The 60,397-nt window shown below is 34.1% G+C and overlaps 7 protein-coding genes across 22 annotated transcripts; 3 read left to right on the plus strand and 4 right to left on the minus strand.

Annotated features, from left to right (window-relative positions):
- Positions 1-366: 366 nt before the first annotated feature.
- LOC112792243 (copper-transporting ATPase PAA1, chloroplastic) lies at positions 367-12,332 on the plus strand. 3 transcript variants are annotated; one of them, XR_003197377.3, is made up of 18 exons: positions 367-1,018; positions 1,131-1,184; positions 1,690-1,843; positions 3,410-3,484; positions 3,634-3,911; positions 4,639-4,872; positions 5,231-5,329; positions 5,644-5,793; positions 6,039-6,185; positions 6,982-7,032; positions 7,108-7,280; positions 7,656-7,788; positions 8,589-8,686; positions 8,996-9,236; positions 9,646-9,849; positions 10,058-10,138; positions 11,368-11,679; positions 11,867-12,332. XR_003197377.3 is itself a non-coding variant. In XM_025835407.3 (17 exons), the coding sequence occupies exons 1-17, from the start codon at positions 590-592 to the stop codon at positions 11,581-11,583; spliced, it is 2,817 nt and encodes a 938-aa protein (XP_025691192.1). In that variant the 5' UTR covers positions 367-589; the 3' UTR covers positions 11,584-11,814. The 3 variants fall into 3 exon arrangements, 1 of the variants encoding a protein (XP_025691192.1); XR_003197378.3 differs by having other exon boundaries at positions 11,368-11,660; XM_025835407.3 differs by lacking the exon at positions 11,867-12,332 and having other exon boundaries at positions 11,368-11,814.
- Positions 12,333-13,076: 744 nt separating this feature from the next.
- LOC112792244 (potassium transporter 7) lies at positions 13,077-19,041 on the minus strand. The gene is made up of 10 exons (XM_025835409.3): positions 18,247-19,041; positions 17,898-18,126; positions 17,542-17,790; positions 17,289-17,339; positions 16,898-17,158; positions 16,355-16,407; positions 16,125-16,239; positions 15,784-16,038; positions 14,571-15,093; positions 13,077-13,965 (listed from the first exon to the last, which is right to left on the minus strand). The coding sequence occupies exons 1-10, from the start codon at positions 18,496-18,498 to the stop codon at positions 13,428-13,430; spliced, it is 2,526 nt and encodes an 841-aa protein (XP_025691194.1). The 5' UTR covers positions 18,499-19,041; the 3' UTR covers positions 13,077-13,427.
- Positions 19,042-19,669: 628 nt separating this feature from the next.
- LOC112792245 (uncharacterized) lies at positions 19,670-23,329 on the plus strand. Of its 12 annotated transcripts, none has more exons than XR_011870273.1 (11): positions 19,670-19,884; positions 19,993-20,071; positions 20,156-20,235; positions 20,322-20,388; positions 20,578-20,649; positions 21,134-21,349; positions 21,446-21,656; positions 21,760-21,903; positions 22,173-22,377; positions 22,521-22,651; positions 22,738-23,329. XR_011870273.1 is itself a non-coding variant. In XM_025835410.2 (8 exons), the coding sequence occupies exons 1-8, from the start codon at positions 19,809-19,811 to the stop codon at positions 21,763-21,765; spliced, it is 807 nt and encodes a 268-aa protein (XP_025691195.1). In that variant the 5' UTR covers positions 19,670-19,808; the 3' UTR covers positions 21,766-22,082. The 12 variants fall into 12 exon arrangements, 1 of the variants encoding a protein (XP_025691195.1); XR_011870274.1 differs by having other exon boundaries at positions 22,757-23,329; XR_003197384.3 differs by having other exon boundaries at positions 22,521-22,585.
- Positions 23,330-29,531: 6,202 nt separating this feature from the next.
- LOC140178083 (heavy metal-associated isoprenylated plant protein 45-like) lies at positions 29,532-31,040 on the minus strand. The gene is made up of 3 exons (XM_072213273.1): positions 30,424-31,040; positions 30,123-30,195; positions 29,532-29,939 (listed from the first exon to the last, which is right to left on the minus strand). The coding sequence occupies exons 1-3, from the start codon at positions 30,427-30,429 to the stop codon at positions 29,743-29,745; spliced, it is 276 nt and encodes a 91-aa protein (XP_072069374.1). The 5' UTR covers positions 30,430-31,040; the 3' UTR covers positions 29,532-29,742.
- Positions 31,041-32,263: 1,223 nt separating this feature from the next.
- On the minus strand, positions 32,264-33,334 carry LOC112792248 (uncharacterized). The gene is made up of 3 exons (XM_025835414.3): positions 33,164-33,334; positions 32,935-33,091; positions 32,264-32,541 (listed from the first exon to the last, which is right to left on the minus strand). The coding sequence occupies exons 1-3, from the start codon at positions 33,332-33,334 to the stop codon at positions 32,408-32,410; spliced, it is 462 nt and encodes a 153-aa protein (XP_025691199.1). The 3' UTR covers positions 32,264-32,407.
- On the plus strand, positions 33,264-36,113 carry LOC112792246 (uncharacterized). 3 transcript variants are annotated; one of them, XM_025835412.2, is made up of 3 exons: positions 33,264-35,107; positions 35,461-35,590; positions 35,732-36,113. In XM_025835412.2, the coding sequence occupies exon 1, from the start codon at positions 33,567-33,569 to the stop codon at positions 34,938-34,940; it is 1,374 nt and encodes a 457-aa protein (XP_025691197.1). In that variant the 5' UTR covers positions 33,264-33,566; the 3' UTR covers positions 34,941-35,107; positions 35,461-35,590; positions 35,732-36,113. The 3 variants fall into 3 exon arrangements, with proteins under 3 accessions (XP_025691197.1, XP_025691196.1, XP_025691198.1); XM_025835413.2 differs by having other exon boundaries at positions 33,567-35,107; positions 35,461-35,556; XM_025835411.2 differs by lacking the exon at positions 35,461-35,590 and having other exon boundaries at positions 33,458-35,107.
- Positions 36,114-36,664: 551 nt separating this feature from the next.
- Positions 36,665-38,657, minus strand: LOC112792249 (uncharacterized). Its single transcript, XM_025835417.2, has 5 exons — positions 38,440-38,657; positions 38,129-38,349; positions 37,900-37,973; positions 36,985-37,094; positions 36,665-36,884 (listed from the first exon to the last, which is right to left on the minus strand). The coding sequence occupies exons 2-4, from the start codon at positions 38,345-38,347 to the stop codon at positions 37,025-37,027; spliced, it is 363 nt and encodes a 120-aa protein (XP_025691202.1). The 5' UTR covers positions 38,348-38,349; positions 38,440-38,657; the 3' UTR covers positions 36,665-36,884; positions 36,985-37,024.
- Positions 38,658-60,397: the final 21,740 nt, after the last annotated feature.

The following is a 60,397-nucleotide window of genomic DNA, read 5'->3' on the forward strand; positions in this document are numbered from 1 at the left end:
GAAGAGTGAAGAGAGAAAAAAGGAATTGTGAAAAGCAAGGGGCACGTGACGGGCACTATATTACTGAATGTTTTACGATGTTATTAAAAAGAAATTTAAGTTAATGACTCTTATTGTAAATAAATACTTTTAATTTTCAAACGTAACCGGATGAAATATTTTGAAAAAAAAAATTTAATACATGCATAAATAAATAAAGTAACAGAAAAATAAATATATCACCAATATAACAACAGGTACATCAATAAGTAAATTAGATAGTTAACAATAAATATCAATAAGGTAAACATATTATTATAAATATTTCTCAATTATTACAAGAGTGTCGCCCATCACAAGAAAAACGTGTAAACAGCAGTGGATTCTAACACCAATACTGTGCAAGTGTGCATAGTACTGCATACCAAATTTAATTAGCAACGCAGTGATAGGTAGAAGAACTGAAGAAGATAATAATAAAAGTAAATAAATAAAGAAATAGTAGAGAGTAACACGCGCAAAGCTATAACTTCGCTCAACTGGACCAGTAGATTGCTTCCACATTCAAACAGTCTCCTCTTGTTCTTCTTCAACTCTTCAGCAGAATCCAATGGATTCTGCAATCTCCGTCACCACACCGGCGCAGATGGCACTCTTCAAGGCTCTCCACCGCCACTTCGCCGCCACGGCTCCTCATCGCCTTCCTCTTCTCCGCCGCAGCCTCAAATGCGCAGTCAATTCCTACGCCTCCCGCCACATTCCGAGCTCACCCGCGGTTTTCAGTTTCTCGCCGTCGCTCAGTGCCTTCCGCGTGCTGCTTCCGCCGCGACCTCCGTGCCGTTTACGGTGCGTTTCAAGCTCCGTCGCTTCCTTCGCTTCTGAAGCCGGCGGCGGAGGCTTCGGCGGAGCCGGAACTGGCGGCGAAGGAGGAGGAGGAGGCGGCGGCGGCGAGTCTGGAGACGGTAGCGTGAAGTTAGTTGGAGACGCGGCTCAGGAGGTTTCGGCGCTTTCGCCTGATGTGATCATTCTCGATGTTTCGGTATGAAAAACTTGTTTGAGTGAAGTATGGTTTGGTTCTCTTCTTCCGTTTTATTTTCTTTGGCATTTCTAACTAAGCTTTCTTTTACGTTCTCTTTGTGTGCGTTTGATAGGGAATGACGTGCGGTGGATGTGCTGCGACTGTAAAGAGGATTCTGGAAAGTCGTGTAAGTTCGTTGCAATATTGATTTTGATTTGGTTTAGGTGCTTCCATTATTCTATATGTGTAAATTGATTAGTGTTTGCAAATGTTGACTACCTTTGATGTTGAATGTGCTCTTGTACGTGAATAGTTGATTGGCATTTGATGTTCATGTGTGTGCAATATTTGAGATTATATTTGTAAGCATTGAATTTATATACCCACGTTGTGAAATTGAACTCCCTTACACTATGATCCAATTATAAATAGATAAGTCTGTTGTCTGTTGATGTTCTTAAGGTAGCATTGAGAATCTGTGTCGCTATCTTCTGTAATATTTAGTTCTGATAAAAATGATAAAAAATCGTAAAAGGACAGAAAATTCAAGGAAATGACAAGTAAGGTAGATAAGAAATTCTATTTTTCTTCTTTAAATGCATGGCCATTTAGATTTTTTTTTAAATTTGTTTTCTTAAATAAAGGATCAGTAATCTGAAGTGTGGTTCTTTATTTCTTATGTTAATGCACAGCCCCAAGTGTCATCTGCTAGTGTGAATCTAACTACAGAGACAGCAATAGTTTGGCCTGTATGTGAAGCGAAAAAAGCACCAAATTGGCAGAAGCATTTAGGGGAGGCACTTGCAGAGCATTTGACTAACTGTGGATATAGCTCCAGCCTTCGAGGTACGTTTTCAACATTATCAGTATAATGTCTCTTTGTTTGTGTTTCTGGGATGGGAAAAAATTTAGGAAGAGGTGTCAATGGATGCCACAAGCCTCAGTGAGACAATTCCTATGAAGGATCAGGATCAGGAGCCAAACCCAACATCTTAGTTGAGAGAGTTCGATCCTAGTAGTTGCTGGCTCAACATGGAGTTTATTCCTTTTAATATATTAATGCCTGTTTCTTTTCGCTCCCCCTGTGGTTATTCTTTCTTTTTCCACCCTTTTTATTATGAATCATACCTAGTTTGTCCCATCTTAGTAATTTCCTTTGTGCGTCTGTTATCTCTCTGTTATTGAAGAAATATTAGAATATTTAGGGACAGTATTGTGCAGATCAATCTGTAAAAAGTGTAAAACTCAGCTTTGTACCACCTTCAGAATTGTTATAGCCATTGCTTGATTATTGGTAGACCAACGTTGAACCCAAGATTTTGGTTGGGAATTATTGAATAGTGTGTGAGGATAATTTTTTCGCAAGTGATTTTTCTATCAAAAGAAGTACATAGTGGTGCCTTCAAATTGCCCAATAGATGATATTGGATGCCTTTGAAAACTGGTTATCCACTTAGCAGTTATTAGTGTAAATGAGATTAGATGTTAACATATGTCATAGAATTCAATTTGATTCACATGAAGCTTGGTGGGTTAAGTGGCAGGTAAGGACGATAGCAACTGAAGGAATTATTTCATCATATAAATGCTAAAGAGTGGTTGTCTGGAGTCAATGGTATGTTCTTAATTCATGAGGTTCTGAGTTCAAAACAATACCTTTTTATATGGCTAAACTATTTCCAAATCTTATATCGACCATTCTTAGATCTATAGGATAGTTTAAAACCATTATTGATGTTGTAATTCCTCCCTTCAGTAGGTGAGTCTCCATGGATTCTTGAGGGTATTGGAGTTCCGTGACACTCTTCTGGCAGCCCTGCATGATGACGGATTTGCTGATGTTGACTCTGAAAGTAGCAACCCTTTAGTTATCAAGAATTTTGAGGACTCTATTTTGTATGAGACTATGAGTGATACATGGGCTTATGTAGCTGTGTAAACAATTATTGCTTACTGCCGCTCTATTTTATCTTTGCCCATTGTAGGATAATAAATGAACTTTTGATATGTCTATCATGGTTGTAGCTGTATCGTTGTACTTTTAAAATCATAATTTGTTTTTCATACCCCTCATATTTCTCTTTATCATGTGCGATGGTGTAACAGTGCTCTGAGTTATTTCTACTTTCTTTTACTTGAGGGACAGAGGATAGTCCTTTTTATCTTTTGGCTGCATTCCCCTTATGCATGCTTGTTACCTCCTACTAGTGAACAATATGCAAACTAATTTAGCAAATAACTGGGAAGAATGACTGTATTGTGCTCATCTATGATGGAAACGTGGCGTAAACCCCTCTAAATTGCTACTACAAGTTACTTTTTTGAGTGATAATTTCTTTTGCTAAATTAAAATCATATCAGCTTTCTCCATTGGTATGGTTGCTTGACTATCCTGCTCCTTCTTAAGTGCAGACTCGGGAAGAGACAATTTCATCCAAATTTTTGAAAGAAAGATGGAGGAAAAGCGCAAACAATTAAGACAAAGTGGTAAGAATCTCATTGAGTCTTTTCTATAAACCAAGTGTAGCGATAACAGCCTACTTCTGATATATCTGAATGGTTCTCCGAGGATTTATCTGCTTTCTAATCTTGATACTAATCATCATGGTGCTTCCTTTTTTTTGTGCTGTTCTAAGGTCGCGAGCTAGCTGTTTCTTGGGCTCTTTGTGCTGTTTGTCTTGTTGGCCATCTCTCTCATTTCTTTGCAGCTAGGGCACCGTGGATTCATGCATTTCATTCTGTTGGATTTCATGTGTCACTGTCTTTGTTTACATTGCTTGGTCCTGGTCGCCAGCTTATCTTAGATGGACTAAAAAGCCTTCTTAAAGGGGCACCAAACATGAACACCTTAGTTGGTCTTGGGGCCTTGTCATCATTTACAGTCAGTTCATTTGCTACGCTGCTACCAAAATTGGTAAAATGTTCATTTGAACTTTAGCACCGACCTGGAATTTTCATTTCATTTATTCTCTAGCTATGTTTTGTTGCTCGGCTACACTTGTAAAAGTTGAAGAAAATGGAAAACTAAAATCCCATATTTTGCGGAGTGTCTTATTTTTTGTCATTTACTTATGACTTCTAAAGTTATGGCTAATTGATGCTTGATAAGACAAGTTTTCAACTAAAAATTGCACTATAGTCATCTTCATTTATTTATCATTTTATATATAAAGAAGACTATAAGATAGCAGCATTTGTTATCCAGATTCTAAAATAGAAACTAGGTAAAGTAATTAATATGCTATATCAATTCGGGTGGTTTGGTTTAGTGTGATATTTTTCTATAAATCAAACCCGCCAATGTAGGATCCGATTCATTGGTTTGGACTGATTTATGTACACCCTGTTTACCTTTACCTGTAACAATGCATGTTTTATCTGTATTCTCTGTCTCATTTACTTTACGGTGCTGGTTATAATTTTATTTTTCTTTTTGGTTTTGGATAAAGACTAAGAATGGGGTGTGTCTCTTAAGCGACATGCTCACTGTTGGTGTGATGCTTCTTGTCTGTTTTCATTTGGCATATTAATCCAAAGCCAAAAAGTATATTTGTTTCCTCAAATTATACATATATACATGTGATGGCAATCGATTTAAGTTTATATGTCTTAAGTCTTAACTATATTATTTTCTAATGCAGGGTTGGAAAGCTTTCTTTGAGGAACCAATTATGCTGATTGCATTTGTCTTGTTAGGAAGGAATCTTGAGCAGAGAGCAAAAATTAAAGCAACAAGTGATATGACAGGACTTCTTAGTTTACTACCATCAAAAGCCCGCCTTCTTGTTAATAATGGCAAAACAGAAGTTGACTCAATTGTTGAAGTTCCTTCTGACAGTCTTTCTGTGGGAGACCAAATTATTGTGTTGCCTGGAGTAAGTAATATCAAAATCTACAATTTATTGGAGATAAACCTGGAGCTCCTTCAAACAGAGAAACTTTAATCTTTGCTTTTTTTTTTTTTTAAAAAAGAAAGGATGACTTCTATTAGCATGTCTTTGGATGGTAAAAGCTATCTAATGAGAAATGAAAGATAAAGGAAGAATGATACGGGGAAGGGGGATTACTCTTCTTACCACACTGCTTTGTTCCTGAACCATGGTGCTCTATGTATTGCAAGACATTTTCTTATAATAATGATTTTAAGTTTGAACACCCTGTCTATATTTTGGGAAGTGACATGCATAAGTATGTGCTTTGATATTCCTTTTAACATTCATTTTTATTCTCTAGGATCGTATCCCAGCAGATGGAATTGTCAGATCTGGTAGAAGCACTGTAGATGAGTCAAGTTTCACCGGTGAGCCACTTCCAGTAACAAAATTACCAGGGGTACCATTCTATCCTGACATATTCGTATAATATGAAATTTGGTTGTCGCTGGACGCAATGTGTTGGTTTCTTTAAGCAATGGTGCATGCTATGGTCATGGTTTGAAATTCTTCAAGGCATTGTTTGCATTTATAAATAAAACATGAAGACCAGTTGGTAATTGATGATCATGTTTTATGTCTGTATCTTTGTTAATGATGGACACACTTCATTTTTTGTTGATATATGATTGAGACTTTCACAGTTGTGGAACTGGCAGTACTGGGTGGTATAAGACTTCAAGTAACTTTGGTTGATGGATTTTATATCTGTAGAGTGATGTTGCAGCTGGAAGTATAAATCTTAATGGAACTCTCACAATGGAAGTAAGGAGACCAGGTGGTGAGACTGCTATGGGGGACATTGTACGTCTCGTTGAAGAGGCACAAAGCAGGGAAGCTCCAGTACAGAGATTGGCTGATAAGGTTTCTTAATTAAATCTCAATTATTTTGAGCAAGTTTGTTTCTATCTACAAATGTCTAGTCTTGCAAACTTCATGCTTAGCTTCAGTTATGTTTTCTTCTTTTTTATATTGTCTTCCCCCCTTCTTTTTTCAAGTAGGATTTCTCATGCTTTTGTTCTTTGTGGCTGTATTATCCTTTTTTTTTAAATAAATTTTATGCCTTATCCTTGTCACTAAAAATAAGTACTAGCATTTTTTGTATCCAGGTGGCTGGACACTTCACTTATGGGGTGATGGCAGTCTCTTTCACCACTTTTACATTTTGGAGTCTATTTGGCAAACATGTTTTACCTACTGCTTTATACCAAGGAAGTGCAGTTTCATTGGCCCTGCAGCTTGCTTGCAGTGTTCTGGTATGCTTCAAATGTTTATGGACGTTAAAATATCCCATGATGCATTTTGAGAAACAAGGAAGCTTGAAAATCTTGTCTACATCTCTATACAAAGCTAGCAAATTAATATTATAAAATCTGTTTTGGTGCTCTCACATAATGGGTTGGCCATTTAGATTGAACTGTTCTTTTGACAAGGCACAACACTATATATTTACATATATAGCGTTAAATCTTTTTGGCTATGCTTCAAGCTCACACGATTTTATATAAGATGTCTAGTAGTGTGTCAGAAACATAGAATCTATATTTTGGCATTTTTAGAAGGTGTAGAGTTTCTTTAAGAATTCATTGTTCAAATCAATTTAATTCATTCCCTTTTTATCTGCGTGTAACATCTTTAGCTACATGGTTCCTGATTTATGGTTCTTTTGGCTATGCATCTGCCCTCTTGTATTTTATTTTGAATGCTACGTCATCAGTTTGTTTGAGAGCATTTAAAGTTAAGGTATTTAAAACTGCAATAGCTTAAGACAAAAAAAAAAAAGAAAAGAAAAGAAAAGAAAGATAGCTCTTTTGCTTTCATGAGAGACCCTTTTACTAATTAAGAGGCACACATACTTAGGTTTTGTTAGTCCAACTAAATGATTCATTTATTGTTGTTGAATAGCTATGGAAGGTAAAGTACTATAATTTTCCTTTTGAGATGAAAAATAGGAGAGAGAAAATAGCCTGCTAAATATTTTAGTTTTCAGTTACTGTCTAGATGAAGGATCTTATAGCTATTCCTGGTAGTAATACTTGTCTATTGATGCAGGTTATTGCTTGTCCATGTGCACTCGGATTAGCCACACCTACTGCTGTGCTGGTAATTTCTTCATAACAATCACATCCATAAAGACTGTTTAATCTAATATTATGGCATTGTATGTGTATTTAACAGGTTGGAACTTCTTTGGGGGCTACAAGAGGTTTGCTGTTGCGTGGTGGAAACATTCTAGAGAAGTTTGCCATGGTAGATACAGTTGTATTTGACAAAACAGGAACCCTTACAGTTGGTCGACCTGTTGTGACAAAGGTTATTGCTCCTTCATGTGAACAAAATGCAAATTCAAGGTACTACTGTACAGCAAGATACATCCACCCATTAATCACAATCAATTTATATGGGAAGATTAAAATGACGTCGACTTTGTTTGAATTCTTCATTAATACAAGATGATATCCTTTTTACTCTGACTAAAAAACATGCGTTTTGCTATGTATGTTCGTGCAATCAAATAATAGTTCTAATTTACATTAAGAATGTCAAAATAACCCATCGTTGTGCTCACCTTTTCTCTCTTTTTTGGTTAAAAAAGTCTCCAAAAGAAATCTAATGGCATTTTGTGAAACATAAATCTAGATACGTAAAAACTATGTATATACTGTATGAATTCTTCTGTTGAAGTTATCCAACTCAATGTGGTATAAAGTTCATTTTTTATTCAGCCAAGCAGAAGAGAATACATGGTCTGATGTCGAAGTTTTGAGGTTAGCAGCTGCAGTAGAATCGAATTCAGTACATCCAGTTGGGAAAGCTATTGTGGATGCTGCTCAGAAAGTTAATTGTACTAACGCTAAGGTTCTTCTTTCTCTATTCAACTTCCCCATCCTGACATCAAGTGTTCTCACTGCTTTATTCTGTGACGAACTTTACTTCTTTTCTCTCATCATATCATCCACTGTTCTTTGGTTCTCTTCTTGCTCATACAAATCACATGACGCTTTTGCTTTACATGAGCTGATAAATTGAATATATTCTAATACATCTTTTTAGTGTAGTATTAAATATCATATCATTAGCTTTAATTGTTATAGTATCTTTTATTTATTTTTTTAAATTATTGATTAGTTTATCATATTAATAAAATGTATTTTGCTTAAATAATGGAAATAAATAAACAAAATTATTTGAAAATTAAAATAAAAAGATAATAACATTGTTATATTTGCCGACCGTGCTCTTTACTATATTACCTGGTTTATCTATGCGTCTGAGTGTGTATGTGTCAGAAAGGGAATGATATCATAGTTTATAATACTGGTGGATTTTTGGCTTTCCATGAGCTAATCTGCCTCTAATAACAGTTGGCTAATTGCTATGAGTTGCTATTCTCTTGTAGAGGAGAAACGACTGGGTACTTAACTTTGTTTCGTGCCCTTTACTGTCAGTATATGCCATCTATATGAGATTGACTTATTAATAGGCAATGTTTATTGGCTGTAAGACTCACTGGTTAATGTACTTTTGTAAAATAGAACCTTTTGGTGGTAATTTGTGAATGCCTGAAATCTGTAATTCATGTTAAATATATTGTCATAAAGGTTAGTTTCATGAGGACACACCTGTTAGCGTATGTATGCCTTACTACAAATTTGCAGGTTGCAGATGGAACATTCCTTGAAGAACCTGGTTCTGGTGCAGTAGCAACTGTTGATAACAAAAAGGTCTCTGTTGGGACATTGGATTGGATCACCAGGTACTGGAGTATTTGATTTTTATCATTCTCTAAAAATATACAGGATAGGATGCACCTCAAATTTTATTTATTTTTTAAATTTAATTTATTTAAAGGAATTTTTTTCCATTTTTTTTCAAATGAATGCAGCATATTGCTGATTATGCTTGCTTTAGATTCATCCATGTTACTAAGATACTGGATGGTAGCTTTGGTCTTTTTTTTTTCTTAACAAAAATGTATATAGTATAAATTTTGTTTAGTTGTAGAACTTTTTCTTGCCTTTTTCTTTATAAAGTTCTTACGTCAGCATATATTTCCTTTATATAGGCATGGGGTTAGCAGCAAGATACATCAAGAATTGGAGGATTTTAAAAATCAATCTGTTGTCTATGTTGGAGTAAATGATACTCTAGCTGGCCTTATTTATTTTGAAGATGAGATAAGGGAAGATGCAAAACAAGTTGTTGATCAATTGTCTAAGCAAGGTATTGGAGTATACATGCTGTCTGGAGACAAAAGGAATGCAGCTGAGCATGTTGCATCCCTTGTTGGAATCTCTAAAGAGAAGGTAAAAGGTTGCATACCTTGACATAGCTGAATTGAGTCATCTATTGCTTTATTACTCAGAAACTTCTACATTTACACTGTAAAAAGTGTGGAGCTACAAACTTTGACGATGTTGATGACCCCAAGCCTAAACATGCTCTGTGTGTGTTTGACTGCTGTTTACTTACAGCAATTCATTCCCACCTTGTGGTATATGTAAGGGTGTGCGGCGTGTGTGTGTAACTGCTGCTGTTTTAGACTTGCAGCAATTGATTCCCACCTTGTCCATATGTAATCCTTTTGCTGGCTATTTCAGCTTTAGCATAGATGTCTGTGTACGTCTTTGGTCCAAATTCTTCTTGTACGAAATTCCCCCCTTTTTTTGGTTAGTTAATGATTGTTAGTACTTGGAAAATTTGTGCCAATTGCAGGTTCTATCTGGAGTGAAACCAGATGGGAAAAAAAAGTTCATAAATGAACTACAGAAAGATCAGAAGATTGTAGCTATGGTTGGTGATGGAATTAATGATGCAGCTGCCCTGGCCTCTTCACATATTGGTATCGCATTAGGTGGAGGTGTTGGAGCTGCTAGTGAGGTGTCTTCTATTGTATTGATGCGCAACCAGCTCTCACAGGTATTTTTCTTTCTTTAGGATCTTTTATTTATTCTAATCTTCTTAAAACTTTTCTGTGTTGTCCAAAGTTGTCTTCACCTTACAATATGTAGGACATGTCTTAAGTTTAAAAATGAATTTACTTCAATTATCTCAGCCTCGAATACTTCTTGAATCTTGATGAAATGTATTCAAGGTATCTAATCTGTTATGACTATGCTCTATGCAGTTAGTTGATGCTTTGGAGCTCAGCAGGCTAACCATGAATACTGTAAAACAAAATCTTTGGTGGGCCTTCATATACAACATTGTAAGTTCTCCCGTCCAATATAGAAATTGATCTGCATTTAAAACAGGTTGCTGCAGTGTTTGTCTTAAATTTTATTTATTTATTTATATATTATTATTATTATTATTATTATTATTATTATTTTGGTGTATTTGGATAGTGATAGAGAGAGGACCCATGTGATTTGTTAGTGGGAAAATTTTTATATTCGAGAATGTTGAGGAGGGAGAATTTATTCTGATTATACATAAAGGAAATTAGAGGAAGGTGAACGGCTGAGTTGAATTTTTTTCACGTTGGAATTTGAGCTCCACATCAATATGTTATAAGTTCTAACAGCTTATTTCATGCTACTCTTCGTATTAAAAGTTAAAACGCAGAATACAGTAAGTGTCGGATCTAATTTAAGTAATGTCCAACTGACCAGTAACATTGAGCACCGATTCTACCTCTAGGAAGAGTATTGTCATGAAACCACTGGTCGATGTCTCGCATCTCTGTTACCAGCCTGCCACTGTCCATTGCACCTTCTTTTATTTTATTTATTTATTTTTTTTAATTTTTTATGCACCCACTAAAATAACTATATAAACACGTATCATCTTTAAACTTGACATTTTGAGTCATGTTATGACAAGATAAATAACAAGACTTGCACGAGGGAGAGGGGAAGAAAGGATAGGACCAAGTAAGTACAAAAAAAAGGCTGCTATGTTGGGAAATGCTAAAACTAATTTTGTTTCTTTCTTTTTCATAATTGTTTTGCCAATGTTGCGATGATTTTGATGGTGGTTGTTATTTCTTGTGTCAAATATTTGATCAACACTGTTTCTTATTTATTTATTTATCTTTTATTTATGGGCATTTATCATCATTATTTTTTTTTTATTTTTTTTTCCAAAATTAGGAGTGAGACTCAAACTCGAGACCTCTAGGTGAGGATGGGGAGACTATGTCATTTGAGATATAGCTCGTTGGTGCATTTATCATCATTATTATTATTTGGTGTGTCTTGAAGCTAATATAACTTGAACAAAACAAAGATAACTTATATTGTGTGTTTATTCCACTGCAACCGGGATACTTATAAGTTATAACTTACTTTGTAACTACTAGTTAAATTTTATATTCAACCCAGTTTGGGACTGATTATTCTTCATTTGTTGTTCCAACGCTTCTATTGATTTTTTAATCTCTGGAAATGTGCTATTCAAATGGTGTGTTATAATTATATTTCTATCTTTATACAGGTAGGGATTCCAATTGCTGCTGGAGTGTTATTCCCTATAAATGGAACCATGCTGACTCCATCAATTGCTGGGGCTCTCATGGGGTTGAGTTCCATCGGTGTAATGACCAACTCGTTACTTTTAAGATTCAGATTTTCTGCAAAGCAGAAACAAATACATGGCATGTTGCCGAAGACCAAAATCTATGCAGATTCTGACCTGGAAAACCAAAACTAGAAACTGAAGTACCGGTATTAGATGTTAGGAGGCTCCTCCTAATAGCATAGAAACGAGGTTCCCCATCCTGATGTCAAGTTAAGTAGAGCATGCTAGGTATATGCCTCAAATTCTAACCTTTGATCTTTGCCATCACAATGGTGGGGACACCACCCTAATTTATATAATGTATAATTGGAGGATATGAAAACAATTTTTTATTTGAACTAAATAAAATAAATTCCATAACCATTTTGGGTCTTCCATCCCGTTAATATTATCTTGACGTTTCCCATGTCATCAGGATTACTGCATAATGCGGGCTTTGCATGGGGATATTAGGTGAGGCATCATCCTTAGGCTACCGTTATAATATAAGGATGAGGAATTTTAATATGGGTCATGCTATCCCTACTCTCTGAATTGGATCCTCCACAACGAGAGTAGTTATAAATAATAAAGTGAAGAATTGATCAATTGCTGGATTTCACCGAGCTGATTTAAAGGTAATTAATTTGTCATTCCTTCACTTTACAGCTACTCTCACTTCACAGAATCTTATATTCTTGGAAAGACAATATTACTTTCTATTAACTCTTAGCTAAGCTGGTGGCAGCGTCGTTTGTGTCAAAATAACTTATCCTTCCAATGTACTTGCATCGGGATCCCTTGCAATCTCATGAAATTCATTCGTGTATAATGCCTTTTTTGTATTTGCAAATATTACATTTCATATTCTGTGAGAAAAATATCTTCATATTGCACCTCAACAATTTTTTTTTAATATTGGATTTGATTTATACATATGGATGATAATGTAAATTCAGTTTGTATCGTCACTTAAATGACTAAACCAAGAGAATAATTTGATCAATTTAAAAATTATAAACCAATTTAATTATGATAAAAAATTTGCATAAGTTAAAAATTGTTTGACTAAATTATAATCTAACACTTCTTAATTATTAATAAACATTTTCACCTTTAATTATTAAAAAAAATCACCTTAACAGAATATCATGTCCAATTTCTTAAATATTGCTCGCTCATCTCTTTGCCTTTTTCTATTTGCAGTTAAATAAAAATAAAATTTAATAGTGGATAATGAACCTATTGTCCAAAGAAAGAACATACTACATCTAAACAACATAATCATTGATCATTGAGGAAAATATCAACCTTTTAGAACCCTAAATGCTCAAGTTTGCAATAATCATATCAAGTTTTCTAACGTTATCTTAGTAAAGATGTAGGAATAACCTTAATAATAATAAAAAAAAAGATAAAAACTCAGGTGCAGTCAACTTCACATAAAGTTGATAACTATTTCACCAAAAAAAATTTGATAACTAAGAGTTATTAGATGAAAATTTAGTCAAATCAATTAAATTATTTAACGGCTTTTAGCTATGAACTTCACATGAAGTTGACTGCACCTGAATTTTTACCAAAAACAAAAAACATGTAAGAATAACCTATAAGATCCGATCAGATACCACTGTACAAACTCGGCGTTCTGTAAAACTGAACTGGAATTCCACACCCGCATTTGTACACAGCAATGTATATGTATATATATTTTTCCCCTCTCCCTTTCCTTAAAAATGTTACAAATATCAGTTACTTTCTGTTCCCAGCCTGTTCTAATTCCGTATACCCACGTAGCAATCGACAACCATAAGGAACATAAAAAATTTCCGAATGATGAACTGGAAAGATATTCAGTAAGTTCGGAAACCACGTATCCGAGCAAACCATTCGAACTGTGCAGTTTCAAATGAGACCCCTCCAAGACCCACTCACTGCTACCTTTCTGTTTTCCAAATTAAGTTGCATTTGTTTTATTCGGGTTGTAAAAAATGTGTTCAAACCATGTAAGTCATGCCAACCTGCATCAGATGTGAATGGGGTACACTTAAGTTTGCGATACCCCTCCTGCAGTTCTTTCTCAAAAAGGCATAAAAATAGTTAATAACTAGCTTCTTTAAGAACCAGGAGTCTTTCCTAGCCCGTATATCCCCATGACCAACAAGATAAACAACTCCAGATTCTTTAGCCTTGCGTATAAAAGATAACTCTCTTTCAAGACTCTGCTCTGCGTCAAGCACTGGGGGATTATTTGAAGATGCTGAAGCCACCTCCTCTGATGTGCTTGCTTCAAAAGTGGAAATGTTTGTATCATTAAATTCAGCCAGAAGGGGAACGCCGAGTGAGTAAACACTCCCATTGGGAGCTATGAGGACCCTAGAAGCAGAATAGTCATCTTCTGAATCACTATCATCATCCCCATCACTCTCAAGTGACCTCTCTTGAGCTTCTCGACGTATAAACTTCTCTAGGCTCTCCATCAATAGCTGCTCAAAAGTCTGGTGATTTTCTTTGCGAACATCTTTGTAGCCATACCTGTTGGCATATATCAGAGAGGATCAGAGAAAATGGGGAGATTCAAACTTTTCTCTTGATTAGATGTGTAGAGACAATAGGGAATTGGAAAAGAATCCCCCAAAAAAAACCTTGATTTGGGACAGAAAAAAAGGTTGTTCAATTGGAATTAGGATTACATTTGTTTTCTTCTTACTTCCTTTACCAACCAAGAGAGTTATTGCTCTCCAACCAAGTAAAACGACATTATAATTGCCAGGATCAGTATGTATGATTAGAATTTCACAGTGTGCCCACGTAAAACATAAAATATACGTTCAATTCACAAACAAATAACTGCTCAAACATACCTGTCAAAATAGTTTAAGTTATTATTAGTTGATTTAACGTCTAAACACTAATAAAGATTTCACAATAGTAATTTTTTTTCCCAAGAATCCCTAACATAATTTTATCTATACTATGTCATGGAATTAATGTTTTGACAGATGATCATGTAACATTTTCTTTTCACAATCTATTAGACTTACCCAAAACTAGACCACTTACATGGATATTAAGTTAGCCCCAGTGATCTCATATAGTTACACATCACACATGTCCCTAAGAAAATTTGAGATCATTACCTGGCAATACAACGAAATATATGATAGCTTTTCTGGCAGACTCGCCTGAACAGGAACCTTTCACTTTGGGGTACCATAGAAACTGGAACATACTTGATACTCACAAATATGATCATGGAGTGTATTGCAGGAAGTGTGGTCAGAAAATGTCCAAAAATTCCCGGAATTCCTTTGACCAACTCATTATAAAGTAACCCAATTCCAGGAGCTCGTATTGTCCCCAGATTGGAGCCCAATTCTCGCATTAAATCCATTGACAGCTTCTGCTTGACTTCAGTTTCATATTTAAGTTTGCTTCCATAATTCCATACGAACATTATAAAAAAATTTATTATGCTTAAGACCAGTATAATCCAACTTCCATCCGGTATACTACACAAAACTGAGGAAAAGAAAGCCAACTCCAATCCCAAGAAGACTACCACAAAACTTAGCACTATGATGATGTGTGTCTGCCATATAAGGACCATAACAAGGGTTACTAAGATAGTGGTCATCATCATCACCCCCAGCTCAGCAATGCCTGAAAAAGATAAAATTTACAAGCTCAAGACTATATATTTCATATTCATAATAAAGAGATAAGTTCAGCACTGAAAACACAAGAATCAACTTCCTCCTCCTATCTAAGCCAGCAGGTCAAAATAATGTTTAATCCATGAGTGAGTGTTGAATGATCGGATCAAATTTGTTAATTGCGCATACTGCACATCTACTTTGTACTTAATCTGTAAGTACCATTATAAGTCCCTGCAGAATCTCACAGCATATCCTGACCTTGGAATGAAACAACCTACCCTCCCTCTGAACTTTTAAATATCCAGAAAAAGGAAGGTTTGATTGCATCCATTTCAAATCGCATGATGATTGACACTTTTTAAAAGCTTGCAGATGGAACCAAACATATCTTTATATTTTACATGTATGGAATTTAATAATTGTGAGCATACAGAGTTCCGAAAGAACTGTGCAATGATAGTAGTCAATGCAATCAGTGCACACAGGTTTCTTAATGCGAATTAGATCCTTTTAAACATAATTCAACCACTGCTATTATTATTTTTTAGCAATAGTTGAGGATATATTTAAATAGTTGATATCCCATTGAACATGTGAAACTATTTACAGTTTGACAGGTGATATGCATATCCAACAAATAAATTTGATAAAATACCTTGAAAGATTAAATTAAAGAAACTGAAAAAAAAATTACCATATGCATTTCCAATCTCATCAATATTGGATATAGAGCAGACAAACACCAGGGAAACAACCAATAGAAACCAGTTTATGACAGGGATATAGATCTGGCCCATAAATTTCCGAGAAGTATGAACTATTTTTAGACGAGGAAAACAACCAAGTGCAGTTGACTGCTTTATACATGAAAATGTGGCTGTCGTCATAGCCCGGCTAGCAATTAGTGCAGCAACAAGAGCAATGACGAAAGTTGGCCAGAATGCACCTCCTGCACATAAAGATTTTAAACTGTAAAGACTTGTGACAGCAGATAGCCAGATAATGATGAACAGTAGAACAGAACCTGGCACTTACTTGGAACAGAAGAAAAAAAGGCTTGACCAGCATCAGCATGGTTTTCCATAAGATATGCTGCTTGACCCAAATAACCCAATAGTAAACACGGCAAAACAAGAAAGACAAACGTAAGCTGCAAACAAAAAATTTCATGAATTCATCCATTTGTTAGGGAAAAGGAAGATAAAGAGAGTAAAAGAAATGAAAATAGAGGCTATGATAGTATTAACTTTCACATGATTTGTTACCTGAACCGATCGAACAGAGAAATAACAAAGATCTGCAAACATGGCCTCAGAACCTGTAAATGATCCAGTTAATATAGCATAAGAGATAGACATGCAAGAGATGGTTAAGTTTAAATTGCATAGTTTGCATGTCAATATATCAAATTGTTTGTGTGTATATGTGTGATTTTGACATGACACCACTTATATCCATGGTTGATTAAATTGCATTCCTCTTGCAAAGCAAAGGAAGAAGTGTCACTAAGAGACATATCACATTTGAGTAATCTGTGTCCAACTTGTTCTCCAGCAAATATCAGTGTAAACCAGTTTTACACGCGCATTCAATTATGTAACGTCACGTCAGCGAAAATAACTATCTTTTACACTGAACGTGTGAATCCTAAAGAACGGATGTGATCGAACTTTACACAGTCCGTGCATCAAAATTAAACTACTATATATATACACATAGAGAGAAAGAGAGTATAGCAAAATTAGAAGTACAGCACAGAACACGATATTGCCTCTACTACACCAAGGATCTTGCATATAAGTGCTTACCAGTTGCACACAAAATACAGCCCCCTAGAGAATACCATGCTTTGGTTGAATTCCTTGCGAAGAAATAATAGATGTGAATAGGATTAAAGGCCCTCAAGACACTAGTGTCATATGTGACTAGATTGTATATCCCAATGCCTGCAAGAGAGCAAAACCATATGAACAAAGCAGGTCCTACAGCAAGCCCCATTTTACTTGTTCCATACTTCTGCACACTGAACAAGATGACGAGGCAAGTAACAGAAATCATCACTACTTCATCTGCATAATCAAGGAAAAAGAATAAGTGACCAATTCAACTATTAAAATAACCATTATATAGGAGTAGGAATCAGCTTATTAGTTGTTAGTATGCGGGCAAAGAATTCATCAAAAGGTTAACTCTCAATACCTTGCTCAATTGCATCTACGCCGACTCGCAAACCATTAACAGATGATAGTACTGCAGGAAGTTATGGACATAAAGTAAGAATTAATATTAAGAACTAAAAGTGGTTATTGAAATTTGAAAAACGATATTTGGCCTTGAACAGAAACAGCAAGATATCATTACAAGCATGATATAGATGTCAGTACAAATGCCTTCTGATCAAAGCATCTCCAAATAATGTACAAAATACACAACAAAACAGCAGTTAATAAACCTGACATTGCCGGTGTTACAACCCCATTAGCTATCACCATAGAAGTACCAGCAAGCACTAATAGAAGCAGAATCTTCTTGAGAGTCACTGAAGACTCTAGCCTTTCCTTGAATTTTAATGACCTTTCAAGCTCAGGGGAAGGCACCTTCAGCCTAAATCCTGATATCCGGGCATCTGATGGCAACTGATTGGGAAGTAGACTCACCTTAGCATTACGACAAATCAAAGAGTACAAGGCAAATGTGCCACCTGCAATGGTTTCAAGACAATCATACATTTGGTCCAGAGAACTAATGAGAAAAAGAGAGAGAACAGAAAAAGAACAGTGAAGGAAAATCTTCAAAACAATAAGATACCTTCACCATCATCGTTGGCCCACAGAACAACCAGTACATACTTCACCAAAGGAATCAATATTAGAGTATACAATACAAGTGACAATGCCCCAATAATGTCCTCATTGTCATTAATAGGGGCCTTCCTGAACATAACACTGAAGGTATATAATGGACTCGTTCCAACATCACCAAATACAACACCAAGAGTTTGAAAAGCCAATATGATTCTCTTTCCCATGTTGACATCCTGAAACAGGGCATGTCGTTACAGCAGAAATCAAACAACTCCAATATCCACTCAAAGCAAGCAAAAAATATAATATTTGAAGGGAAAAAACTGATATAAATTTAAAACTCGAGAAGTCACCTCAAATTCGTTTCTCTGAACACCAGGGACCTCAAGAGCTTCAACATCGAAGGAATCGATTCGCGGGCCAGTTCGAACGAGCCTCTGCTCGCCATTATCCTCGTCCTCAGAATCCAGAACAGAATGGTGGTGCCGCAAATCGGTCTCGAACTCATCAATCTCGGAGGCATCGTCCTCGTCTTCCTGGAAAACCCACCTCGATTCCGTGGAATCCATCGACGAACCCCTCTCTGGATCCCCGTACTCAGCCATCGCCTCCGCGCAGAAAAAGAGCTCAAATTAAAGGTTCAGAAATGACGGGAATAAGAAAACGAATTAGGAATTTTAGGGTTTGGCATAGGGATTTAGGAATTGGAGAGGAAATTGAGCTGAATTTGATTAGAAGGAGAAGAAGAGGAAGGTGGAGATCACGAGCATATTGATGGCGATGGTGGTGGTGGTGGTGGTGCGATGCAAAATTGGAAACGACACGTGATGCAGATGTCGTTTAGCGTGAAAAATTAGAACCAAGTAACTAACCGTGTCAGCGTCGTTGTGGTAACTGAATCTTGTGTTCAACTCAGCTGCTACAAATACTATACTCCACAGTCTCCACGGCTCTGTCCATCATATTCATATGCATGACAGCATGAGTTTTCAGTTTTCACGTGCTAATGAATCAAATTTCATTGATGCTTTATGGATTTTCCTGTGTAAACATTGCACAAAGGCTAGAAAGTAGAAAGTGCCACGCCTTCTTTTTTCTGCTTCTAATCAATTAGCATGGTTAGGCACTTTTTACAAAATTAATAATATAATTTTTCTTATAGCTTAAATGTTATTATAAATTGTTTAGAAAAGCTATTTTTAGTTATCGATAAATGTACTTAACAAAACTTTTAATTTTAAGTATTAAATTGTGTAGACTATGCTAATATCCACAAAGATTTTTTATATATGTACCCAAGAAAAGAAAAGAAAAGAAAACAAAACGAAAAGGCAAGGCATAGTGAACCCCGCCAAAAGATTTAATTAACGTTGATTTGAATTTAATTTTGATAATTTATTAATATTAATTTAATTTTCATCTGCTATACATTCTTTCTATAATTATTATTTAATTATACTCTTAGCTGTACAGTTTATTAGCAAAGAAGAATAGAAAAAGATTATAAAATTCTTTTTAATTGTTAAAACAACTTGGATTTAAAATATGTTTAAAATTACTAATTTTGAACATTCTTATCCACTATGCATTCAATAATAAAAATTTAGTTACCACTATTCAGTCATGAAAACTAAAAATATATTAAAATATTAAATATGTGAAATGATAATATAAATATGCACAAATATATTGAAGTTAATTTACAAAATATTTAATATTTTATTATTAGTGTAATTTTATTTTAACTATTTGAGTGTTCAAGAAGGTTCCACCCACAAAATTACACAAATACACACATTACTCGCACAGTCGCACCACAAAACCAACAAATCCAAACCCTAATCCACTCTCTTTTCTCCTCCGCTCTCACACTCCACACTCTGCTCGCTCTCTCTGTCACAACGCTCCGACCACCATGTCTCACTTTGGAAGGTCAGGACCTCCGGACATCTCCGACACCTACTCCCTCCTCGTACTCAACATCACTTTCCGTAAGCTCAACCTCTTTCCCTCTCTCCCTTTTTTTATGCTCCTTCTCTAATCTTTTAACCTAACACTCAATCTTTTCTGCGTTTTTCGTGTTTCGATTTTCGTTAAAGGCACAACCGCCGACGACCTCTTCCCTCTCTTTGACAAGTATGGCAAGGTCGTCGACATCTTCATCCCCAAAGATCGAAGGTACTACTTATTCCCCGTCAATTTCAATGCTTTATTTAAATTTAAATTAATTAACTAACTAGATTAATTATTATATTGATGAAGGACTGGCGAGTCCAGGGGTTTTGCCTTTGTGCGTTACAAGTATGCCGACGAGGCTCAGAAGGCCGTCGAAAGGCTTGACGGTAGGGTTGGTGTTTCTGATTCTTATTTGATTCGTCAAAAGATAATATAATTTTGTAGTTTTCATCATTTGAATTTTGTTGTTCAGGAAGAATGGTTGATGGTCGGGAAATAACTGTCCAATTTGCAAAATATGGCCCCAATGCGGAGCGCATGTATGTTATCTTTTTCCATGTTCCTTAAAATTCAATATTTTATTTGGGCTCTCTAATCCATTAGTCATCGGTTCTTTTATGTTTTAAAGAAATTGCATAACCTAAAGTTTATTAATTTTGTTGCTTGTTCTTGCATATAATGATTGTTATGCCTCGGTAGTTGACAAGTTTGGTTTATTTTATTTACAGTCACAAAGGAAGGATTATTGAATCAATGCCAAGAACAAGGCATAGGTCAAGGAGCCGCAGCCCAAGGAGAAGGTGTGTTCTGCTTTTTAGTTTTCATATATCTGAAAGCTTGTTTTGTCTCTTTGCTGGTAGACTTGAATTCATGCAAGGTTTATCTCATTTTCTCTGATTCTGATTCTGCACTGGAATGAGATGTTTTATTCACTTTTACGATTTAAGTGCATTGACTCTTCTAGTACAGAAAATCTTGTATCGCATAAATTTTAACATGTGTGCAGTGTAGCACTTGCTTATATCAGATTTCATATTAGCTTTGTTAGGCTCAAATAAATCCTTTGAAATTTTCTTCTTTCCAACTACCACTGCTGACATTGTAATTGATTATTAGCTGGTGTAAACAATTATTTGGATGATGTGTTTGAGCATCTTATATATTTAATCTTTAAAATTTTCTTGTGATAATTAAAATTTATTTAGAACATCCTATGGTGTTTAGTTATTCGCATCTAGTGCCACTGCTAGAAATTTGTATTGATCAAAGACCATTTGTTTGCAGGTACCGTGATGATTACAGAGACAGGGATTACCGTAGGAGAAGTCGTAGCAGAAGTTATGATAGGTATGAACGTGACCGGTACCGTGGGAGGGACAGAGATTATCGTCGTCGAAGCAGAAGCCGCAGTGCCAGCCCTGATTACAAGAGTCGAGGGAGGGGGCGCTATGATGATGATGATGATCGTCGTAGTAGAAGCCGGAGCCGATCGGTGGATAGGTTCTCTTTCATTGATTCTTTATCTCTCTTTGCTGTTATTTTTTCACCATGAAGTGTTTTTTTTTTTTTGACATTTTCATTGTTGGTACCTTTCAGCCGCTCCCCTGCACATAGTCCTAGTCCTCGAAGGAGTCCTTCACCCCGCAGGAGTATGTCTCCTGAAAGGAGTGCATCCCCGAGAAGTCCTAGAGGTGAAAGTCCTGATAATCGTAGCCGTGATGGACGATCTCCCTCACCTCGCAGTGTCTCACCGCGTGGTCGCCCTGATGCTTCGCGAAGTCCATCCCCTCGGAATTCAAATGGTGATGTAAGTAATGTTTGCTTCAAATTTTGCATTGAATAGTTGTTTTTGCAATCTTAGATAGTTTCCTCTACCCTCTGTGACACCTAATATCTACCCTCTTTTGCAGGAGTAAGCTCTCTTGGATGAAAATTCTGGAGACACCTTGAGCATGAGCAGTGCAGCTGTAGCTGTTGTGAAAATGTTGAATCTTCTGGTCAATGTTAATGATCTTATCAGTCATTGAAGGATTTTATGATCTATGTGCTGTTTGGTAGGGTCAAACCTCCTTGGTGTTTAAGTGTTTCCATATTTGGACATGATGTTTTTTCTACTTGCTTATTTAATAACTGTTGGAACATGTAGTTGATAGGTTAGTACTTCAGTCTATGAGGGATCTTGTTATTGTAGTTTCTTTTTACTACTTGCTGCATGTTCATTTCTCTTTCTCTATATTCACTTCTCACTTTTCAAAAAGGAATATGGTTGTGGTCTAGTTTAAACTCAGTTAATTTATGATGAACAACTTACTGGGTTTTATAGTTGTGATCGGGAAAAAGTGATGGGCCTGATTGGTGCATGTTGACATTGTTGCTGTTGATGCTGTTTCTAGTCATTGATGATGAGTGGTCGTGAGTTGTACCCGGTTGCAAGAGTATGCTGGTTTTAGGAGTATGATTGTTTTTTGCCGTGCTGGTTTGACAGACACTAAGTAGACTTGGTTTTTTCCTGAATGGTCTGATTATTGGTAAGCTCTTTGGTTACTTGCTTATTTTTCCTCAGAATTCTTATCTTTGATTTGCCGTGTTTGTTCTTAATCGGAACAAAGTTGTCCTGAAAGGGATTCTCATTGCTGTGACGAACACAAGTTGCACATTTTTTGACATGTAGCTGAAGCCCCTGTAGGAGTTGGATCATTCATTTGTTGATTCAGATGCAGATACTAAACATAAATCGTGAGAACTAAATATGAACTATAATTTGCTGGTGTTTTAGTTCGAACTTTAATGAAGTTGACAATGGTAACATGTTCATTGTTACTTTTTAAGGGTATTTTACTGGTAACTTATTTAATATTCACCTTTATAATATCTGCTACTTAATGTAGTGAGATATATTTGTTGTAGCACGCTGCTCCATGAAACTGTAGCTGTGCGATGGTAGCAGATGCATCTTTTTTGTGAAATGAGTGATCGTGAATAATTTGAAGAACTAACCAATGACTGTAGCTGACTGTTGCTGCCCTATTTGTTGTGGTCGGGTTGGCAATGGTATTAGCAGTTCGTACTGCCGATAGCTGTCTCATGATGCTGATGGTTTCTGTTGATTCCAAAGCTGCCTGACAGAATTTTCACTATTAAGCTGGTGAAACCGTTCCTGTGTTGGTCACTCTTTCACAGATTCTATTATGAGTCATAAATCATTTGTTCCTTAATTAAACTGTTTGCTCATTTGTCATTTGTTGCTATATCATTATGATCACCCTTGCCAATAGTGTAGTTAGGAGGTAAAACACATACATACATTTGATTATGGTGTGTCCAACTATAACTGTTGTCTCAGTAAAATTTGAGTAGTCAACTGATGTTAGTGTCGATTATTATTTTGGGATGGTTGCAATCTCTACAGTAAGAATTCTGAATCGGTAATATGTATGGTTGAGCGAATAATTGAATGATATTGCATTCTCTTTTGGAGCAGTATTCTGTGCTGTGGTATGAAGGCTTATTGTAGAGCTACATTAGTTGAATGAATATATGTGCTTATGGACGTGTCTTCATCATCTTCCTCAGTGTTTTTCACTTAACTTTAAATGAGATAAAGCAAAGGAGAAAAAGATATAGACATGGGAAAAAGTGTTTAGCACATTATCTTTCAATCCTTAACCGAGATATTTAAAAGCAACGGCTTACATGCAGTAACAATTTATTTTTGGGTAGGATTATCTATACGATATAGAATTTAAGATTTCATCTAATCTATATTTTAACCTTATTAATCCATTAAATGGAGGTAGAGGTGTATTTATTAGGCGTATTTATTATTGGTCGCGGACAAAAATGTCTGTAATTTAAAGATGTGACAAAAATGTCAACATTAATTATGTACTTTCAAAAAATGAGATTGAAGAGATTGAATTTTGATGTTTTTGTAAGAATAATTAGAGAAATAAAATATTTTTATCTTTAAAATTTGGTAATTTTTTTGTTAAGAATATATTTTTTGTGAACAATTCATAATACTTTCAAAAAATAAAATAAAAAGATAGAGATCAAATTTTTATTTTATTTTTGTGTGTATTTTTTAAACAGTTATTAAATATTATTATAAAATTTTGGATCAAATGTATAAGTGATTCGTTAAATATAAAAATTGTTTGTTATTTACAAAAAAAAGTTGTGTTTTTAAATTATTTAAAAGTATTTTTGTTGATAATAAAAGTCGAGATTATTTTTGTCGGGATTTAATTTTGGTAGTTTATCCTATTTTTTATTATACTAGTGTATGTTCCCGGGTCCTACACGGCATAATACATAAAATTATATAAAAATTTTTATTAAAATTTAAATAAAAATATATATAATAATTATTATTATAAACGTTTTACAATTTAAAAATATTAAAAATAATTAATATTTATTTTAATCAATTTAAATTTATTGAATGGTCATCTCATTTGTTCACTTAAGCAAGTATTTGGAGTTCAAATCTCGCCTTGTGTGTATCACAATCCATTAGTTAGCGATAGACCCTTAATAAATAGAACATCAATATATGGTGGATTAATTCTCGACTTGCCAAGTTAGAAAATCCATAGAAAAAAAATTGTATTTGTCTTTAAAATAGAATAATTTTTCATTAATAGAAATAATTATGAATTTTTGTCTTTGTTAAAATTAACTTGGGAGAATTTTATTTATTACTATAGTATTCATTCTTGAAATCAAAACAATATAATCAACATTGTTACTTGTTAAAACTTCACATTTTATGAAATAATTTTTAAATTCTCAAATTCATAAACTTATGTCATTACAAAAGTAATTAGATCGATTAATATTTTTTGGTAATATGGTGTATCGAAACACCATCGTTGAGTATTAGTTAGTTTGAAAAGAAACCGATAACAATTTTTGTTATTCAATATATAATTTATTCTATTGAAAAATAAATTAATATTTTTTAAACTTGTAAATATTTTTTTTTAATTTCTTACACTATTTTATTTGACTATATTTACCATTAAAAAATAGCAAATAACCATACTATCTTACAATATATATGATATAAAAAGTAATTTCTTATCTTAAAATTAATTTTGGTTAGTGAGATAAAATTTAAAATATTTTTTTTATTTTCTTACTAAAATTTAAATTTAAATTTAGAATTGATTAACAATTCATCATTTTTTTAATTTCAATAAAAAATAAATTGGTTAGATGCAAAATATTCATCATTTAAATTTTAATTACCAAAAATTGATTAAAAATTAATTATAAACTTAATAATCGATAATATATATATATATATATATATATATACGTAAATAATAATATCTAATGTATTGATTATTTATTTTTTTTTTTGACAGAATTAATGTATAATCTATTGAGGATTGATTTATTATCCAAAATTTTTTTTATCAACTTTGTAATATGTGAAAATAGTAATCTTATTTTTTATTATTATTTAATATAGTTAATTTATCGTAATAACTTATAGTTAATGAGTTAAAAGAAATAAATCGAAAAACATTCTCAGAAGCATGCTATGTCAGCTTCATCATTAAATATAAAAATTCGATTTTTATATAATAGAATAGATAAATTTAAATGCATAATATTATTCTTATTAAAATTATCTAATTATATTTATGCAACTTAAACTTTTAGAGAAGATTATTAATGACATCTTATTGGTCAAAAAACTTATTAATGACTCTAGAGTCTAGATAACTTGATGTGAATTTTTTTTTATTTTTTACATGAACTTTAGATAAAAAAAAATTAATTCTGACATATAATTGAAAACTTAAAATGCAATTAATAAATAAATTTTATCTATAATTGTTAATGAGATGTAATCTAGATATAATAAGAAATAAATCATATAAATAAAAATTTTGCATAATAGATAGAGTTAAATTCAAGGATAACGATATTTTTTAATTAATTTTTTTAATTTATTCAATTACAATAATAATAATAATAATAATAATAATAATAATAATAATAATAATAATAATAATATATTTTTCTAATTTAATTTAACTTTTTCGTAGACAATTCTTAATCTATTTTATATTCATCTACATTAAAAAACAAAAAGAAAGAAATGAAGGATATACAATCTTTAACACGGTATTCTTTTAGTTATTTAGAAATCTAGAAAAAAAAAGCCTTGAAAAACCAAATAGCCACCTAACTTTTCTTGCCCTCAATTCTTGTGACCTCACTCCCAAAAACCCAAAAGAATAGAATATTGCTTGAATTGCTTTCGAATGCAGTAGAGAAGATCATGCAACTTCTATCTCGTCGTCGTTATTCCACCTGCCCAGTCACTATCGTTGTCGTGTCCGCTCTGCTGCCGTGTGCGTTGCTATGCGTCATCTAATTTAATGAATTTAATTAGAATAAACAATAAATTATTTATTTTATTTTAGACTTCATAAATGAGAAAACCAATTCACTGATACAATAAATTACAATTAATGTAGTCCAATTAATTAAGTAATATAAATTATAATAAATTATATTAATATTTAAATATCCAATTAAATCAATTAGTTGATATAATTAAGTCATTATAATAAATTGTATTGAATGAGTTAAAATAATTAGATCCGGAAACACTCTGTGGAGCATGCTACCTCAGCTCTATCATTAAGTGCATAAATCCAATTTTTATATAATAGAATAGATAAATAGAATAAATAAGTAAGTAAGTATTTGCACTATTATACTTCTTGTTCTACATGATGACTTAAGATATTTGTTTTGTATGTTAAATAATATAAAAAATATTTTGTATCTTATATTCATTAAATATTGATATTAAGAAAAAAAATTATGTAATAAATTTTATAAATAGTAATTATAAAAAATAAATAATTATTTATTATATATAATAATTCTTGGTATACATAGGATCATGTATATATTAGGATATCTATTTTAATTATGTGAGTAATCATTGTTATTTTTATTTTTTTATTATATTAGTAAATAATATTTAAAACTAAAAGAAAGAAAAATAACTAAAAAATTTTCTTAATTTGAATAAAAACTCTCTTATAAATATAGTAAAAATATAAGATGTGATGTAGAAAAAAAGTTAAAGCGACATAAAATTTTACTAAAAATAAAAATATTTTTTTGTTCATTTTTTTAGACACATATCTATTTTATTCAAGGTATAAATTTTAATTGATATAAACTAATGATAGTTAAGTATACCAAAAAAAAAGCAATCAATAAAAAAAAACTTAAATAAGGTAAATATGTTCTGAAAAAAATTAGAATAAAATAAAAACTCCAATTATAACCATTAATCATAATCATATATATTTATTTTAAGATTTATACTTCAAAAATTCAGAATATTAATATTTTGTATTTTTTATTTTTTTCAATTTTAGACTATTATAAATATTAGTTGTTCTCTAATAATAGCAATCCTTTTAAAAGAATAAACATAATTAAATAATTTTAAAAATATATAATGATTTTTAAAATAACAAAAAATATACAATTACCTAAAATATATTATTTTTGTGTAGCAATTGAAATTTAATTGTCAACATAAAAGTTATATATAATATCCTATCATAACAAATAAGTGTTTAATCAAAGAATTTAATATTTATATAATATAAGAAATAAATTAAATTTTGAGCTTAATCATAGTATACGCTCAATTTTAAATTTTTATAATTCAAATTTTATCATTATTGATACTCAAATAATAGAAATGATATATTAATAAATAAAAAATATTATTAAAAGTTAAATATACAGATAAAAAATTATAACTTACAAAAATATCTCTAAAATTTATTACATAAATATTAAAAGTCATGTATTTATATAAATTAAATTATATTAAATTGTAAGATATTTGGATATTTAATTAAATTTAAAAATAAATAGTATGCCAATTCAAATAATTTAGATCGGAGATAAAAAAGATATATAATCAAATTATATCATATAACATAACATTTCTATAAGTTTCTTTTATAAGAGATTTAATATAAAAATATTTATCATCATTTATTTAATGTAACAATTTAAATTTAGGTGAATTGTTCCAAAAAATACCTTTTTCAAATTATTTATTGTTAATATCGGTTCAATTTTATAACATTTAATGATGGCGTAAATGATTATATTTGAACTACAAAATTAACCTAAAACAAAATATAGAAATGGAAGAGAACAAAATATTAAGACAAAAAAAATGATTAGAAGCGTAAAAATAGAAAAAAATATCAAATTTAAATAATGTCAAAAAGAATCTAATATATAAAGATGTGAATTGTAAAAATAGAGGGATACATATATAAAGGAGAATAGCATGCATGCATAAACGTTTTTTCACTATATCATAATTTGCTCCAGCTATACAATGAATTCAGCGGCAGTCGGCAGCTCCAAAAATTTGCATCGGTGCACCTCGAGCACATGACCTGATTTCTTAAGTCGCAAGTATGCCGAGCACATTGTCATTCAATTCCATTAGCAAGCAACGGTAATGCTTAAATTGAGACATTTTCGAGTTATAAACAAACAATCAACAAAACATTATTCATCCATACCTTCTCATTTATCCATAAAAGAAATTTTATATAAAGAAAAAAAAAAAGAAGAAAAGAAGAGTTGAAATAGCAAGAGTGATAAAAAAAGATGATTCTTATCATTTTGTTTGGCCGTCTATATATAGAAGACCAGAAAATCATGATTATCTAACAAAATTAATTTGTATTTATTGCATTTAATTTGAATAAGCAAGAAATGATCATATTTTAGTTTAGTATTTAATTCACATTATTTGAATTAGACTCAATACATATAATTTAATTTGATTTAATTATTAGTTAAAAATATCTCAATTGCTTATTTTATTTATAGATTTATTATTTTAATTATTAATAATTTAATTAAATCAATTAATTAATATATATAATTTATACTAAATTTGATTTAATAAATTAAAAAATACTATCAGAATATTAAAAAAATAAATTAAGAAATACTATTAAAATAAATTGATATAAATTATAATAATTATGTAATATTTAAATATCTAATCAAATCAATTAGTTGATATAATTAATCTCATAATAAATTATATTTAATGAGTTAAAAGAAATAAATCGAGAAAAACTCTCAGAAACATGTCACGTCAGCTCCATCGTTAAGTGTAGAAATCCGATTTTTATATAATAGAATAGAAGAATAGATAGATAGATGTTAATTCATATATAGTATATAAAAAAATTTAATTAGAATAAATAACAATTTATTTATTTTATTTTAGACTTTATAAATAAAAAGACTAATTCACTAATATAACGAATTATAATTAATGTAGTATAATTAATTAAGTAATATAAATTATAATAAATTATATTAAGAAAAGAAATATTTAAATATCTAATTAAATCAATTAATTGATATAATTAAGTCAGTGCAATAAATTGTATTGAATGAGTTAAAACAATTAAATCGGAAAACACTCTCCGAAGCATGCCACATCAGCTTCATCATTAAGTGCAGATATCCGATTTTTATATAATAGAATAGATTTTTTAGGTTTCCGATGGTAAATCTCTCTCTCCCCCGCGAACTGGGCCAATCAAGACCTCTAGGCAGACTTATGAATCGTGAGAAAAAGGTGTCATAACTCATAACCCAACCATTTTGATATAGATGTTCTTGTGACATTTGATTGGTCATGGTTTCTGACCTTCATCCTTCCATGGAATGAGAGAGGAAAAAAAAAATAGAACATGCATGTCATCCATATATAGAGAGAGACCCAATAAGAAAACTCCGAAAGAGAAAGAACCTATTATATTATATTTTGATGGGGTTGGAGGATGTGAAAGAAACTAGAAGAAGTTGAAGGGATTGAATCTAAAGCTGGTATACGTGGCACTGACATAAGCATTAAGCAATTCATTCTGCGCGGACCAGAAATCAGCCTTGAGACCCCCCCTTCTCACTGCTTTTAGGATCTTGTTCTTGTGTATGTACCCAGTCACCACTACCTTTTGGCAGTTAGCATCCACTTCCACCTTCTCTATCCCTGCACGTTGGTCCAATAAAAACTCTTGACATTAGTTCCAACAGCTAGCTGATCTCAATCATTGTGGCATTGATTGCCAATATAGGAGAATAATTCCTATGCATTGTGTCAGCCAGTTGAAATTCAATGGATTGAAATTATAAAATATAAAATATAAACCTTATCATTATCAGACAAACCCACCTTTCAATTTTGATAGACATTTCCTTAGTCTTTTCTCGTGTACACAAACCATTTCCACTTTTAACTCCACAATCTGCAAAACAGGATAGTGATGGAAATGTTATTAGACACAATTATCTATATTTGTTAAAATGTGTTATACAACAGTGTTTGTTGATTGAACATGCATGCTTTCTTCTATTATTACTTCCGTAAGACTTCTTTGGTTCCATCAAAATAATTAAACACCACTTGATTTTTCGATATTCCTCTGCATAGACCCTGTGAAAATCTATATGAGAAGTTATGAAGATAATTATACCTCCATGAAAACTGCTGAGAGGAGATAAGTGACGCTAAGGAGTGATGATGTTCAAAATCAAACTAGAGATGAAATGTTGAAGAAGGACGACCAGGACTCGGGAGTGACAGATAAGTACAATAATGAGTATTGAGACACAACAGTTCCGAAGCAATTTGAAATGATATGGTTAATCCAATGAGTGAGAGAGACAAACTGACAGGGTTGTATTTATATACTACTATGTAACATCAAATCAAGGACAAGCCCACATTAAAGTGAGTGAGGATTGCGTTGGGTTTTGAGATTGATGGCAAATTTGATGTGGAAGTAGTACAAGACAAGACCACATGCTTTTTCAGGGACAGTAGCAGCACAATGAGCTTTGGAATATGCGATACAAGGCCCAAGGCTTTCGATCCACGCAAAGCAAAGCAAAGAAGTGTATCAGAATTTGAAATGATTGGCTTTGACAGGTCCAACATCACTTTTCTTCCTTTTGACCCAAGTTATGATCAGAGAGAGAGAGAGAGAGAGATTGAATTCTTGGCTTTGATGAATTGTAACAGTTGCACGCAGAATGTTTAACATTTGGTGTTAATTTTCTGTCTACTATTATCTCCAATCTGTCATCTGTCCTAATAAATAACACAATTTTAACAGAAAATCATCAGCATAATTTCGGTGTCATGTAACTTTATGATAACATTGTAGAGTTATATGTATATTTTCCATGTAAGCAGTGAGGATTTGCCACATAGAAAACAAAATGCGTGGCCTATAGCATATGCTGAAGCTAGCTACTATGATGATGTGACTGATATAAAGTGTATTAATTCTTTACTTGTTATCTGACATATGCTATTTTATTTTGCATCGTTGTCGAGAGCCTTCACAAAGAAAAGGAAGAATTAAAGAAAAAGAGAATAGAAACGTCTATCATGCAGAAGAATGACAACAGGAAAACATACCAAGTAGCAAGTTTGGTATACTCGCCATTGGGATACGAGCCTTCTCTCAACTTTATTTTAATTCTTCCAAACTGCTACTATATATTGGACTTCCTCAGTACCGTTGCTAGCTAAGAGTTTATTAAGGAAAATATTGGAAGATTCTTTCTTCCAAAAGCTTAACGACACAGAAACATGAGAATGAACAGTTGAAAAATATTTACCCAAGAATTGTGTTGCATTAGAGTAGACTAGATTTTCATATAAACTTCAACTGTATACAATATCTCACTATAAGATAAAATATGAATAATAGTAATACAAACAGTTCATATCAAGAATCGAATTTTCCTTTTTCCTTTAAAAGGAAATTGTCTCTTTACATATCATTGGCATCTTGGAAGGCCAACAATATAAAAGGAAGAAAGAATGTGGAGAAGCATGCACAGCTAGAGTCTAGAAAAACAGAGAGAAAATAGGTATAGAAATTGAAAAAAGTAAGATCACAGATTTCTTAATTACTATAAACTAAAGCCAATGATAGCCATCACCAAAACGTAAAAGACCAATCAATTATTCTGAGGTATAATTGGTTTGCACCTTGTGAAAGTGAAACTCTAGTTCATCCTAGTTACTTCTGATGGATATCATAACACACAAGAGCGTCACGTCTTGTAGATTTTGAACAGTTGTTTCTTTATAGGTAAATAAAAGGAAAAGCAAAGAAACAATCACAGCACGTCTTCAAATCAATTATGTTTTTCTTCGAGATGAAAATTGAAAACATATTTTACTGACTTTTTAAGGTGAGTACCGTGATCAATCATAGCTTGTGAATTATGATGGCTCCACCTAATATATCTATTTAGCCAACTTTTGCTTTCCGAGAAATAAGATCATAGAACAGGAAATTCATATGGAAATGATAAAATATAAAGATGTTGGGAAAACAATCTTCACAGTTTACATAATAGTTTGATTCAATTTACATGCCAATTCTAACAAAAATAATGAATAAGGAAAGAAAGGAAAAGGAGTACGAAGCACCCTGGCTTTTACATTGACGTGGAAATAGATTCCTTTCCTCCAAGCGTTTGAATAATAGCTTCCAGGAGTTTAATATCATCATCACGCTTTGCAATTTCTTCTTGCTTTGCACGTAACTCTTCCATGTGCAGCTCAAACACCTCTGCAATGAAAATTAAATGTTAACTTTGCTCATAAGAGACAAGCAGAGTTGCATTAAATTTCTGCTGCGAATCCCGAAATCTACGCCTTCTCCTCAACCAAAACAGGATTTGAAACTAGGAACCCAGGTTGAAGTTTCCAGGCACAATGGCATCAACACAATTTTCAAAAATTCAAGGCAGGGCTACTACATCAGTGTCTAGCTGAATGTGGACTTAATTGCTCCATAATGGAAATTAGCAACTTAATAATTTCTTAAATCAAAATCAACATGCATAGCTCATTCATATTGAAGGACAGCAGGGAAAAAAACAAGGAGAGTTACTCCAGATCAAAACAGGCAGTTGCAAATTATGATTACAGTTTGAGTTGTAAGGATTCATGGTGAACATACTTGTGGTGTTCTCAAGCTCTTTGGTGACCTCTTGCGCGTGCAATTCAGAAGCTCTCTGTGCCGCTTCGGCCTGTCGCTTCTCAGAGCGAGCGCGGGCAGCTGCGGTGATGGCGGCATCAAGCTCTCGTTCCAAAGTCTCCACTCTCTGCTCCAGAACCTAGATGCAACACAGATTCTTATTGTTTAGGAACTCGTAGATTGTTACAAGGGGGAAGAAGGGGAATAATACCTTGATGGTGCGGGCTTGGTCAGCGGTGAGGGAGGCTTTGGCGAAGCTTTCTTCGTCGACGAAAACGGCCTTCTTAAGAAGAAGCTTCTGGAGAGACTCCAGATTGGATGCCATCTCCGTCAGATTCGTGATCGCCCCGTTCCATCGCTCGCTTCCTCCTTTCTCATCCATACTCGCTACTCTCCTTAACTCAACTTACCTCTCATTTCATCCTCACTTGAGCAGGGCAGATTAGTAAATTACCATACCAACTTTTTTTTTTTTTTTGGTTCGGTACACTATCTCCCAATCCTTCTCCTTCTTCCGATCGGCGATTCCAAGCATCCATGCCGTCATCTCTATTCATCTGAACGCGGCGTAGATAACAATTTTGTGTTTACGGTTTCGGATCTTAATTCATCCAATGCTGACTAATCGTGCAACACTCATCCAACTACTCCGCAACTCAATCCTCAATGCGAAAACCCTAACAACCACCGCCACCGCGACCTCTTCTAACCGGGACGAGTACTTCACGGCAATCCACCACGTGTCGAACATCGTGCGGAAGGACTTCTACATGGAGCGAACCCTTAACAAGCTCCGAATAACCGTCACGCCGGAGCTGGTTTTCCGCGTCCTTCGCTCCTGCTCTAACTCCCCCGATGAGTCCCTCCGCTTCTTCAACTGGGCCTGCTCCCACCACTCCACCTCCTACACCCCGACCTCCGTGGAGTTCGAACAACTCCTCAACACTCTCGCCCGCCACAAAAACTACAACACCATGTGGAAACTCATCCACCAGTTCAAGAACCCTAGCAACAGCACCGGCTCCAGCACCATGTCCCTCTCCACCGATGCCGTCTCCTCCATCATCGAATGCTATGGCACTCACCGCCTCGTTGACCAGGCTGTCCAGGTCTTTAACAAGTCGCCTTCACTCTTCAACTGTCCCCAAACTGTTGCCATCTACAACTCCCTCCTCTTCGCCCTCTGCGAGTCCAAGCTCTTCCACGGCGCATACGCCTTAATCCGCCGCATGATCCGCAAGGGCGTCTCCCCCGACAAGAGGACCTATTCCACCCTTGTCAATGCCTGGTGCTCCAATGGGAAAATGCGTGAGGCGCAGCAGTTCTTAAAGGAAATGAGCGATAATGGATTCAATCCTCCCGTTAGGGGCAGAGACCTTCTTGTCGAGGGGCTGTTAAACGCAGGCTACTTTGAATCTGCTAAGGAAATGATGAGGAAGATGGTGAAGGAGGGCTCTGTCCCTGATGTGGAAACGTTCAATGTATTGGTGGAATCTGTGTGCAGAACAGGGCAAGTTGAGTTCTGTGTTGGGTTGTTTCGCGAAGTGTGTCGGTTGGGGATGGTGCCCGATGTTAACACCTACAAGATTCTGATTCCGGCTGTGTCAAAGGCCGGGTTGATGGACGAGGCGTTTAGGCTGTTGCATAATTTGGTTGAGGATGGGCACAGGCCATTTCCTAGCTTGTATGCTCCGATCATTAAGGCATTGTGTAAGAGGGGAGAGTTTGATGATGCGTTTTGCTTCTTTGGCGACATGAAAGCGAAAGGGCATCCCCCTAATAGGCCTGTGTATACCATGCTGATAACAATGTGTGGTCGCGGAGGGAGGTTTGTGGATGCTGCTAATTACTTGATGGAGATGACTGAGATGGGATTGGTGCCAATATCAAGGTGTTTTGATATGGTTGCTGATGGGTTGAAGAATTGTGGGAAGCATGATCTGGCCAAGAGGGTGGAACAGCTGGAGGTTTCGATCCGTGGGGTTTGATGGATCTGAGAGTCAGAAGCTTCCTTATCATTCTTTGTGGTGGCTGGTTAGCTTCCCTGCTTGCTTGTGGCAGATATGATGCTAGCTGCATACATTGATTGTAGCTGGCAGGGTGTTGGAACTTCTGGTTGAGGAATGCCGAAAAGGAGTCTAAACAATGCAATTAGGTCCTTGCTCTTGTCTAGCACTTCCTTTTCTTCTTAATCTTATTCGTTCTATCATATCTAATTGCATTCCTAAAATTGATGAGGTTTCCTTCTAACATACCTTAATGAACTGAATGATTACACTGTTTTGCTTGCTATTATCTGCATACAGCATATATATCATTGCAATCATCATGCCTTTCCACAAACTTTTAGTGTTAATCATTGCATCATCCATTACTTTGCCAATAAATGTACTGGAAAACCCTCAAATTCTGGAATGTATGAACATACAATACAAAAGCCATTTTTCTTTCTGATCCAAGTACTTTTCTTTTTCCCCTTTTTTTCTCCCACTTTTTGGCAATGATCAGACGAGATTTTGATAAGGCATTGCAAATCTGTTGAATACCGTTTCAAGCACCCGCTGATGTGGCTAGAATATGTTTAACCACCTCTAGGAGAGAATGGTTAGTCCTGGAATAAATTAAAGTTTGAATCATTGTAAGTAATAGCTTTCATGAAAGAAAGAAGTTTTTCTCTTTGTTAAATCATTCTTAGGTTTCTATTAGAGTTTTAGCAAAGTGGAGCTTACACTTTCCATAACTTGGAAATGTGATTGATTTTTTGCATTCCTTCTTTCAGTGAATCATTCCCATTCTGGCATTCTTTGCTAATGGTTTTACCATATTCCAACCAAAAGAGGCCTGGAGGGAGGCTGAATTGCTGACGAGGGACCCAAATCTTCCATGTTCATGGCATAACTATTGGAGCGTCTCTAATCTTTTGGAGACCTTGTTTGAATTGGCAGCTTTGATGTATGACTTTGGAAATTCACACATCTGGATCAAACAGAAATTACATTTGTTTTTTATCGTCTTTAATATCCTGATTGAATTTCGTTTTCCGGCTTGTAATTCTGCTGAAGAAATGTTTAACTGCTTGTAAAAGTAATAATATTTGTAGCTACATGTAGCTTTAGAGCTCCTGTTTGTTTTTTGTAATGAAAGGAAAATAATGTTACACATTGTTGCAGCACTTTCTATAGTTTCTAGGTAAATCTAAAAACTAAAAGAGATTTAAGTTTGTCTCTGATTATTAGATTCCCTCTCAAATTTTAGTTCATAAAGAATATCTATTTTTTTTAAAAGATTTAGATCTAACTTTTTTCACTTATATGTAAATGTGGTATGACTACTTCAAGAATAAGATATTTCTTCTGTCAAAAAAAAAAAAAAGTTACGCTCAATTGAATATGACCATCTTGAAGTCTTACATCTGTTTGTAGCATTAAAATGGCTTCAAGTACACTCTCTTATTAAACTGGCCCTTAGTATTATTTTATAAATTTATTTTTGTATGGATACAATCATAAACACATCTTCGGACTTGAATACTTGATGGTAAATCTAGGCAGCAAGCCAGCAACACTGGTCCTCCATGAGTCGACGTTTGTTGGCCAAAGGCGAAGAGGTTTACGCAATGGTCCCAAAAACCACCAATTATGCACGCTTACAGTTTACACTTACAAATAACAATTAAGTACTTAAACCGGTAAAAGCAAGATCAATATCTCTATTCAGCTTCAAAAGGACAATGTTTATTCATTAGTAATTATATTTAGCATCAGAATAATAAGAACCAAAACACAGCTGCCAATTTCTCTTTAGTGGAGACAATATAACATCAAATATCTTTCTCGGGTACACAGATGCTCCTACTATAATTTTAGTAACCAGCTGTCCACCCACCACTCTATTGATCTTTAAACGTGAAAACAGATCCAATAGCAGCGCAGCTTAGGAAACAAAAAAGGAAAATAAAACATTAATATCAAACAGCCAATCCCCTGAAATAGCTAATTATGAAAAGTGAGATCTATAAATGGTTGGCTCTACCTATCAATCAACTTCTGCCGCTTAAATACAAATAGTTTGATCATTCGGTCCCCCTGTTCCGTTCTCCACCACAACAGTAGAAGTGTGGACGCTTGACACGGCCACAACTCCTGTACAAGAGTCAAGTTAAATACTCATCTGAACCAACAAACACAATATTTGACCTTTTGCTCTAATCATAATAGCTGAAATTCTGATTTTAAATCTTAAATGAATCAACAATTCTAAAAAATTTCTACTAGGTACGACAATTTTACGATTTAAATTTTGTTACAGCTTCATATTTTATGTGTTTAACTTACTCTTTAGATTTTTCTTGAAATCTCAATTTTCTCTACCTTAGCTCTAATTACTTAATATCTTGGCCAGAAAATTCGTATATTTAAATCGTCTGCTCTTTCCGCTATAATGTATAATTCTATGTGGACATATACTTGGTAAACATCACTATGCACAATACTTCACACAGAGAATACAGGAGAAACCCAAACATGACATGTAGGCGAATTGCAATTTGCAACCCCTTACCCCGGTTCTGTTTCTTAAGATATAGTTGCATTGCAACTTTAATCCTCCATTAAATAAATTGTGCCTCTCGCACTATACCATTCACTAATTCAGTGGCCCCGGTCCATTCCTTTCAACAGAAACTAGAACACTTTCCATAACACTGGGAAAATGTAACAAGAACCTAGAACTAGAAAACAAACTCATATGACGAGATATTTACCAAAACTGTTGTATCATAGATTCAAAGATATGATAGGTACCACAGAGTTGTTCACTGGAACAAAGTATCACACCTAATACCAAATTGAACAATTTCATGACAACAATAACGATAAACCTTCCAAAATCAAAAGGTATAAATAATAAATAACAACAAATTATATAGGGAAGCAATCCAAAACTTACTTGCATAGGACAATCACAGGAGTAGGTTTCAAAGCTTTGGGTCCATTCCTTATTCCTCTTTTATGCTTTGAAATCTACATGATAGACAACAAAAATGAAGCAATTATACAGCATTTCAATTACTACTTAAATCGACGTAGATTTGGCTCTATATTACTCGTTCCTAATGTCATGTTATCTCTAGAGAACCAAGCAGGAAGGGGAAATTTCAAAAGCAGGAATACCTTACCTTCTTTTTAGGCACAGCCATGAGCTCCAAAGAACCACCAAGGTAGGAACTTTGGGAACTGAACTCAGGTAAAACCGATTGTGATGATTGAACCCCGTTGTCAATGATCCCAGCTAGAGGAGGAGATTGGGCCACAGATTGCATCCACCTTCTGAACCCTAAAATGCTACCCATTTCCCCTCCAGTGATCTTAAGCACTGCGAATCTCGCCGCCGCCATTGCTATAGGATTTAAACAACACCACCGGGAAAGTGAAAATTGAATGAAAATGGAAAATAAAATGACGAATTAATTGAAGTTTAATGGTTTACCAAAACGAAGGCGATGAAGTTGAATGCTTGCAATAATGGATAGTTAGATGGAGACAGAGTGAATTGAAGCGATAGTGTGAGCCCGCTATGACAAATTTTGGATTAGGATGGTGGAGTTCGTGATCGAAGATGAAGCGAGTATTCTTCTGCCACTCTCCAAAGTCCAAATGCAAAAAACCCTACTTATTAATGGATGAAGAAGAACAGTGGAGGTAGACAGTTCTTATTTTCCACGTCATCGTATATTAAAATGAAATTGTACTCACAGAAATTCTAAAATCACTAATATTTTTAGTTATTGCACAGTAAATTTAGTTATTATATATAAAAAATAATAAAAATAAAAAAATTTTAAATAGTATATAATTATCACACAAAATAACGAGACTCTAAATAAAAAAATACGTCAATTCTAGTTAGTATTTAATAAATAAATTAATAATTTAATATATTATTTAATTATATTTTATTAGTTCAAACAAAAAATATTAACAAAATGGTTAATCAATTTCATATAAATAAATATAAAAATTTTAAAAATATTTTTTATTTAATACTTTATTATCTTTTAAAATAATTATCAGAAACAGTTTAAATTTTGTTTTTCTAAACTAACCTACCTCATTTTTAATTCCAATCTTTTACCATCCTTACTCAAATCCTTTCTTATTCAACTCGTCTCTTTCTCTTTACCACCCCAAGTGAAGTAGTTGCTTACTTTGACATAATTGAGATGGATAAATTTTCAGCCATTGAGATAGATCCTGGATGTAATATCACATGAAAAATATTTTCTTTCATCACAAATTTAATAGAGATGATTTGATCTCTCACTTTCTTGATATCTATTACGTTTTTTTTTTACTGCTTATTCATAATAATACCTACCCCATATATTTTCTTCACATTTCCCGTATACCAAAATTTGAACTTGAAAGTATCCAACTTCTTAACCTTCGCACTAACCCATTTTGTTTCTTGTAGGCACATGACGTTAATCTTCCTCCTTGTCATGGCATCCACCACCTTCATAAATTTTTTTGTTAGTGTTAGTCCCAAATCTCAACATTCTATCGTCCCGACCTTTACCTTTTTCTTTGTGAACTAGTTTATTTACCCTCGTCCGTTCACGAAAACGCAAAAATTCTTACTCATTTAACACTACACCCGAGCACCGATGCAGCGGCTCTTACTCATTTGACACTGTACGCGAGCCATATAGCGCGTTACTTCCGGGCAACGACCTAACTTTAGCACAGTAACGTTTTTTATCCATGTCATAAAGATTCGACTAAAATTTTATGTTGACTGTCAAAGATCTAACACAGCCCTCTTTTTTATCTGTATTTAGGACCGGTTATATACTGTAACTGTATTATAGGCGGAGTTGTAACACTAATAATAATAATTAAAAAAAAGGAGAGGACGATGGTGTTAGTGGCGACAGAGTGAAAATGTTAGTAGTTAAATATAAAAGTTTGATGAAAAAATTTTGAATGGTGGTGGTAAAAGATTAGAGATTGGGATAGCAGCATCGAATGATTCGATATTAAAAGTGAGATAAATTAAATTAGGTTTGGAGGAGCGATTTAAAAATTTTGAATAATATTTTAGAATATAAATAATTTTGTCAATCGAAATTCATTTTTATGTACACAAAATTAAATTTATTCTTTTGTCAGTAAATTTATCAATATTTTGAACCTTCATATGCAGAAGTTTAAAGTTTTCAAATTTCTTATTTTAGTAAATGTCCAAATTTTATACGATATATAAGATTTTGTTTTTTCACACTCTGGAATTAGTTAATACATATTATTAGTCACCTATATCTCTATATAAAAAGATATAAAAATATTTTATCCACACTAACAAATTAATTGCTATATTAAATTATTAATTATTATATATTTGTGTATAATACATATTGATTTTTTAATTAAATAATTAACCACTTAAATACTTAAATATATTATTAAAGTATAATTAATCTTAATATTAATAAATTATTAATTTTTTTTACAGTAATATAATAAAAAAAATGTTATAAAATACCAAATTCATATTACTTTATAGTTTATAAAATAGCTGAATAATTATTGCTGATTTTTTGCATACAAAACATATACAAGCCAGGTTCGAATAGTAGCAGTAGAAACACGTTTTGAGGGCTGGTGGATATGGATTATTCATGACAGAAGAGGCACACACATTTCTCAACATTTTATTACGCCAGCGACGTTGCTGAATATTTGTAAATGGACAATCCCTTAAACGAAAAGAGAGAGAGAGAGACCCAAAAGGGCACACATTCTCCTCGTGCCCAAGGGCCACGGCCCAAGGGGCAGATGGGAAATGGACCAACACATAAAGGGATTAGGAGAGATAAGCTTTCTGCATCCTTTTCTATCACAATCAAGTTAACCTTGAAATTTGACTATGACTTGGCTCTTAATCAATTAATAGAACTTCCGGTTTTTTCATTTCATTTTTAGTATAAGTCTAATTATATACTGTGACTACCATAACAATGATAATCTAACAATACCTATATACTCATAATACATACGTAAATGAGATTACCAGTTGGCACAATCGGTAAAAGTAGTGTTTTGTTTATTTGGTTAAATATTTTTTAAAACGAAAAAGTTAGTAAAATATAAAATGAGAAGTTAATTAGTTTAGTAAAATATAAAATGAAAAGTTAATTAGTTTTTAAATTAACGATAATATTAGAGACATAAAAAAATTAAAATTTGTCTTATTTAATATTTATTTTTTTTAATATTTATTTATTCCTCTCCTCCAACTTTTTTCGTCGCAACGCTGTCCTATCTTTTTCTCCAACTCTTTTCACTCTCATCGCGATACCGCCACATGAAAATCCTCTAGCCGAAACGTCATTTAGTGTCTCCTCCATTCGAGCAGCCATTGTGCCATGCCAAATCTGCACCGTCAATCATCGTCCATTGTGCACCAGTTATTCGCCGGCCGAAGAAATCCGTCCTCCACGATCGACGATGCATAAGAGAGTGACTGTCGCAGTTACGCCACACATAACATTCTCAACATTCTCCTTCTTCTTGTTGTTGTAGGTTTTGAATGATTTTTTTTATTAATTTTAGATGTTTTTTTTTTCTTAAGTTTCGGATGTATTTTTTGTATGTTTTAGATATTTTTTATTGTATTTTGAATTTTTTTATCTTTCTAAGTTTTGGATTTTTAATAATTTTAAATATTTATTTTCTTAGTTTTTAGATGTTCTTTAAATATTTGTTTCCATCTGATTTTGATAACTTTTTTTTAGATTTTTACATGCATATTCATTTGGCTTTGGATGTTTCATATGATAACTTGAATTAAAAAAAAAAAAAAACGACTCGACGGACGGTGGTAAGTGACGCGGACAGTTCTAAGCATGGATGGTGGTGGATGGTACAAACGACTTCTGAGCGAGAAAAGGTGGTAGGCGGCGCAGCAAGTAGCACAGTTTTGGATCGCAGTGTGTAAATTTAGATTTTTTTTTCCCTTCTTAGTGGACTTCTTTTATACAATTCATAAACTAATTGATTGGAGTTAGTAAATATCTTAATTGATAACTTAGCAAAAATGTTTTCATAAATATAATGTGGTAGTTATTAGAAGTAATTGAACTATCTGATTTTATAAAATAAAAAATTTTAATTATATTAAAATCGAACACTCTAATTTCGTCTTTATAAAATTATAATTTTTTTAAAATTAAAATCAAAATTTTCAATTTTATTTTAAAAATATATTTTAAAATATTTTTATATTAAAATTAGACCCTTCAATTTCACTTTTTACAAAATTAAAAGATTCATAATATTGAAAAGAATAGACCCACCGATTCAATGTCGAGTTTAAAAAAACTACAAAACATATCTTTTGATTTTGATTTTTGTTCAACTGTCCTCATATTTTGAAAAAAAAGAATATACTTAAAAAATCAGATTATAGCCATATGCACTTTTTTTCCATGTTGAAGTATCAAACATGTATGTAAAGTATAAAAATTAATTTGTGAAAAATATATTATCTTATAAATTTTTTCTTTAATTCTTTCTTATAAATAAAAAGTATGATTTAGCTAACAAATATTCTAAATATATAAGGTAAACTTATTAATTTAAAAATTTTATATAAAAATATAAAATTAAATTCTTAATGTATTTATTGTATATTTATTAAATAAAAAATTGAAAAAAAAATTATTAATAACCATACACAAAATATAGTTAAGTCCTACAAAATAAAGCTGCCGGCTATGTGGACCCATGCAGCTTCTCGCTTTCCTTATACGGAAACGAATAAAACGATTTTTGTCACTTGTCGCTTTTTATTTTATTTTATTTTATTTTTAAATCCAAATGAACTTTTTTAAATTTTCGCTTGTTCATAATTTGCCCTTCGGAAATCCGAACGTTCCAAACATGTCCTTTTTTAAATGCCAAACTGATAATAAGTTAATAACAACGATAATATATATACAATATAATACATGATATTCCACACCTCCTAATTAGAGTTGGTAGTTTTTTTGGGTTTGTAAATGACACACCCGCATCACAAAGTTAAAATCATGTCTAAATAGCAAGATGCGATTTCATATACACATGCACGTGGGATTACATGTTTATTATTTAAATTAATTAAATTTTATTATATCATTAGATCGATAACAACCCAAATATATTTTAGAGAGAAAATGTATATTAAAATTATTTTAATGGGTTAATAGTTAAATTTGTCTTTAAAAATGAGATTTTTTATTTTTTGAATTTGTCTTTAAAAAAATTATTAAATTAAATTGGTTTTTTAAAAATTATAAATTAATTATATTTATCTTTTAGTCATTCTATTAACAATTTTTGTCAATAATTAATGATATAAAACATTAATTGACAATATACATAATATTTGACATGTCCTATTAGATGTAAATTACATATATTTATGAAAATAATAAATATTAAAAAATCAGCAGAATTTATTATTTTTTGTCATTATTTTAGCCATAAGTTCAGTTTTTTTAGTCTAATAATCTAATCATATACTTTTAATCTATACTTTTAAAATGATTGAAAGATAAATATAATTAATTCGTAATTTTTAAAAGACTAATTTAATTGATAAAATTTTTAATATCAAATTTAAAAAACGCTTCTTCTTTCATAGAATAATATAACTATTAATCCTTATTTTGATTTTGTTAAACCCATTGGTGGTAAAAGGTTTTTTTGAAAGCAATGCAGCTTTTGGTTTTTTTGCATGACCCACTTTTCGGATATAGTTATTGATTAGGCTTAGTCGCTTAGAGACCGGGTAGCGTAACACACTAACACACTTCAATCTTCATTGTCATAACTCATAACTCATAAGATGATAAGAATGATTTCAGGAGGATTAATTTTCTGCCATCTTGGCGCGTCATAAACCACTCAATAGTTATTCCTGCTCATATATATATATATATATATATATATATATGTGTGTGTGTGTTCATACTCTGGTCCAATGATAAGGTTTAGGATCCAACGAAAGGTCCAATCTAAAGGATTGAGCCTCACCCTACACCGACCTTCAATCTACGAAGTCGGTGCTTACCATGACCTGCTCTAAAGAAATCGGGAACGAGGGATCAGCTGGCAGATAAACCTTCACTCAAGAGGATAACTGCCCCTAAAATCTCTTTAACCACTTCCAGGAGCCATATCTCAACTCTCCTAAGATAAAGAGACGGTTATTCTCCTTAAAAGGCGGAACTACTCCAACGGTGGTTATGGGTTCACCACTATAAATACATTGACATCCCTTAGGTATCTCTAAGCCCAATACTTTCTAGACCTGCTTACACCCTTGCTGACTTAGGTATCGGAGTGTCTTTGCAGGTACCACCCCCCATTCTTTCACATGCACAACTCGGAGGCGGCTCCCAGACGTAAACCAAGTCGGAGACCACCTTCCTCCAACGCTTGGGCCTCACAAACAAGCCCAACAACCGTCCGGTTCTAGGTAAGCCACGGAACATTGGCGTCGTTGCCGGGGACCCGAGAGATCAACCCGTAATGGCGGATAACTCACCAGAAGATGGACATACATCGTCTGATTCTGAGCAAGAAAATTCAGATACCGGAAACAATGACGCAGACTTGACCCTTCATCAAGGAACCAGCGACCAGCATAAAGAAGGCACCTCTGGGCTCAAAAACCCAAAGGCAAATTCCTCGGAAGGACGAGAGTCCGGAAAGGAAGGGTCACCCCATGCAACCGAGCTAATGGGGCTGGTCCACGGCCACCAAGGTCGTTTGGAGCAACTGGAACAGGAACTAGAACGACAACGAGAGGCAGAGCGAAACCTCAGGGAGGAAATAGAACGACGAAAAGAGTTGGAAGAAAAACTCACAAAGCTTGAATCCTCCCTTAAAGCCCGAGACTCCAGCGGCAACCGAGAAGAGTCGCCCTTGGGAGGAGAGGACCCGTTCAGCGAGGACATAATGAGAGCGAAGGTTCCGAGAAACTTCAAAAGCCCTGAGATGAACCTCTATGACGGAACCACAGACCCAAAGCATCATTTAAGCAACTTCAAAAGTCGGATGTATCTGGCTGATGCCTCTGATGCAACACGTTGCAAGGCTTTTTCGACCACCCTGTCAAAAGTGGCGATGAAGTGGTTTGATAGCCTCCCTCCAAGGTCGGTTACCAGCTTTGAGGACCTCTCAAGAAAATTCTTGATGCGATTCTCCATCCAGAAGGATAAGGTAAAACACGCATCGAGCCTCCTGGGAGTTAAACAGGAAGTCGGGGAACCTCTACGTGATTACATGGAAAGGTTCAACAAAGCGTGTTTGGAAATTCAAGATCTACCCACAGAGGCAGTTATCATGGGATTAGTAAATGGACTTAGGGAAGGACCCTTCTCATAGTCCATATCAAAAAATCACCCGACCTCTTTGAGTGATGTACAGGAGAGAGCGGAAAAGTACATCAACATGGAAGAAAATGCCAGACTGAGAGAGTCGAGTTGGCGATCTGGGCACCCTCCCTCGATAAAAGAAAGGGAAAGGGAGCCCAAGAAGAAAGAAGACCTCGATCTCGACAGACCCAGGAAATATCACTCTTATACTCCTCTAAAGGTTTCTATAGTGGACGTATACAGAGAAATTTGCAATACTGAAAGGCTGCCGCCTCCTAGGCCCATTAAAAATAAAAAAGGGGGGAGTCGCAACGATTACTGCGAGTACCATAAAATATATGGTCACTCAACAAATGACTGTTACGACCTCAAAAATGTGATAGAAAAGCTGGCCAGAGAAGGCCGACTTGATAGATATCTCATGGAAATGTCAGACAATCATGGAAAGAGAAAGCGAGATGACGCAGATAGAAGAGACCCACCACCGCAGACTCCGGAGAGACATATACATATGATCTCAGGTGGATTCGCGGGAGGGGGACTCACCAAGTCCTCTCACAAGAGACACCTCAAGCGAGTCTACCAGGTTGGGAGCGAATCGCCCGACCTTCCTACCATCTCATTTACAAAGGAGGATGGGCAAGGAGTAATCCCTGAACACGACGATCCAATGGTGATAACCATGATCCTGGCCAAAGCCCATCTCCACAGAACTCAAGTAGATCAAGGAAGTTCGGCGGACATCCTTTTCAAACCTGCATTTGACAAGCTAGGGTTGGACGAGAGGGAGCTAAGAGCCTACCCCGACACCTTATACGGGCTAGGCGACACGCCAATAAAGCCATTGGGATTCTTATCCCTTCATACTACCTTTAGAAAGGGGGAAAAATCCAAAACTCTGAGTATAGACTTCATAGTCATCGACGTAGGGTCAGCATATAATGCCCTAATCGGAAGAGCTACCCTAAATCGACTCGGAGCGGTGGTATCCACCCCCATCTCTGCATGAGATTCCCGACAACAGCAGGGGTAGCAACGGTGTGGGGAGACTAGAAATTGGCAAGAAAGTGCTATAATGAAAGCTTGAACCTGAGGGGAAAAAGCAAAGAGGTTCACACCATAGAGCTCGGCGGTGCAAGAGCCAAAGAAGAGTTGCGACCACAGCCAGGAGGAAAAACCGAGGAAATACAGGTCGACAAAGAGGAAGGGAAAAATACCAACATAGGAGCCAACCTAGGGGAAACCCTGAAGCAAGGGTTGACTAAGCTCCTAAAAGATAATTCCGACCTCTTTGCCTGGAAAGCCTCCGACATGCATGGGATAGATCCCGAGCTTATGTCCCACAAGCTCTCGGTGTATCCAGGATCCCGACCTGTACAACAGCGAAGGCGCAAGCTCGGCCCGGAACGAGCCCTAGTGGTGGAGGAGCAAATACATGCACTCCTAGAAGTCGGCTTCATCAGAGAAGTTAAATATCCAACATGGCTAGCAAATGTAGTGCTAGTCAAGAAGCAAAACGGCCAATGGAGGATGTGTGTCGACTACACCGACTTAAATAAGGCGTGTCCCAAGGACCCTTATCCACTCCCAAGTATTGATACTCTAGTAGACTCTAGTTCGGGGTATCAATACTTGTCGTTTATAGATGCCTACTCGGGATATAATCAAATCCCTATGTATGAGCCAAACTAAGAGAAAACATCGTTCATCACGCCCCGAGCAAATTTCTGCTACGTGGTCATGCCATTTGGACTAAAAAATGCAGGGGCCACATACCAAAGGCTGATGAACAAGGTGTTCGCCCCCACCTCGGGAGCTTAATGGAAGTCTACGTAGACGACATGCTAGTGAAAACTAAGGAAGACGCTGATCTCTTGACAGACCTCTCGCAAGTCTTCGACACCATAAGGTTGCACGGGATGAGGGTAAATCCCGCAAAGTGTACCTTCGCAGTGGAGGCCGAAAAATTTCTAGGGTTTATGCTGACGCAAAGAGGAATTGAAGCCAATCCCGATAAGTGTCAAGCTATACTGGAAATGAAGATCCCGACTTGCTTAAGGGAGGTTCAACAACTAAACGGCCGACTCGCAGCCCTCTCCAGGTTCTTGGCAGGAGCATCATTAAAATCCCTTCCACTGTTCTCTTTATTAAGAAAGGGATGCCAGTTTGAATGGACTCCAGAATGCAAAAGAGCGTTCCAGGAGTTCAAAAGGTTCTTGAGCCAACCTCAAATCCTGACCCGACCTCTTGTTGGGGAAGATCTCGTCCTATATCTGTCCGTAGTAGACAAAGCTGTCGCATCAGCCCTGATAAGGGAGGACGAGGTCGGACAACATCCAGTGTACTTCGACGAGGTCGGACAACATCTAGTGTACTTCATCAGCAAAGTTCTACAAGGCCCCGAACTAAGGTACCACAAATTAGAGAAATTTGCTTACTCCTTAGTAATAGCCTCACGGAGGCTACGACCTTACTTTCAAGCTCATACGATAAGAGTCCGAACGAACCAACCCATGAAACAAATCCTCCAAAAGACGGATGTTGTAGGGAGAATAGTTCAATGGGCAATAGAGCTCTCCGAGTTTGACTTAAAGTATGAAACTCGGACAGCAATCAAAACCCAATGCCTCACCGACTTTATAGCAGAATACGCGGGAGACCAAGAGAAGCCAACTGCATGGGAACTTTACATAGATGGATCCTCAAACAAGACAGGAAGCGGTGCAGGCATAATACTGGCCGACGAAAGCGAAACACAAATAGAGGTATCCCTCAAATTTGAATTCCCGGCATCAAATAATCAGGCAGAATATGAAGCACTTATTGCAGGATTGAAGCTGGCAGAAGAAGTTGGTGCAACAAAAGTGATGATATATAGTGACTCTCAAGTGGTGACCTCCCAGATAAATGGAGAGTATCAGGCTAAAGACCCGAACATGAAAAGATACTTGGAAAAAACTCTGGAGCACCTCGGGCACTTTGCGGAGATCGAGGTTAAGCACATAACCTGGGATCTCAATAGTTAGCAAGTACCAAGCCAGGAGGGAATAATAGAAGCTTGATTCAGGAAACTCTCCAAGAACCCTCTGTGGTAAAAGTAGAGGACAAACAAGATGTCCTTGAGGTAACTGGGCTAAACCTCAGATGGATGAATCTTTTGGTCGAATACCTAAAATTCGACATCCTCCCCAAAGAGGAAAAAGAGATTAAGAAAATCTGGAGGGAAGCACAACATTACACTCTGGTGAAAAATATCCTTTATAAAAAAGGAATATCAACGCCATTGTTGAAGTGCGTACCGACCTCAAGGACCACTGAAGTACTAGAGGAGGTTCATAATGGGATCTGCGGAAACCATCTCGGAGCCAGGTCGCTAGCTAGGAAAGTAATCCGAGCGGGATTCTACTGGCTGACCTTGCAGAAAGATGCCACAGAATTGGTGAAAAAGTGCCAACGATGCCAAATGCACGCAAATTTCCACGTGGCTCCCCCCGAGGAGCTAATCAGTATAACTTCTCCATGGCCCTTTGCAAAATGGGGGATGGATCTGTTAGGCCCTTTTTCCCAGGCCCCAGGACAAGTCAAATACTTGATTGTGGGAATAGACTACTTCACAAAGTGGATAGAAGCAGAACCATTAGACACCATCACAACCCAGAGAAGTCGGAGGTTCTTCTACAAAAATATCATCACAAGGTATGGGATACCATATTCCATTACCACAGATAATGGAACCCAGTTCACCGACTCTACTTTTAGAAGCCTGGTGGCCAGTATGAAGATCAAACACCAGTTCACCTCGGTGGAACATCCATAAGAAAATGGACAAGTCGAGGCAGCCAACAAAGTCATACTGGCAGGACTAAAGAAAAGACTACAAGATGCAAAAGGAGCCTGGGCAGAGGAGCTCCCCCAAGTGTTGTGGGCTTATCGGACGACACCACAATCTGCCACTGGATAAACGCCCTTCCGACTTGTCTATGGTGTGGAAGCTATGATACCAGTGGAAATCATTGAACAAAGCCCAAGGGTGATCCTCCATGATGAGATCGGAAACATACAGGGGCACAAAGAGGAACTTGAACTGCTCCCCGAAGTCTGGGAACAAACCCAGATAAGAGAAGCAGCGTTGAAACAAAGGATGACTACCAGGTACAACAAAAAAGTCATTCGAAGAAGCTTCACCCCAAACGATTTGGTCTTGATCAGAAACGACATTGGAGTCAACAAATCGGAGGAAGGAAAACTCGCTGCTAATTGGAAGGGACCATACAAAATTAGTGAGGTCTTAGGAAAATGTTATTATAAGGTGACCGACCTAAACGGTACCGAGTTACCAAGGTCGTGGCATGCTTGTAACTTGAAAAGGTACTATAGTTAAAAGCGAACTCTACTCCCTGATGTACTCTTTTCCCAACTTCACGATTTTTTTGACAAAAATCAAAGGGTTTTTTCTGAAGAAGGGTTTTTAACGAGGCATCACAGTAGAGGCTAAGGGAAAATAGACTATCAAAATTCCTTAGTAGCAGTAAAGTACCTTCCCAAATAAATAAAGTTTTTTTCACAATATCTCTTATAAATTCCTTCCTGTCTGTTTTTTCTTTCTACGAAACGCGCCAACTTAAACTCGACAAAGCGTAAAAATCCCATGAACCGACCTAGATGGTCGTCAGGATAAAAGGACGAGGTACAAGTCGGTGTAAAAAGGTTATAAAAGTTGATCGTGAGAAACTCGGAGACATTCTGACTCATAAGTCGAAATGAAAAATCGAGTAGAAGAAAAAACGCATCGCAAAAATAACCTAAGTCATAGGAACTCAACAAACCACAAAGTTGAGTATAAGGAATAGGGGAAAGGAGATCGAAAAACCTATTAAAAAGCCAAAAGACTGTCCTAAGTCCTTAAAGCGAAAAAGCTTAAGAGGACAGACAAGCCAAAGAAAAAGGTTTTCAAAAGGGTCGAAAATATTCTTTAAAGTATCAAAAGAAAAGCATGCACACAGGTAACTTAAACCCTTATCCAAAAAAGAGTATTTATAAATATTTTGTTTACGGCCTTAAAAGGTCAAGAGGAATGTCAACAGACCACTACCACCACAAACATAAAAATAGTTTAAAAAGGAGGGGACCCACAGGCCAGGACCCCATATAACCAACAAATTTTTAAACATCACCACCAGGAATAGTCGGATCACCACCAGAGTCAGGAAGAGCAGTCGGAGCGCCATCAGGTCCAGGGAGAAGTATCCATAGGAGACGGAGAGGAGGTTCTGTGAGATCTTGAAGAACTCGGAGCATCCTTTGGACAAGGAGGGGACTCAATGATTCTATGCCTCCGAGTCTTCAAATCTGACTCAGAGACAACCTCGGAAGCAGGAGGAGAAACTATGGCACCATCAAGGACGACCTTGTCAGGATCCAAAGGAGAGAGATCCAGGTCGGGAGCAAGGACTCCGACCTGCTCCTTAAAAATCCTCCAGGCCTCCTCGGCTCCTTCAGCAATAGAGTCCTCCAACTTGGCGTAAGCATTCCGAGAATTCAACAAGTCCTTCCTCACCTCCACGAGGTCCTTGAACAAGCTCGAATAACTCTCCTGCGCCTTCTTCCTCAAGCCCTCCTCCATATTGCATTGGGCTTGTAACTTGCTCTCCTTCTCCCGAAGACCATCCCTCTCCTCCTTCAACTTAGCGACCTCCTCCTTCAACTCCTTGTCATGTTTCTGATATATGAGAAGCCTTTCCTCCAACTCTTCAACCCTCGAGGTTGAACCCAGAGAGCTAAGAGGAGTCTTCTCAAAAATATCAAGAAACTTGGTACACACCGCCGCCGCCCTGACACTCTTCTGAGCCAGAATAGCGAGGTGGTTCCGGATAGAAACATCATCCATACCTATACGGGTATGAGGATAGATGTATTTTCGGATAAATGCAGGAGCATCCACCTTAGCCTCACCTTCAAAAGAAGAGCTAGACTCTAAAGTCTTACGCTGCTTCTTCTCTGGCTCAGGAGAAGGTCGGGGGGAGGGGGCGGCTGAGAAGAAGCCGAGGAGGAAATAATGATAGGTCGAGAAGGGGTCCCCAAATTTTGAAAAGAAGGAGGAGGAGGAAGAGAGGAGCTAGTTACCCTGGCACCGCCGGTCCTAGCGCGAGATCTCGCCTTGGCCTGCTGGACTCTCTGGTAAGACTCATTGGAATTCTTCTTCGCCATCTCTGTAAGAAAACAATTAGTAGCCAAAAATTCAGCGAAACAAGTCGATAAAAACAAGTCGGAAATAAAGTAGAGAAATAAAAAAAGCTACCTAGTTGTGTCTGGACAAAGGTTGGCGACCCCTAAAGAAATTTTTTGGTATCCAAATATGGGGCCCTCCCCCACACTTCTTGGAGGAACCCCACAACGACCGCCTCCACCTCATCCAGGTCGTCCAAACCATATTTCTCACAGGGGGAGGCCTCTAACCAGTACAGAGGAAAGCGAGGAGAAGAATTCTCATCCAAGAAAAAGGGGTGGTGACCCTCTACGGCTTGAACTTTGAAAAAGTAATTTTTAAAGTCATGGAAGGATTCATCAAAAAGGGTGAAGACCCTCCGACCTTGTATAGCTCGGAAGGACACCCACTGCTGCTTGTTATTTTGCCCACTGAAGGGCTTGGTCATGTGGAAAATAAAAAAGAAAATCCTCAAAGAAGTCGGAAAGTCTAAGGCATGGCTGACAAACTGATAAATTTTCAGAAAATCCCAGGAATTGGGATGAAGCTGGGTAGGTGCAACACGACAGTGACGTAAAACAGCAATCTCAAAATCAGAGAAAGGGAGAAAAACGCCCAGGCGGGTGATCATGCTCTCATACATATAAAACAAACGAGGGACTGCCTCCGAAGCCCTACCGAAGCAAAGCCGGTCTTCTGGACCCGGGACAAGCAGTTCATACTTGGCTCATCCTCATCAGAGGTACAAAGCCGGTGATGAGTGCGAAGATCAGTAATAAAATCAGTGTTAACCCAAGGTTCCTCCCCTAAGACTGTGACATCGACCCACTGAGCAAGAATTTCTACGGAAGACATTTCTTTTCCTAAAAAGGGTTAGTGAAACCTACAAAGAAAAAAGAAAAGAAAATAAAAAATATGGTCTCTAAAAGGGGGTACGGAATCAAACAGAAGCCTACGAATCAACTTCTCTCTCTAAAAAATAAAAGCATGCAAACAGAAAGCACGTTGTAAAAAGAGAAGAGAAGAAAAGACTAAGCTTTATCTGGAAATAAGGTAGAGGAAGATGAAAGCCTTCAAACAAGGAATGCCTCACGAACGGATGAGAAGAAGAAAAATTCGAAAAATCGCAGAAACGAAACAATGAAAGAGAGGGAAAGTATTTATAAACACGTTATGGGCATAATGGTAAAACAGAAGCGGTCATTAATGAGTGCACCGTTAGCAAGGTAATCAATCCCTACGCGAACCTCTAACGGATGCGACGTTTGATTAGACATAACTGTGAAAATCAAAAGCCACGAAAAGTCACGTCGGCTTCCAATGATCACGTTGGTTCCCTCCTAGGTCGGCTACGACCCCGAGTAGAATACTCGAACCCAAATTTTAAAAGAAATTGGGCTCGAGTAGGGGCACTGTTTATACCCTGGCCCAATGATAAGGCCCAGGACCCAACGAAAGGCCCAATTCAAATGATTGAGCCTCACCCTACACCGACCTTCAATCTACGAAGTCGGTGCTTACCACGACCTGCTCTAAAGAAGTCGGGAACGAGGGATCAGCTGGCAGATAAACCCTCACTCAAGAGGATAACTGCCCCTAAAATCTCTCTAACCACTTCCAAGAGCCATATCTCAACTTCCCTAAGATAAAGGGACGGTTATTCCCCTTAAAAGGCGGAACTATTCCAACGGTGGTTATGGGTTCACCACTATAAATACACTGACATCTCTCAGGTATCTCTAAGCCCAATACTCTCTAGACCTGCTTACACCCTTGCTGACTTAGGCATCAGAGTGTCTTTGCAGGTACCACCCCCCATTCTTTCACATACACAACTCGGAGGCGGCTCCCAAATGTAAACCAAGTCGGAGACCACCTTCCTCCAACGCTTGAGCCTCACAAACAAGCCCAACCACCGTCCGATTCTAAATAAGCCACGGAACAATATATATATATATATATATATATATATATATATATATATATATATATATATATATATATATATATATATATATATATCGATTTTATTAATTATCAAAATTGATAATACTACTCTTTTTTTAATAAGCAATTTTCATCAAAATTACTTAACGTGTTAAAGTAATTTTTATGTTATCTTATTAAGATAATTTTAAAATATTAAAGACTTAAGATGAAAATATTAAAGACAAAATTGATATATTACTTTTAGAAGAATTTTAAATTAAAATAAAAATAAATTTTAACGAAATAAATTATATTATAAATTTAAGATTTTTACTCATACTTATAAAATAGTTAGTAGATAAAATTTTAACAAAAAAAAAAGAGTATGATACATACACAATAAAATATAAATGATACTTTTGGTATCTAATATACAGAATTTTTTTTACATGTTTAATTTAATTAAACTTTTTTTTAACTATGAAATAAAATTTAATTTTATAATTTAATAATATCAATTTTTTTACGACGGATAATTATTTAATTTATTTTTTTAGGTTTACTCTTAATTAAAAATAAATTTACTTATAATGAAAGTAACGTGATTAACAACAAAAGTAAAAAGATAAATTTATTTAGAATGAAAATAATGTATCTAATAAGAATAATTTACTTATATATGATTATAAAATAATTGAATAACTATTTATAGTAAAAAATTAATATGATTGAAGGATAAAATAAAATTTTATTTAAAAATTAAAAATAAAAAATGATTAAATTAAACATTAAAAAAATTTGGTATATTAAAGATAAAAATATATAATTTATACTTTATTATAAATATACCATATTATTTTTTTTCAAAAGTTTATCTACTAACTATTTTATTAGTATTTCATGATGAGTAAAAATCTCTAATAGTAAAATTAAAAGAATAATTTATTTATATAAAAGTAATGTGATTAAGAGTGATTTATTTAAATATTATTAAAAATAATTGAATAATTAAATACCATAAAAAATTTATATTATTGAAAGATAAAATTAAAATTAATTTTAAAGTTAAAATTAAAATTTATTAAATTAAACATAAAAGAATTTTGGTACACAAAAGACAAAAAAAATAATTTATACTTTATTGTATATGTATCATGTTATTTTTTTTTTGAAAGTTTATTTACTAGTCATTTTACAAGCATTTCATGATGAATAAAAACTTGAATTTGTAATGTACTTTATTCGGTTAAAATTCACTTTTATTTTACTTGATTTATTAATTTTTTTAAGAGTAACGTATCGTTTTTGTTTATAACATTTTTATTCTATTTAAGTCTCTAACGTTTTAACATCGTCTTAATATTATCCTATCATCAATTCTGTTAACATATCACTAACGACAAAACAACATTGAAAGTTTAAAGACTTAAATAGGATGATTTAAATGTTAGGGACAACTTTGAGACTTGCTCTAAACATTAGAAACAAAAATAATACTTTACTCTTTTTTTTAATTTACTATTTAGTTTTATTATTTATTTTTTTATAAAAATCAGGAATAATTTAAAAGTAATACACAACAAAAGAGTTATTATCAATTAAAAAATTAATAATTTTGATATACTACCAATTTAAAATAAATTTTACATGTATATATAATTATATAATGACATATTAACAAGAATAAATATTTTTTATATTAATCACATAAATAATTATTCAAGAGAATAAATATTATTAGACAATAATATAAAATATTTTATATTATCACTATATCAAAACTAAAGTTATTAAAAAAATTAAACTAATTAAAAACAACAAAATTATATAATATAATTATATTAAATATATTAAAATTAATTATTAATATAAAATATATACTAAAATAAATTAAATCATATATATATATATATATATATATATATATATATATATATATATATATATATATAAAGTTACTAGCCCAAAACTCTCATCAGCCGAAAATACTCCCAATCAAACATATGACATCACTCCCTCACATCCCTCTCGCTCTCAATTTTTTTTTATTTTTTAATTTTTTTATTTTTATATTATATTTGAAAAGTTTAGCCTTTATTTTAAAAGAAAAAGGTAAAAAATTGTTTAATATACTATTTTATATAATAAGTCAACTATTTTGTCACATTTTTAGTTAATGATATTAATTTTTCATAATTTTATACAAATAATTCATATGATATATAATTATAAATTAATATTAAATTAGAAAAATTAAATTCTATGAAATGTATATATAAATATAGGGTAAATTACTAAATTGATTTTTATGTTTGGGCGAAATCCTGTTTTGGTCCTTAAGGTTTAAAATGTTCTATTTGAATCCAAAGAAAATTCATTTAGCTTCAATTTAATCCTACCGTGAGGTCAAAATTAAATAAGGGTAAAGTATATTTTTTGTCCTTAAAGTTTACTAAAAGTTTCAAAAATACCCATAAGTTTTAATTTGTTTCAATTTTATCCTTAATGTTTTCGATTTGCATCAATTTTATCCTTTTCTTCAAAATTTTTGGTCAAACTATAGTCAACATTATTTTTTTTCCAATAACACCCTCCAAACACTATTCTCTTTCATCATTATCTTCAAACTCACTCAGCAATAGCCCCATCCCTCACTCCCTCTCCGACTGTCTCCTCCGGCGTGTAGTCTACCTCCAGAACAACTCCCTCTCCAGCCATTTCCCACCGCCGCTCCTCAACCTCACCAACCTCTAGGGACTCAACTTCGCCAACTTCCAGCTACTCAATCTCGCTCACAACCTCCTCTCCGGCACGTTTTTCGACAACATAACGAACTTCCTCTGATACCTCGATTTATCTTTTCACACATTCTCCGGCGACATTCGAATGAACTTCTCTTCCAAATCTCAACGCCAGCTCATCAACTTGTCCTACAATGACTTTTTCGGTGGAATTTTGGTCACCATCGAAGCTCTAAAGAAGCTCGAGCATCTCTGGCTTGACTTCAACAATTTCCATGGGACGTTACCTTCAACACTTACGAACTGAAAGATACGAAATGTTCCACGAGAAGAGAAGGTTATTGATTCCCAACATGATTCCGACGAAGATCGATAAAGGTAGAATCTTTTTGTTGAAATCTTTGAGAGCATGCTTGAAGATACGGTACCCACAAAAAGGAGAAAGTAATTGAGAATTAGAAGGGACATGTACCTCTTGTTTGTTATGGAATTTTGATTTGTTGTTGCATGGAGCTGTTGTTGTGTTTTGTTGTTGTTAATGTTGCCGTTGCCCATTTTCAATTTTGCTTCTTATTCTTAAATGTTGATGGATTCGATTTCAAGTGCTTCGTAGTTCTTGTTGGTTGGAGCTATGGTCAGGGATCGGTGGTGGAATGATGTGTCTTGTAATGGATTCTTCTCCATGGGAAAGAGAAGGAGGATTTGATATACATCACTCGCAGTGGCTGGAGTTGGGGTGCAAATGGCGGCGGGGTATTGGGTAGTTGTTGTTCTTGATGATGATGAAAGGAAATAGGGTTTAGGGGGTGTTATTGAAAAAAATTAATGTTGACTATAATTTGACCAAAAAATTTGAAGATAAGGATAAATTTGATGCAAATCGAAAACATTAAGGATAAAATTGAAACAAATTAAAACTTAGGGATATTTTTGAAACCTTTAGTAAATTTCGGGGACAAAAAATATACTTTATCCATTAAATAATTAACGAAATGTCTTATGACAGTAGTACGAGAATAAGGTCCATAATATAGAGAACAAATACAAGTTCCAAAGGTATAAAATTAACCGTGGATGCATCAATACATTTATTTATTATTTTCCTTAGTCAAAAATAGAAATATTTAATTTAAATTGTAAGAAAAATGATAAATAAATGTATTGATGCATCCACGATTGATTTTGTGCCCCTAGAATTTGTACTTGTTCTCCAAACTATCGATCTTGTTCTTATATTGCTGTCATGTAAGACATTTCGTTAATTATTTAACTTCCACCTCACGGTAGGATTACATTGAAACTAAATAAAACTTTTTTGGATTCAAATAGAACACTTTAAACCTTAAGGACCAAACCAGAATTACGCCGAGACTAATTTATTACTTTACCCTATAAATATATTAGCTCCATGTATAATAACATCAATCATGCTAGCTAATCAATTAAAATACCAGTCAATTACAATTAACTATCATTCTAATTCACTCTAAAACTCACTTTTACTCTCTCTCGTTGAAAAAAAAATCCAAAACCCTCACCTTTTCTTTTCCCTCTCACGAATTTTTTTAACAACAATACTCATTCGCATGGCTGCTTCTGCCACCACACTAAAATCGGTCTTCTACCATTGTCATTCGTTGTCTTGTCAAAAGTCTGTACCATCATTTGCTATATCGTCAGAAGTTTATATCGTGTGTATTAGATTATCTCCAGTAGAAAATTTATCTCAATTTTTGTTTATGACCTACCTGTCATAAAAAGTAATTTCACATCAATTTTTGCATCATAAACAGTAAATAAGAATTCAAAACATCTCTCTCTTCTCCATTAGGAGGAACTAATTTCAGTCCCTATCGTGGTTCTATTTAATTAATTAATTAAAATACTTGAAACTAATGTAATTAATTTTTTTGAATAATATAATTTAAATTTATAATTTAAAAATAATTCACTATTAAAAGATATTAATATTAAATAAATTCATATATAACAATAACACACAATATATAATTCAAAATTATTAATTAAATATAATAATATAATTAATATACAATATTAATTTAATTACTTATATTAATTATGATTTAAATAATTAATATAATTATTAAATAGAGTCATAGTTAATTATTATAATTATTAATAAATTAAATATAATTTAATTATTAAATAAATTAAATATTATTAATAATTTTATTCATAACATATTCTATAACGTTATTAGTTATTATATTATTTTCATAATATTTTTTTTTTAAATTAAGTGCCACATGTTAACATTTTATTGAGAAAGCAAGGCCCTGGTCAGAGGGACTTGCTTGCTTTAAAATATGTGCTGAAACTCAAATTTATATTGCTTTAATGATTGGCCTTCAGCTTTTGTCAGAACGGGTCATTCATTCCCTTGTCGTTGGAGATGTTTTTAGTCTTCGTCTACAGTGTTTTTGATTATTATATTTGTGGATATTTATTTTTGTTAGGTTTTGCATGTTTAATTTTGTTAGTTTTTAAATAGATTTTTTTACAATTTGTGGATGTTTCTTTTTTGTTATGTTTTGAATATTTATTTTCGTTAGGTTTTAAATGTTTCTTTTATTAAGTTTTGAATGTTTATCTAGATTTTGGATATTTTTTTAATAGATTTATTCTATTTTGTTAGGATTTAGAGTTTCTTTATGTACAATAATTTTAGATGTTCCTTTTTATATGTTTTGAATTTTTTTATATTTTAGATTTTTTTTGTCAGGCAAAAACATTATTATGGTTGCTGTCGCGATCAGAAGGAGGGACGGTAGCAGGGAGATGCACGATGCCATCTACAAGGGAGGCGCACAAAACGCTATAAAAATGATGGCGATAGAGAAACACATAACAGTCCAGAATTAATGGCGGTAGAAAAAGTGTACATATCACTATAAAATTGACAGCGCCAGAAAGATGCAGGACATTGCAGAATTGATGATCAGTAAAAGAACGCAAAGTAAAGGAGGAGTGACGAGTAAAATAAGTATTATATATAAATACAAATGTCAAAATTAGTTTGATAGCTATCTACTAAGAATTATATAAGAAAAAAATAATCAATTTGAGTTGATTTAGTAGTTAGTTTATTATTCTGCTTAAATAAATGTGAATAATGTATTATGTATATAGCAGTTTATTCGCAAACAATAAACTCTTAAATGAAATTTAAATTTGTGACGAATTAATCTTTAACCTATTAAATTGAGAGATATTACGAAAAAAATTAACGTTAAATCAATTTTTTATTAATATAAAATCATAATTTTGTTATAAATTGGTTGATTTATTAAATTATTAGCAGTAGTATTAGTTACTTATATTTTTTAAAAAAAGGAATAATATTTAAGAGTAGAAATTAAATGTTTTACGAAGATAAAAATGATAACATTTGACATTAAATAAAAGTGTAAATATCAAAATAATATTGCCAATGAACTATAACTCAAATGATATAATCTTTTTATACTCACCTAAGAAGTTGGGATTCGAGTCTTTTTATTTTTTGTAAAAGAATATATATATAAAAATAATATTAATATATTTAAGTAGAAAGATAATTCTCCACCCCCTTTTTTCCTTTGTTTTTGACGGACAATTTTCCCCCTCGAAACTGAAGAATAAACGCATAAAAGCAGTTGGTCATTACTCATTAGTCGTCATACCCATTGTGCCAAATGTTAACAGCATAGGTTAATTTATTTTTTTTTAAAATAATAATGCAATCTTTTTCTATAAATTCGTACAAATATATAATGAAAAAAAAAACTATATAAGAAATAACATTATAAAAAGTAGAAATAAAATTACTATTCCCTTATTTTTTAATGTATAAATGTCACTAGTACTAATTTATATTAGACTAAAAAGAAAATAAACTTTTGAAAAACAAATATTTATTTTATTTATGAACTATTTGTTTTATATTTTTTAAAAAATAGAACAAAAAATAAATAATATTTTTATACTTTTGATAAACAGGTAAAGATATGATAGAAACAGTTGACGAGAAAAAAATATAAATATTTATTACTATTAAGGTTTATAATTAATTTTTCCCAAATCTGTCCTTAAAATATATAAATATAAAGATGTTAAATTTTATTTACTATCAATTATTCAGATGAT

This window comes from Arachis hypogaea, chromosome 13, assembly GCF_003086295.3.
Source record: "Arachis hypogaea cultivar Tifrunner chromosome 13, arahy.Tifrunner.gnm2.J5K5, whole genome shotgun sequence".
NCBI classification, from domain to species: domain Eukaryota; kingdom Viridiplantae; phylum Streptophyta; class Magnoliopsida; order Fabales; family Fabaceae; genus Arachis; species Arachis hypogaea.

Excerpts from the sequence above, each read along its gene's own strand:
- LOC112792249 (XM_025835417.2), bottom strand. The coding sequence starts at position 38,347 with ATGGCGGCGGCGAGATTCGCAGTGCTTAAGATCACTGGAGGGGAAATG. Across the intron at positions 37,974-38,128 it reads TGGCTGTGCCTAAAAAGAAG|ATTTCAAAGCATAAAAGAGG; the intron begins GTAAGGTATTCC and ends TCTATCATGTAG. Across the intron at positions 37,095-37,899 it reads CCTGTGATTGTCCTATGCAA|GAGTTGTGGCCGTGTCAAGC; the intron begins GTAAGTTTTGGA and ends ACTCTTGTACAG.
- LOC112792246 (XM_025835412.2), top strand. The coding sequence starts at position 33,567 with ATGCTGACTAATCGTGCAACACTCATCCAACTACTCCGCAACTCAATC.
- LOC112792248 (XM_025835414.3), bottom strand. The coding sequence starts at position 33,334 with ATGGATGAGAAAGGAGGAAGCGAGCGATGGAACGGGGCGATCACGAAT. Across the intron at positions 33,092-33,163 it reads ACCAAGCCCGCACCATCAAG|GTTCTGGAGCAGAGAGTGGA; the intron begins GTATTATTCCCC and ends TGTTGCATCTAG. Across the intron at positions 32,542-32,934 it reads AGAGCTTGAGAACACCACAA|AGGTGTTTGAGCTGCACATG; the intron begins GTATGTTCACCA and ends TTTTCATTGCAG.
- LOC140178083 (XM_072213273.1), bottom strand. Across the intron at positions 29,940-30,122 it reads ATGTCTATCAAAATTGAAAG|GGATAGAGAAGGTGGAAGTG; the intron begins GTGGGTTTGTCT and ends ACCAACGTGCAG.
- LOC112792243 (XM_025835407.3), top strand. The coding sequence starts at position 590 with ATGGATTCTGCAATCTCCGTCACCACACCGGCGCAGATGGCACTCTTC. Across the intron at positions 9,237-9,645 it reads TTGGAATCTCTAAAGAGAAG|GTTCTATCTGGAGTGAAACC; the intron begins GTAAAAGGTTGC and ends TGCCAATTGCAG. Across the intron at positions 9,850-10,057 it reads TGCGCAACCAGCTCTCACAG|TTAGTTGATGCTTTGGAGCT; the intron begins GTATTTTTCTTT and ends TGCTCTATGCAG.
- LOC112792244 (XM_025835409.3), bottom strand. The coding sequence starts at position 18,498 with ATGGCTGAGTACGGGGATCCAGAGAGGGGTTCGTCGATGGATTCCACG. Across the intron at positions 16,039-16,124 it reads CTTTTTTTCTTCTGTTCCAA|GAGGTGCATTCTGGCCAACT; the intron begins GTAAGTGCCAGG and ends CTTTATGTGCAG. Across the intron at positions 13,966-14,570 it reads ATATTTCGTTGTATTGCCAG|GTATGGCTACAAAGATGTTC; the intron begins GTAATGATCTCA and ends ATATGCCAACAG.
- LOC112792245 (XM_025835410.2), top strand. The coding sequence starts at position 19,809 with ATGTCTCACTTTGGAAGGTCAGGACCTCCGGACATCTCCGACACCTAC. Across the intron at positions 20,072-20,155 it reads TTCATCCCCAAAGATCGAAG|GACTGGCGAGTCCAGGGGTT; the intron begins GTACTACTTATT and ends ATATTGATGAAG. Across the intron at positions 21,350-21,445 it reads CGGAGCCGATCGGTGGATAG|CCGCTCCCCTGCACATAGTC; the intron begins GTTCTCTTTCAT and ends GGTACCTTTCAG.